At 35.4% G+C, this 72089-nt stretch overlaps 6 protein-coding genes across 6 annotated transcripts; 4 read left to right on the top strand and 2 right to left on the bottom strand.

The window, feature by feature from the left end:
- The first annotated feature begins 26036 nt into the window (after window positions 1-26036).
- LOC141659370 (dirigent protein 18-like) lies at window positions 26037-26985 on the top strand. The gene has a single exon (XM_074466204.1). It carries the CDS (start codon window positions 26187-26189, stop codon window positions 26928-26930), a length of 744 nt encoding a protein of 247 aa, XP_074322305.1. The 5' UTR covers window positions 26037-26186; the 3' UTR covers window positions 26931-26985.
- Window positions 26986-27790: 805 nt separating this feature from the next.
- On the bottom strand, window positions 27791-29794 carry LOC141659369 (hydroxyethylthiazole kinase). Its single transcript, XM_074466203.1, has 2 exons — window positions 29262-29794; window positions 27791-28512 (listed from the first exon to the last, which is right to left on the bottom strand). The coding sequence occupies exons 1-2, from the start codon at window positions 29691-29693 to the stop codon at window positions 28123-28125; spliced, it is 822 nt and encodes a 273-aa protein (XP_074322304.1). The 5' UTR covers window positions 29694-29794; the 3' UTR covers window positions 27791-28122.
- An 18823-nt stretch (window positions 29795-48617) lies between these two features.
- Window positions 48618-50049, top strand: LOC141661216 (uncharacterized). The gene is made up of 4 exons (XM_074468202.1): window positions 48618-48709; window positions 48776-49197; window positions 49533-49835; window positions 49919-50049. The coding sequence occupies exons 1-4, from the start codon at window positions 48618-48620 to the stop codon at window positions 50047-50049; spliced, it is 948 nt and encodes a 315-aa protein (XP_074324303.1).
- A 7141-nt stretch (window positions 50050-57190) lies between these two features.
- On the top strand, window positions 57191-61886 carry LOC141659366 (uncharacterized). Its single transcript, XM_074466201.1, has 3 exons — window positions 57191-57780; window positions 57967-61007; window positions 61302-61886. The coding sequence occupies exons 2-3, from the start codon at window positions 58073-58075 to the stop codon at window positions 61697-61699; spliced, it is 3333 nt and encodes a 1110-aa protein (XP_074322302.1). The 5' UTR covers window positions 57191-57780; window positions 57967-58072; the 3' UTR covers window positions 61700-61886.
- Window positions 61887-61941: 55 nt separating this feature from the next.
- Window positions 61942-62754, bottom strand: LOC141659367 (uncharacterized). The gene has a single exon (XM_074466202.1). The coding sequence runs from the start codon at window positions 62677-62679 to the stop codon at window positions 62179-62181; it is 501 nt and encodes a 166-aa protein (XP_074322303.1). The 5' UTR covers window positions 62680-62754; the 3' UTR covers window positions 61942-62178.
- Window positions 62755-66613: 3859 nt separating this feature from the next.
- LOC141661215 (protein FAR1-RELATED SEQUENCE 5-like) lies at window positions 66614-67072 on the top strand. The gene has a single exon (XM_074468201.1). It carries the CDS (start codon window positions 66614-66616, stop codon window positions 67070-67072), a length of 459 nt encoding a protein of 152 aa, XP_074324302.1.
- The last annotated feature ends 5017 nt before the right edge of the window (window positions 67073-72089 follow it).

Genomic DNA, 72089 nt, shown 5'->3' with positions numbered 1-72089 from the left:
CCAGTTGTGTGAATTGTTTATTGATTTGCAACCTTGGATATTGAACTGTTCTGCAATTCTGTACTTAGAGAAATTTCTTCACTTCGAGATCTCCAATTAAGCCGTAGAGAACTCGACATCTCGATAGGCATGATGGCTTGTCGATATCTCTGAAACTTCATTGTTGCCTAGACTTATCGATAACTCTGAGTTCTCTAGTGAATTTTTGTTTATCGATAACTCAGAGTTCTCTAATGGACTTTGGCTTATCGATAACTCAGAGTTCTCTAATGAATGTATACTTGTCGATATCTCTGAGTTCTCGACAGACAATTCCTGAGTTCTCTATACCCGGTAGATGTTGTTTATCCGTCGAGTAGTGATGGTTTATCCGTCGAGTACACATTCCTCATCCGTCGAGTAGATATTGCTCATCCGTCGAGTAGATGTTACTCATCCGTCGGTACTCTCTGGAGTTTAAATGATTTCTCGATAAGTCATTCTGGAGTTCTCGAATGACTTCTCTATAACACTAATTCTGTGACTTGTAGAGATCTTGACTTAGAATGTTTTACACCAAACAGATTTATTTAACTTCAAGCTTCTTCATAATTCTTCTGAGGCATGATCTTCTTGATCTTCTTCCAGATAGAATTCTTAGGCTTGACATTGTTTAAAGAAAAATGCTTCAGTCTGCTCCATTTACATTTTACAGACATTAAGTGTTACAAGTGTGAATCACAGATTAAGGTTACAATACAACTAATCTTAGGGTTGTCAGTATGACTTAGTCTTGTTATGATACAGGCATGTCTTGCACAACAATTTCCCCCAATTTGTGAGAAGATTGCTTATCACAAATTCATGCATGTTAACAAGACTAACCCCAAGTTAAAGAATGAAAATAAAATGATACAAAAGTTGATACAACACTTGTACATTGGACAGTTTACAATAATTAAGTAAAGATTGAGCTGTCTGATTTTTTCTCAATTATGTTCTTAATTTGCACAAGTATTTCCAATTCTTCTAGAATGGGGGTGTCAACTAGAGCCTCTATTAGTTTCAGCAAATCTGGCTTAGGATATCTAGCTAACATCCCTATCCTATAACTTGACAAAGAGCCAGCTTTTATATTCAGAAATCTTCCATCCTTTGATATTCTGCTCTTGCCTGCTGTTGATGATATTATTACCTCCAGTAATCTTTGACATTCTTCTGAGGCATAATTTTTTGACATCATCTATTATATATTACAAGGATGCCAAAGGAATTTTTTGAGTTGCTTTGAGGATCTGGATACCTAACGTACCGGAATTAAAAGCGGAAATTTTACAAGACGCTCATAGTTCAAGATATTCGATTCATCCCGGAAGCACAAAGATGTACAGAGACCTGAACGAAAACTTTTGGTGGCCAAATATGAAGAAATAAATAGTGGAATGGGTTAGCAAGTGTTATACGTGCCAAAGAGTGAAAGCTGAACATCAATGCCCAAGTGGACTACTACAACCACTAGATATTCCAAAATGGAAATGGGAGTACTTAGCCATGGATTTTTTAGTGGGACTTCCAAGGACGAAAGCAAATCATGATGCAATTTGGGTTATCATTGATCGATTAACGAAGTCAGCACATTTCCTTCCGATCAATGAAAGGTTTTCACTGGACAAGTTAGTGCACTTATATCTCAAGGAAATCGTAATGCGTCATGGAGTACCCGTATCTATTGTATTGGATCGAGATCCCCGTTTAAATTCAAGATTTTGGAGATAATTCCAAGAATGTCTAGGAACCAAGTTAAACATGAGTACTGCTTATCATCCACAAACGGACGGGCAAAGTGAAAGGACAATCCAAACAATCGAAGATATGCTACGTGTATGCGTAATAGACTTTGAAGGCAATTGGAACGAGCACTTACTGCTAGTGGAATTTTCTTACAATAACAGCTATCAAGCAAGTATCGGGATGCCACCTTATGAAGCTTTATATGGGAGAAAATTCAGATCATCTACATGTTGGGATGAAGTTGGAGAACGCAAGATTTTAGGTCCAGAACTGATTCAGCAGACCAAGGAAAAAGTAGAACTTATCCGAAAGTGACTTGAAGCAGCGCAGAATCGACAGCGTAAATATGCAGATCAATCCAGAAAATATATGGACTATTAGGAAGGGGAACATGTACTGCTAAAGGTATTACCATGGAAGGGATTAACTAGGTTTGGCAACAAAGGCAAATTGAAACCTCGCTACGTTGGACCATTTGAAATTTTGAACGAAGTTAGGAAAGTTGCTTACGAGTTAGCTTTACCACCCCATATGCAGCATATTCATAACGTATTTCATGTATCTATGCTTAAGAAGTATAACCCTGATATAAGGCATGTAATAGAATATGAGCCAATAGAACTTCAAGCAGATTTGTCGTATATAGAGCAGCCGATAAGAATTCTAGATCGGCAAGAGAGGGTATTAAGAAATAAGTCTGTACCATTAGTGAGAGTTTTTTGGAGAAACCCAGTGATTAAGGAATCAACCTGGGAGCTCGAGAGTGATATGTTAGAGAAGTATCCTCAGTTATTTACATAGTGTGATTCTGAAGACAGAATCCTGTTAAGGGGGGAGAATGTAACGACCGAGAAATTACGCTTGTACTATATTATAATAAAGATAAATTATGTGTATTATTATGTGATTAAATATGTTGAGTCATTAAACCCTAATTGCTATGTGCTACGTGTTGTCTGTTTTGATCCGAACGTGTTTTGGATATTTATTGAGTATTTTGTCGTAAGTTATATATTTTATATCAAAACCCGTACAGCTCAAACAGTGTTTTAAAAGCCCATATTTCAAACAAAATCATTGGCCCTATTTTACCAAAAATAATCTATACCATCTCGCTATTCTGAACCCCTAGACATTTTACAAATTTACCTTTCTCGCGAAAAAACGACTTTTCCGCTTTCGGGTACCAAAAACCCCACAAAAATCACATTTTTATTTTTATATGATTATGAAAATATCATACATCATTTTTCTTTGCATTTTTGTAATATTCATAATTTTTGGGAATTTTTGACATTTATTTTGTATTTATTGGATATTTAAAAATTCATTATTAATACCCAATAATTATAAAAATTGGGGCCAAATATTTTTATTAGATGTGTAATTAGACCCTTAATTTTATTTAGGGGTATTATTTTCATAAATATAAATAGCTGAATTATGGTTAATTAATTAGTTAATTATTTTAAAAAATCAGAAAATCAAGAAGTAATTAGTGTTGGTGAAGAACAATCAGAGAATTCAACTGCAGATTTCATAGTGATTCTGTTACCCGTTTTGATCATGTGAGTAACCAAAATGATCCTCTTGATCTCTACTTTCTATTCATACCATTAATTTTGTGTTTTGTTGATTTGATTTTCAATTCGATTTTTAGGGTTGATACTAGAAATTAGGGGTTCATGATTTAGGAATCGTTTGATATTTTGGTTGATTCAGATAGCTTTATCTCGAGTTTAGGAGTGATTTCATATATTTAATTTGATCGTATAACCCCGGGAAGATGATTCCCGAGTTCATAGGTCTTAGTAAATTTTGAGTTCGATTTTCTTAATTTTCAGATGTTGTTGATGTATTGTGATGATTGAGATTAATTGTAGAGAACTGTAGCTTTGATTTGGTTTATATTTTGTGAATTTTGGTTCACGATTGAGTAAGAAGCGATTCTCCGATGAAGTTCATCGGAAAAGATGGGGTTTTGGCCGGAGAACGTGATGGAGTGGTCGTCGGTTGCGATGGGGAGGGTGGTTGTACGGTGGAAGGAGAAAGGAACGGTGTTGCAGCTTGAACGAGTCGAAACCATCGATTTTTGGCTGGGTTTTTGGCTTGCCGGAGTTTTCCCGCCGGCGTCGGGTTCCGTCCAGGCAGCCGGCCTGTTCTTCGTCAACCCGAGGTCGACCCGGTTTCGACCCGGTGTACGACCCGGGTTTGATCTTCAAAACCCTGAAAACATTTCCTGAAAACTGTTTTCGATATTTCTATTAATTATTTCTATTTTATAAAATTAGAAATTAGTTTTGTAAATTCTAAAAATCTAATTTAAATTCTGAAATTTTTTAATAATAATTCCTAAATTATTTTATAAATTTAGAAAATTTGAAATTAGTTATTTAATGAATTATTTAATTATTTATTAGTTATTTAATTAATTAATAATTAGGTAATTAATTAATAATTAGGTAATTAATTAATAATTAGGTAATTAATTAATGATTAAGGATTAAAAATAATCAAATAATATGAATAATAATTCGTTAATTAGTTGAATATTGCGAGTAACTCGTATTTGTACAAATAGTGTTTCGATAAGTTGAATTAGTATTCGAATGATAACTAATTTATTCGAATAGTGTCGTAATGATTATTCGTATCGAATAATTAAATACAGATAATTTATTAATGAATTAATCGTATAAGATATAATAATAATAATAATTTGATAGTTATACGAGGAACGCGAGTAGCTCGTATTTATACGAGTAGTTGCTCGTTGAGTTAGATTATGATTCGAGTAATAATTATTTATTTGATAAATAGTGTATCAGTTAATTGTATTGATTGATTATTTGTAAATAATTGATCTAATCGAGTAAGTGATAATAATTTATAAATAATTGTAATAAATTATAATTAATCCTAATAATTAGGGATTAATTATTTTAAAATACAATTACTATTAATTAATTAATTAAAAATATATTTAAGGATTATTTAATTATAATTATTATTTATAATTAATTATTAATTAATTAAATCTTGTTTAATTCATAATAATTAAACCGTTAGTTCGTTTTGAGTGAAACAAAGACCCCTAGACTCAGAAAAATGAAACAAATCCAATAAAAATAATTGTAGGTCATAATTTCTTCCGAAAGAGAGTTGTCTTAAGTTATTTAATTGTGTATGCCCTAATAGAGGTAGAATTGAGTCAAATAAATCCTGAAAAATTATAATAAAATCAAATAGGGTTAGTTAATACAGGTATGAGTCTAGTATCGATTCTAAAAATATTTATAAGTCCAAAAATCAATTATGTGCTTTATGTGCTATGTGCTTTACGTGATTATGTGAACCTTACGTGCTATATAATTATATGTGTATATATGCGAGTCAGATATAAACGCATGGGTAGATTGATAGAGTTATGTAGTATCAATTCGAGCTACGCGTATGTAGTAAGTTATCTAAACGACTATCTTCTATGATTGATTCAGTATCAGCAAGGCCAATCAAGCAGGAGACCGAAGGCAGTGAGTTGAACCAGGTTAAGTACGCGCAAGGCAAGTTTTTCCCCTATTCTAAATTCAGAATCGTGAATTATACCCCATTTTCTATATCAGTTACACTTTGATAATTCTTGTTCATATACACTGTTACACAATTATTGATTCTTGTTTCTATTTCATTTTGATTCTTGATTTCTCTCAATTTATTGAATCCCCTATTCATATTCCAGTACTTTTACCCTTGTTGCATATACTCTGATATATCCTGATATTGGGATACATCAACAGCATTCCGATTGTTCCGGATGCTAAGTTTTGGACTGGATAGTTACGATACGGGTTGGGTTTTACCCAGACCATTAATTAATAGGCCGTAGTTGCCTGAGTACTCCTTATGTTGGTCGGGTCTATGCAGTTGGGTATAGATCTGCACTGTATCCTGACTGATCAGCAGGTTATAGTGCATAGTTAGTTCTTGTTTCCAGTCTTGTTCATTTGGCACTCGCCAGCAATGAAAAATTATTATTCTATACAGAACCAGATGGTTGTTCAAACTAGCAGCTTATCGATTCATTTATTCTTCTTTCTTTATACTATAAATATTGTTGCAGGCTTGTTGAGCAATTTTGGCTCATCCTCTTTTGTTGTTATTCCTATTGTTTTACAGTTAAGGTAGAGAATGAAACCCATCAGAACCCGCATAGTCAAGAAGCGAGTCAAGCAGCGGGACCCTCTTATACCAAGAGTGTTCATCCCTATCCCAGAAGAGAGTTTTGAGTTACCAGATCAGGTGTAACAGGATAAGTAGTAATGTTGGTTTGAATAAAAGTTGTGTGCTGAGAATGTAGATAGAATAAAGTTTTGTAATAAAGAGAGTTCTTGAGACAGATGGTTTTTAAACTGGTTTGTAATAAAGTTAGTGTGTCGTTCTTGTTTTCAACTCTTAACCTTAAAAGATCCTGGGTAGCAGTAGTTCGGGGTAATTATTATATTTATATTCCGCTTGTGCAGGTTTAGTTTGTAGTTAATGTTAATAATGCCCCAAATCTATACCCCGGATTTGGAGGGTGTTATAGTTGGCATCAGAGCATAGGTTTTGACATTCTCAAGAAGCTCAGAGGGAGGCCTAAAAAAATGAGGATGAGAGAAGCTTGGGAAGTGGGTTCCAGAAGTCAAGCAAGTCAAGATGTAGGGGGCATCCAGAGATTTAGTAACAGGAGGGTAATGCATTTTAGTGTATGTGGTAGTGAAGGGCATAGAAAGAACAAATGTCCCACTAAATCCCAACCACCTGTTATGGAACCACCTTTGAGTGAAGAAACAGATCAAATTTTTGAAGAGCCAGTCATGGAACCCCCTTTAAGGGAAGAACTTATCATGGAACCACCTGTTAAAGATGAAACTGTAAGAAAGGAGGCACCTGTCATTGAAGAGACACAACAATCATCAACTTCAGTGTCAAGGAAGCCTAGTATTATTGTTGGGGAATCTCAAAAGAGGGGAAAAGAATTAAGGAGACAGAAGTTGATGTTTAGGAGGCCTAGACCTGCAGAAAAGGTACCTGAGAAATATGTTGACAAGCTAGCATTCAGAGTGCCAAGGAAGAAACTACCTTTGGTTTTAGACAACAGTGAAGATGGTAAGGATATGTGCTTGAGGGGAAATCAGTCAAGAGGCCTTGAAGATGCTATTAGAGGTCCACCAGGTAATGTTGTTGTCTTTGAACCACTTCCCCCTCACACTCCTTTCATTCCAGTTAGGTCAAGAACTTCTGAAACTACTGTAACCACATCTCAAGCACCAGCAACCTCTTCTCAGACTTCAAGGTCTTCTGCACCATCTGAACCACCAAGGAGGAGTGCAAGGATGGATGAAAGGAAAATTCAACTTCAAAAATTCTGAAGATGAACCTGTCTTTCTAGGGGAGGATTAGAAGCTATTATGTTTATGTTTTCTGTGTTTTAGACTTTTGTGTTATGTTTAAACTTATTTGCTTCTGGTATGTGAACCATTCTAGTACTTTTGTTATGTTCCGGTGGTTGAAACATTTGATATGGTTGTCGAAACTTTTGGTTGTACTTTTGTTTGTCCTCAAACTTTTTCAATGAACTGTATCTTTTGTTATGGTTGTTGAGCAATATATTTATGTCTACTCTGTTTTTTGGTAAAATTCAGTTGAGGAGTCTTTATCATTACAAGTAAAAAATACTTCATTACATTCATTAAATCTAACAACCATACTCCTTACATAACATTCATTACATTCAAGCAGTCTCACACAGGAGCAAAGCCAACAATGCAACAACCACAAACATTAACATCTTCAACTTTTTTGAAAGCTTCTTCATTTGATCTTGACTAGCAACAGTAAACTCAAGCAACTCCTTATTCTCAAATTGAAAAGCACTCTTTTCCTCTGTCTTTTTGCCATGATCTTCTTCAACAAGTCTCATCTTCTCCTCCAAAAATATTCTTCTATGATTCAACTCCGTAATCACATATTTGGCTCTTCCAGTAAAGTCTGCATCATACCATTCGAAAAATTCACAACCCCCGGACGCCTATATTGAAGAATATTAGTTCATTTTTTTAATATTTCCTTAATGAAAATTCAACACAAATATTACCTTCACTTTAGAACATGTAAAAAAACGCCTCCCAGTATTATTCAAAGACCAAGAGGTATAAATCCGAGCTCTTATACCATAATGACAACTTCTGTGCTCCCAATTTTTAACAGAATCACGAGAAGAACTGAAAGGCATATGTCATAGCCTACTCGTTTATTCGAGTATTTAACTCAACTCAAATAAGAATGTAATAAGTAAATAGTGGATCAAGCATCAGAGAGATCTCACAAAGTAACATCTGTCAAAGAATAAAGAAACATTGTTCATCTGCAGACTTGAAGATTCACTGGAAGAAGTTCAAGAATTTGATCATGCCTCAGTGATATAAATCAAGATCGTGGATTTAATCAAGTGACAGAGATCTCGTCAAGGTATCATTTATTACAAGGATTCAATCAGAACAACAAAGTCAAGACATGAAGAAACGTCACAAAAGTTAGTCACTCATGAACCAGACAGTACATCGAGTGTCAGCATTGAAGTGACGGAATTGATTCATAAGTCTCAGAGACTTTCAGAAGATTGTCAGAAGAATGGATGCTGCTCAGGGATAGTATTAATTCACTATTAATTAATTAAGTCATATAATTTAATTAAGAGAATAAATTATATCTGCAAGGATTAATTTATTGATTAATTGAATTAAATTGATTAATTAATTTAGAATTAATATTAAGGATTTTCAGAATGTTAATTGATTAAAATCTGTGATAATTCTAAAAAGACAACTGATTGTACTAGTATGACAATCGGTATGACAATTGATAGTCATACCGAATGTCATGCTAATTCAGTTAATTGTATTGATAGAATTATTATTTAGATTAAAATCAATTATTAATTCAGTAAAACAATTTCATTTGAACTAATATGACAATCGGTATGACAATCAATAGTCATACCGAAAGTCTTGCTAGTTCATTTTAATTGTCTTGCTAGCTCTAATAGATTGTCTCACCGAAAGTCTTTCAAGCTAAAAAGGATTGCCATTCCAGTTCTTTTCCTCTCGGTTGGATTGTTAAATAGAAGCAGAAGCAGCAATTCATGATATTGATTCAATCATTCATTCATACAGAACAAGAGAACTCAGCAGAGAACAAAAGAAAAATATTTCATCATCCATCTGCTTATTCAAGATCAAATATTCTAGTTTGTTAATGTTAAATCCAAACCACTAGAATTACTTATCTTGTTCTTGTATATCTATCTAGCGGATTAAAATCCCTAGAACTTAATCTCAAATCGCTTTTAGCATTTGATCTTTTAATTACAAAAATAGAAAAAGTTCATGTCGAATTTATTCTAAATTTGTAATAATTGATTTGAGATTAATCCCTTGTAACCGATACCGTAGTTGTAACACCTTTCAAGTTTAATAAAAGTTTTATTTAACTTGAATTTTGTTTCACAATTTTATTCCGCATTTTATTCGACGAAACGGTATTGTTTGCATTCAACCCCCCCTTCTACAAACAAATTGGGACCTAACAATTGGTATCAGAGCCTTCTGATTAACGTACAAATCAAGATCCTAGACTTTTGTGTTTCTTTCACTTCTTGAATTTTTATTCACTCAAAAATTCATAATGACTACACAAAAAGTTGGAACCGTTAAAATTCCACTTTTCGATAAAGAAAATTATGTGATGTGGAAGAAGAAGATGCTACTGTTTTTACAGGTTGCTAATCCCAAATATTTGCAAGTGTTGAAGAAGGGTCCAAAAATTCCTATGGTTATTGAACCAGAGGTAATAGAGAATGATGTGGTGATCACCAAAGCGAGAACTTATGTGAAGAATCCTGAGGACTTCTCTCCTGCTGAAATAGAAGAAGCTTCCCTGGATGCTAGCCTTCAATTAATCTTAGTAGATTCCCTTAATCCCCTAATGAACAGACATGTGATGAATTGTAAAGATTCTAAACATATCTGGGAAACTATTGAGATTATTAATGAAGGCACAGAGGAAGTTAGGGAGAACAAACTAGAAATCCTAACCTCTGAGTATGAATACTTTAAATCTAATCCAGGAGAAGGAATCACTGAAGTGTTTGAGAGGTACAATGCATTGATCAACAACCTGAACATTAATGGTAAATACTATTCCATCAGGGAGGTCAATAAAAAGTTCCTTTTAACACTGCCAACTCATCTCGAACATAGAATCACTGCCATAAGAGAAGCAAGAGATCTGAGTGAGATTTCTTTGGAAAGGCTATATGGTGTGTTAAAGACTTATGAGTTGGAGCAGATTCAGCAGAAGGAAGTTTACGGGAAAGGAAGAGTGGTCAGCACGTCTACTGCTCTGGTAGCTGATGAACAACAACAACAACAACCACTATATCAACAACAATCTCAACAGTCAGATAGAATGGTACAGTCTTCCAAGGTTGAAGATAATGTGATAGTAGCAGAATTTGATTCACCTACTACAAATCAATCAGGAGATGATTATTATTCCTTGGAAGAACTGGAGCAATTGGAGGATGAGTCAATGGCCCTGATTGTCAAGAGATTCTCAAATGTCAGATTCAAAAGGAATCCCAAGTTCAAGTACAAGTCCAACTACAACAGATTCCAGAAAGGTGGATCTTCATCCTCTAACACCAGCAGTGGTGGGTATAAAACAGGGATGGTTGATCGAAGCACCATTTGATGCTTCAACTGTAATGAGTTGGGACACTTTGCCACAGAATGCAGGAAGCCAAAACAAGCAAGGAAGAACTCTTATGATTCTAATCAGAAGAGTAAATCTGAAAGGGCGTACCTGGCAAAGGGAAGAAGTTGGGATGATACTGACAGTGAAGACGAAGAAGTTGGGAATCTTGCTCTCATGGCTAGTGATGCAAGCACCTCATCGTCAAGAAAAGAGGTAAAACTTTCTGATGCTGAAATGGTTTATCATCTAAGAGGTAACTTAGATTGTGCTCGTCGTGATAATGAATTGTTAAATCAACAAATCAAAGACCTTGAGAAAGAGGTCAATGAATTAAGACTTGTGCACATTAATCAAGATAAACTTAAAGACCAAGTATCTTTTCTAGAGAATAGAGTTGACTGTTATAGACAACTCGAAACTATTCTCAAAGACAAGATCACCGGTCTTGAGGCTAAGGTTAAAGCTTACTTTAATTCTTGTTCGAAGTCCAAAGAGTTTTACAATAAGCAAGCTGTTAATCAAACACATGGAATAGGTTATGATTACAATGCTGCTATTGGAAAATTAGGCATAAACTCCCCTCCTCATGTATGTGCTAAAGGCAGGGAAGTACCACATGTGCTTAAGGGTGTTGATGAACCCCTCTATAAGGAATCAATTGCTGAACCATTTGATGAGACCTCTTTTATTATTCAAGAAGAAATCCGTGCTGAAGATAATGCTAATGGGAAAGCTGTCTCCAAGTCAAGTGTGTCAAAAGTTCCAGTCAAGGTTGTGAAAGCAACTGAGACTAACTCAGACACACATGAGTTGGATAGCACAAATGCCATGTCTACCATGCATAAGTTGCCTATTGTTAATCCTTCTCATAAAGCATGTGGTGTTCCTGATTGTATGTCTTGTGCTTTTAATCTGTTGTTTGCTTATTTTAATGGTAAGCATGCTTCTAATGATAAGACTACTCCTCGTCAGCATGTGAATAATAGAAAGCATGATAGGTCTAAGACTGCTAGTCCTCCTAAAGCTAGAAAGGAGACATTTGTGCCTAAGCCTAAACATAAATCTGATAAGGCTGTTTTAAAGGTCAAATGTTCAGTCATTGAGAATGTTGAGAATAGTGAAATTAAGAATGTTGTTTTGCCTGATAAAGGCCAATTTTACAAGTATGTCGGACCCAGCCAAGCTTGGGTTCCGAAGAAGTTCTAATCCAGTTGTATTGCAGGGCATTAAACAGGTACAACCGGTAGTGTGGATTCTTGACAGTGGATCGTCAAGACATATGACCGGAGATAGAGCCCTGCTATCAAATGTGGTTGAGAAAGCTGGCCCAGTGGTTACCTTTGGAGATAACAGCAAAGGTTTAACGGAGGGATATGGCTGTTTGCAAGCTGGAAATGTTATCATTGAAAATGTATATCTTGTGCAAGGACTTGAACACAATCTGCTTAGCATTAGTCAGTTCTGTGACAACGGCTACAATGTTTTATTCGACAAGCTGAAGTGTCAGATTCTGCACAAGAAAAGTGAAAAACCCTCCTTAATGGGAATACGGAAAGGAAATCTGTTCGTAGCTGACATGAACTCTGGAAGCAATCTTGAAGTCAATTATTTCTATGTAAAAGCATCGTCAAATGAGAGTTGGCTATGGCACAAGAGACTTTCCCATCTCAATTTCAAGACAATGAATTCTCTTGTCAAAAGAGAATTGGTAAGAGGTCTGCCTCAGCTGGAATTCTCTCCAGAAGGACTATGTGAGGCTTGCCAGAAAGGAAAGTCAAAGAAAGCAAGTCACAAAGGCACTGACACATCTTCCATAACTGGTGTTCTGCAATTATTGCACATGGATTTATTTGGTCCAGTTAATATCCTTTTTATGTCAAAGAAGTGTTACTGTCTTGTGATAGTTGATGACTATTCCAAGTATACGTGGGTTTTATTTCTTCACTCTAAGGATGAAACACCACAAGTTGTGATTGATCATATCAAGATGATTGAGTTAGATTCTAACGTCCCTGTTAGAGCAATAAGGTCAGATAATGGAACAGAATTCAAGAATGCACTTCTAAATGGATTCTGTACAGACAAAGGGATCACCAGACAATTTTCAGCTCCTAGAACCCCTCAGCAAAATGGAGTGGTAGAAAGGAAGAATCGTACATTGATTGAAGCTGCAAGAACGATGTTAAATGAATCAGGTCTTCCAATGTACTTTTGGGCTGAAGCTGTCAATACTGCATGTTATACTCAGAATCGAACTCTAATCAACAAAGACTTCATGAAAACTCCTTATGAGATTTTGAATGAACAGAAACCTTCTATCAAATACTTTCATGTATTTGGTGCCAGATGCTTCGTGCTCAAGGATGGAGATGATCGTCGTGGTAAGTTCGAGGCAAAGGCATATGAGGGTATTTTTGTTGGATATGGAAGAAGATCATATAGAGTGTATATCATTGATCAACACAAAGTAAATGAAAGTGTCAATGTTACATTTGATGACACTAAACTCCCTAGTATCCAAACTGAAGATCCTTCTGAGAAACTGAAGTTTGATGATACGTCAGATTCAGAGTCAGAACATGGTCAAGAACCTGAGGTTGTTGCTGTTGAAGAACCTGTTAATCCTGATAATACTCAAGGTAATAGTGATGGAAACTCTGGAAACAATGGAGATACCACTGCTACTGACGGAGAATCTTCAAGTCAACATGGCAACAACTCAGGGGGAGATGCTGAAGGATCATCTAGTAGGACACAACATCACAATGAATTTCAAGGTGAATCATCAAGATCAAATCTTCCAAGACAGACTGTCTGGAATAAAGCTCACCCTTTTGAGTTGATTATTGGTGATCCAGATGTTGGAGTCAGAACTAGACGTGCTACTCAAAATGAGTGTCTGTTCTCAGGATTTCTTTCTGAGATGGAACCTAAAAAAATTGAAGAAGCACTAACTGATCCAGATTGGGTGATTGCTATGCAAGATGAACTCAATCAGTTTGAAAGTCAACAAGTCTGGAAACTGGTACCTAGGCCTGTACACAAGAAAGCTGTTGGTACAAGGTGGGTATTCAGGAATAAACTAGATGAAGATGGTGTGGTTACAAGAAACAAGGCAAGACTGGTAGCTAAAGGGTATTCTCAAGCTGAAGGTATTGATTATGATGAAACCTATGCTCCAGTGGCTAGACTTGAGGCCATCAGGATATTTCTGGCATTCGCAGCATTTTCAAACTTTAAAGTTTATCAAATGGATGTCAAGAGCGCCTTTCTGAATGGAAAGCTGGATGAAGAGGTATATGTAGAGCAACCTCCTGGTTTTGAAGATCCAGATCATTTGGATTTTGTCTTCTTTCTTTTCAAGGCTATCTATGGGCTAAAACAGTCTCCAAGAAAATGGTATGACACTCTCTCTGAATTTCTTATTGAAAATAGCTTTATTAGAGGTATCATAGACAAAACTCTCTTTTCTAAAAAACATAAGAATGATACTATATTAGTCCAAGTCTATGTGGATGATATAATATTTGGGTCTACTAATGATAATCTCTGTAAGAGATTTGCTAAGTTAATGCACAGCAAGTTTGAAATGAGCATGATGGGAGAGCTGAAGTTCTTTCTTGGATTACAAGTAAATCAAAGGTTAGATGGAACATTTATTTGTCAATCCAAGTATCTCAAGGAACTCCTCAAAAAGTACAATCTAGAGGATTCTGCATCAGCAAGGACTCCATCAACTACAGCTGTCAAGCTTGGACCATGTGAAAACTCCATTAAGGTAGATGTCACAAGCTACAGAGGTATGATTGGCTCGTTACTCTATCTTACTGCAAGTAGACCAGATATTATGTATGCTACATGCCTATGTGCAAGGTTCCAAGCGGATCCTAGAGATATTCATCTCGTTGCTGTTAAACGAATCTTAAGATATCTTAAGGGAACACCAAATCTAGGTATTTGGTACCCTAAAGAATCTGGTTTTAACCTTGTCGGATATACAGATTCAGATTATGCAGGAAGTGTTGTTGATAGGAAAAGCACCTCAGGAAGTTGTCAATTCTTAGGAAGCAGGCTAGTCTCATGGTACAGCAAGAAACAACAAACAGTTTCCAACTCAACGGCCGAGGCTGAATATATTGCTGCTGGAAGCTGCTGTGCTCAGATCTTGTGGATTAGGAACCAACTACGAGACTATGGCTCTGTATTGAACAAGATTCCTATTTTATGTGACAACACAAGTGCAATAGCCATCACCAACAACCCTGTGCAGCACTCGAGGACAAAGCACATTGACATCAGGTATCATTTTATTAGAGAGCACGTCATGAATGGTACTGTTGAACTATTTTTTGTTCCAACAGAAGAACAAATAGCAGATATTTTCACTAAACCACTTGACGAATCCACATTTACCAGATTAGTTGGTAAATTGGGCATGTTAAATAGTTTTTGTGATTAATTTAATTAATATCTGGAATCTGTTCTTGAATGAATTTACAAATGAATTTTTCATAAATGAAAAATTCATTTGCAAATTTATTTTATCATTTTATCATATTTCTTGCTTATTTCTATGTAATATACATTATCTTATCTATGTTATTTACTCTACTTGTTAATTTAAAATATCTCAGAATATTTTATTTCCTCTAAAAATATTTTTCTATGAATTTTATTTACTAAAATTCAACAGAAATCTATTTTTGGAATAAAAATAATTAATTCTGAAATATTGTCTTTATTTTCTGTAAAAATTTTAAGTATTTATTTCAGTTTTACTATTTTGTAATAAAGTTTCAGTACATTAATAGTTATCTGTACATATTCATTTTGTTTTTCTACTGCAAAGACAATCGGCAAGACAATTAAAATTGTCTTGCTGAAAATCATTTCAGTAAACATGAAAATATAAATCTGTTATGCTTATTTTATCTTATTCTAGAAAGACAATCGGCAAGACAATTGAAATTGTCTTGCTGAAAGTCATTTTAGTAATATTGATTGCTTATTTTAATATCAGATTAATTTTATAACTGGCAAGACAATCGGTAGGACTATTGATTGTCATGCCAGTAATAAAATTAATATCAGAATTATATTGTTTTATTTTGTACTGGTATGACAATCGGTATGACTATCAGATTGTCATACCAGTTGTTTATTTTTATTTGTTTCTTTTCCTTCTTTTGCCTGGTATGACAATCGGTATGACAATCCCGGATTGTCATACCAGCTGTTATATAAGGCTTTTGCTGTGTTATGTTAAATCATTTTCAAACTAACAGTTCATTTTCAAGAATTTTGAACAGTTTTTCACTCTCTTTTTTCTCTCTTCTCTCTCCTCGAACAAGAACCAAACCAAAAACCTGTTAATTCCTTGCTCGAGTTTTTACTCAGCACACTAAATCATCACTTTGTGATATATACATACAAGTATATACATAAAGAGGTGCTGCTGAAATTTTCTTAAAAATAAAAGTTATTATAAAAAACGCAAAAATCAAATTAAAATCAGTTTGCCCCTTCAAATTCCATTTTAATTTTAATTTCTTATTTGTGTCCTTTGGTGTGTCAAAACTGTGTTAGTGATTTAAGAATTTTAACGAGATACATTTCTGTCTAAATTTTTCGATTATAATTAATTTAATTCGAATTATTAAATTAATTTAATTAATTCAAATTTTCTTAATATTATTCTTAAAATTCTGAAAAGCTTGTGTCTTATTATTATTTTATAAAAAATGGCTCTCAATTTCCAAATTGTCGCGCATAATCAAGTTGGTTATTTCAATCCGGAAAAATGTGATGTTGAAAAATTTAAGCCTTGGATTAGATTTTTAAATGATCATTCGATTGTTAGCTCTGCTATTAAATCAAATGTGATTTTAAACGTCGATCTACTTAGACTAATTTGCACAACTTCTACTGTGGCCGATGATTCAAAATCTTTTTCATTCACCATCGCAAACACACAGTATGTAGTTAATGAAACAGTCGTCAATCGTGCTTTAAATTTTCCACTAGACAATTTCTGTAATTTACCCTCTGAAAATGATATCACAAATTTTTTCAATGCCATTCACTATCAGGGGGTGATCAATTTAACCAAACTTTCTAAATCAAATTTGGTGTCTGAATGGGATATATTCTTCGATACACTTTCCAAAGTGTTTGCCAACTGCACAAAATCTAATTTTCATAACATTACTTCCACCCTGCAGTATATTGGTCTTGCGGTTGTTTTCAATCAAAGGATCAATTTTGGCAAACTACTTTTTCCCATTCTCTTGAGACGTCTAACTTCTGCTTTACGTGATCATTCTACAAATCGTAGGGTATCATGTTACTATGCTCGTTTTCTTATGCTTATAGCAGATCATCTACTCACCCCTGAACACAAAGCACTTTTTGCTAACTCTGCTGTAACCGAACCCCCACCAGTTAGCAAAAAGATTTACACTCGCCAAGACACAACCTTCAAATTTATGCAAGTACCAGTACTTGTATCTGCTTTCATGGCCAATTATATTCCCTTGCCTATTTTTAATCTTCCCGGCCATGAACAGCAACCTCAACCTCCAGTGGTTCAAGCCACCCAGGCTCTTCCATTACAGGTAGTAACTCCTCACTCTCACTCTCACTCTCACTCTCTTCCTACTTCTGTTAACAGACCCTCAGTGGTTGATAGGGCTGACCATGAAGTTGTAGAACCACAGCTTCAATCCCAGGTCATAGAGCCAAACACAGAGTCTCATTCTATCTCACCCTCTCCCCCACTGTCTAAAATGTTACCCAGAAGATTACTAGGAAGTAGTACAATGTCAAATATGAGTGAACCCTCAGCTCTGCCTCCTCCTAAGAAAAGAAAAACCTATTCTGAGGCATCTGAAAGCCCATCCTTGTCCTCCCAACAGGACATGGACTTTGAAATGGCCAATGAACAGTTACTAGAGGCATTCTCTCAACAGGATGCATCTATTGAAATTCGCCATCGGGCCATGGCATCTTGTACTGAGTCAAGCACAATTCCATTACTCACAATGGAACCATACACTTCCCCAGATAATACTCAGGACACCCAGAGAGGAGTGCACGTCGAGTCGGTTACAGTGCCTGCCATAGTTACGGCAGAAGAGCAGTCACATGCTTCAGAGGGAAAATCTGACTCTCCGCCATCTTTAATAGAGTCATTTTCTCCCCTCCCAGATCCAACAACTCTGGCTCCCTTATGGGATTCTCCACTCGCAGATTTATCTGGAGAAAGTGGAGGGCAACTCGGTCAATCTATCCCTGAAGCAATTCAGACATCTATTCCAAAAGATTTGATAGCATTGACTGAGGATCGGGACTCGCGAATTCCCATTGCACCACCACTGACCTCTCTTGAAGAGGCTAGGGTGATTTTTAATGCAGGTACACAAGAACAGCAATTGGAAGACTCCTCACGAGCAATCATATTGAGAGAAACACATGCACGTGAGATGAGTGAACCAAATACGAGTGAACTTCAGGTGAGAGCACACACAGACACTGATACTGTCAACCTGTTAGCTCAGATTGCTGCCCTGAAAGAAGAACTTGCTAAAAGTCAAGCTGAAGCTCAAGCATTCAAAGCACAAGTGGTTGAACGGTCTTCTTCTTCCACCTCTGTCGACAATCAGCTTGCAATCATAAGGAATGACATCTCAGATTTAAAGACTACTGTAATACCAAAGCTCAATTCTATTCAGGACACTCCAAATTTATCAGCTGATGACATATCCAACTTCTGCTCCCTACATACAAGAATGACTTCTCTTGAAGACCTCGTTGAGATGAATCATTCACTGGACAACTCAAGATTTGTAAAGATAGAGACGGGCATGGAACATCTAAATGAAGGCATGAAGCACTTATATTACATGATCAAGAATTCTCATTGCCCTAATGAAGATCAAAGAGCTTATTTTGAAGGACCGTCTGGTGGAGGATCAGGCTCTGGAGGTGGTGGAGGTTTCAGAGGAAAGTCAGCAGAGGATCCCTCAACTAAGGGGGAGAAGAAAGGGAGTAGTTCCAAAGGGAAAGAAAAAGATACTTCTGCTGGAGATAAAGGAAAGGCTGATGATGCCTACTACAGTGGAGAACAGGATGACTTCGATATTTTTGACATTCCCACTGAACCAGTTCAGGAAGATAAAGATGGGTTATTTGAAGCTGAAGAAGAAAGTGATTTTGAAGATTGGGAAGAAGAAGATACAGTGGATCCTAGGTTTGAGAAAGAATTTCAGAAAGAGCAGTCAGAGATGCAAAGAAAAGAAGCTGAACTCAAGAAGGTATCACAGATCATTGATAGGAGAAAAGACATACAAAGAACAGAAACTCTTCAAAAGCAACGTCTTCATGACATTAAAGCTCAAGAAAGGAGAAGAGATGTCAGACTGAAGATTGGTGGAAAGTGGGATGAAGCTAGGAGAGTACTCGATATGCCTCAGCTATGCACTAACAATGATAGGCAGTTCTTACATCTTCTTGACAAGCTGGAAATCTCAAATCCTAACAATGACATGTACATGAATGCTATCAAGACTGAAGTCTCAAGGATCACAGCTGCTTTTGATAGATCCCTAAATGAGATGAGCATTTTTGTATATTATCAGAGTGAAGGATCATTCAAGGTGTCACTTCATCTATTTGAGAATCGTTCGTTGTCAGAGATTTGGGTTCTTTTAAACAAAGTGAAAAGAAGCTCAGAGTTGAATGAAGTTCTTCGGGAAAGGCTTAAAGAGTTTGCCAGCAGGGCTAGTCCTCAAGTGGTCAACAATCCTCATCAGGTGAGATTCTTTAAGTCTGATTGTCTTCAAATCTGTCAGCTCGATGTACAATCTCTTAAAGACTACTCAGCTAAGCATCTGGTCTGGATGGAACATCATTTGAGAACTGCTGGATATTCATCCATGTTGAAGACTCAAGCTGCTGACTTGATTCAAGCTTATTGTGAGAAGAATGTTAAAAGGTACAATCAACTCAAGAATAAGTTGAAGACAGTTGGAGTTCAACCAGTCAGACCAGCAAGCTTCACTTCAGAAAAGGATCGTGTTTTTGACAAGGAATTGCTTCAAGATTTAGAAGAAGGTGAAGTCAGAAGAGAAGACAACTAAAGTCAATTAGCTCAAAACTCAATGTAATATGATTAGAGCGTTATGAATCAAGATAGTCTAATGTAGTTATATGTTCAGGCTAGAGGAACATCTATCTTGTATTCACTTGTAAATTTCATTTGGAATCTGGAAAATGTTAAATATAATCCAGAACTTTTCTGCTATTTACTTTACATTACTGTTTATATCTTTTTCTTATTTGTTAGTTGAGTTATCCTCTAGGTATTTGTTGTTATTGTCTAACAAGCAAATAGGGGGAGATTGAAAGGCATATGTCATAGCCTACTCGTTTATTCGAGTATTTAACTCAACTCAAATAAGAATGTAATAAGTAAATAGTGGATCAAGCATCAGAGAGATCTCACAAAGTAACATCTGTCAAAGAATAAAGAAACATTGTTCATCTGCAGACTTGAAGATTCACTGGAAGAAGTTCAAGAATTTGATCATGCCTCAGTGATATAAATCAAGATCGTGGATTTAATCAAGTGACAGAGATCTCGTCAAGGTATCATTTATTACAAGGATTCAATCAGAACAACAAAGTCAAGACATGAAGAAACGTCACAAAAGCTAGTCACTCATGAACCAGACAGTACATCGAGTGTCAGCATTGAAGTGACGGAATTGATTCATAAGTCTCAGAGACTTTCAGAAGATTGTCAGAAGAATGGATGCTGCTCAGGGATAGTATTAATTCACTATTAATTAATTAAGTCATATAATTTAATTAAGAGAATAAATTATATCTGCAAGGATTAATTTATTGATTAATTGAATTAAATTGATTAATTAATTTAGAATTAATATTAAGGATTTTCAGAATGTTAATTGATTAAAATCTGTGATAATTCTAAAAAGACAACTGATTGTACTAGTATGACAATCGGTATGACAATTGATAGTCATACCGAATGTCATGCTAATTCAGTTAATTGTATTGATAGAATTATTATTTAGATTAAAATCAATTATTAATTCAGTAAAACAATTTCATTTGAACTAATATGACAATCGGTATGACAATCAATAGTCATACCGAAAGTCTTGCTAGTTCATTTTAATTGTCTTGCTAGCTCTAATAGATTGTCTCACCGAAAGTCTTTCAAGCTAAAAAGGATTGTCATTCCAGTTCTTTTCCTCTCGGTTGGATTGTTAAATAGAAGCAGAAGCAGCAATTCATGATATTGATTCAATCATTCATTCATACAGAACAAGAGAACTCAGCAGAGAACAAAAGAAAAATATTTCATCATCCATCTGCTTATTCAAGATCAAATATTCTAGTTTGTTAATGTTAAATCCAAACCACTAGAATTACTTATCTTGTTCTTGTATATCTATCTAGCGGATTAAAATCCCTAGAACTTAATCTCAAATCGCTTTTAGCATTTGATCTTTTAATTACAAAAATAGAAAAAGTTCATGTCGAATTTATTCTAAATTTGTAATAATTGATTTGAGATTAATCCCTTGTAACCGATACCGTAGTTGTAACACCTTTCAAGTTTAATAAAAGTTTTATTTAACTTGAATTTTGTTTCATAATTTTATTCCGCATTTTATTCGACGAAACGGTATTGTTTGCATTCAACCCCCCCTTCTACAAACAAATTGGGACCTAACAAGAACTACCACTGCTTTTGGTTATGGGGCTTTCAATTGTCGCCATGTTGAGATGCTACATATACAAATTATTTTCTCAGTTTGGAAAAAAAAAACAAGAACCCTAATATATATATATATAAAGAGTCTGTAAGTATGTAACTACAATACTATATAGCCATTAAAAGTGAATGAATGCCACGTAACTTAAAACTATCCGTTACAATACACGTAATTGCCCCATATCACTGTTTCCGTCAAGTCAACGGGTCAACTCTGACGGAGTGTCATTACTCTCCACTATAGTGGTACAAGTGATACCCCGATTACTAGAGTGAACCTTTTGATACATGCCTCTCAGTTCAGTGACCAAAGTGATACTTAACCCTCTTATTTTGTGTCTTAAGGATATAGGTTAGCCAATCCATTTATTTTAAAGCTATTGTGTATTTTTTATACTTAAGAATTATCGGCAAGTTCCGACAAAAAAAAAAGAATTATCGGCAAGCGTTAAAGTGAACGTGTGTAATTAATAAGGAAAAAAATATTTAGCAAAAAAAAATTATGATTACTACTAAAATAACTTGATCTTAAGTTTCAAGGAAGAGAACCATGAAATATGATTATAGTCGTAGTCAAAGATGGGGGCGGAACCACGGATTTAGCAAATAACTAGAGGATCTCAAAACATGTCCACTGTAAGATGCAAAATAACTATAGTTATTATTATAATTTGGCATCAAAAAGTGTATTTTGGTGCTAAAATAAAATTTCAACTCCAATGCTAGATGCATTTTGAAACCAAATATTTCCTTATTTACCTAAATTTTGTCACTTTGTCATAAGTTTCATTTAAAGTACAACTATGCATCTCATTTATAGTATTATGATGATGTGGCTAGATGCATAATTGCATCCGTAGTTTCACATTTAGAACCAAGGATGCATATTTGCATCCAAGTATAGAACTCCTCTGGAGTTGAAATTTTTGACATTTAATTTCAAATTATAGAAATGACATCGTTAATAGCATTGCATTGGACTTACTCTCGTTGCTTCATTGTCGCAAACCTTGATTTTAGGGAGTCGAAAACGCTAGAGCTCTCGCTCACTAATTTGGAGAACAAGCATTTAATTCTTTAAATTCTTGAGAAGTCTAGATATTTCTAATCCATATATCATCAAATAAAAATTACCCTAACCAAAAAATTGAAACAATTTTTTTTGCGAGGTTAATAAAATTTGTTAAAAAAAGTGATATCATGAAAAGACAACTTTAAGGATAATTATAACTATATATGCTAAATCCAGCATTAAAATCTTGATTGGCAACAAGTATTACAGTGATCTGATTACTCATAATCTAGATTTATTGAATTAAAATAAGATGGAGTAAATCACTAAAAGATATTGCTAAAAATCCATACTATATACCGCACGTGCTTTATATCTCTATCCCCATATAAACATCAAGTAGCATCAAGGAAAATAAAAGAGAGAACAAATGGAGACTTCCAGAAAATTAGTGTTCTTCTTCTTCATGTTAGTTGCATTAACTTCATCAGCTGCAGTCTCCGCCGGTAATTTCAGAATCAACATTTTTTTTGTATTATAAACTATTATGCATTTTTTGACATAATTAAAGTTTTAGATAATTTGCGTCCATTTTATCCTCTCTACGTTGTTTCGCGATTCATTTAAACTTACAAACAATGTTATTGTTCGCAGATAATTTATGCTATAAGCCATGTGGAGCGGTTTTATTTCCGTGTGAGCAGGTAGATGGACCACAACGAGCTACATGCAATTTTACGTGCACACAGTGTGGGTTTAACAGAGGAGAGTGCGTCGGAGATGATTGTTGTTGTCGCTCCGGTTAATATCAAAGTTGTTGTAATATTCGGTAATCAAATTATATATCCAATTTTTAATTAGACTTTTAGTCATGATTTTCGTTATCATTTTTGGTTTAGCGATACTATTTTTTAGTTTAGTATTGTGTACGATTTTTGGATGTCGCAAAATTATGATTTAACTATTAGGGAGAGGGTCAACGACACGATTGATTAGGAAACCCTTATACAATAAACGGTTTTTTGTCCGTTGGATAACATTCCAACGGTTGTAAATACCTATAGAGATCGCGGAAATTTCGGAGAGACGCATCACGAACATTGTCCGCGGTTGTGACCATAAATAAATTTCTATTTACTAAGCGAAAATGGACCTCCCTGCATTAACATCAAATTCCAACCGCATACAATGTTCGTAGTCCATGATAAGAGGGCAAAAATATAATTTCTCTGGACCCCAAACAATGTCCGCGGTCCCTATAACCATTTTTTTTAATTACAACTGTTAGATGGTTCATCCAACAGCCAGTTTACTATTTGTTATATAACTCATTTGTAGCTGATTGTTATACATTTTAATTGGGTATCGTAAAAATTGAATATTCAATGTAAATGAATTTAGTGGACTGTGAGGATCCAAATTAAGAGTAAAGTTCTATAGGATCATCTTTTAATTGTAGTCTTCGGAGTTCATCTATGTTCTACAAATAAAATATCTTCTAAAATGTGTTATCTTGTCAAACATATTTCACAAATATCATTATTTCGATAAAATCATGCAAATCTCGTATATTTACAAGTACAATATGTATATTCTGCAACATGAACATTTATATTCTGCAAATTAAGTATATTTTGTAGAATAATATATTTTGCAATATTCTACTTCTAAAATCTATGCAATCTGCAAGATTTTCAATAAAATTGTGATATTTGTAGAATATCATTCCAAAAGTAATACGTTTTGCAACAATTTAAGCTATATTTTACTTGCCGAACATATATGAACATCAAGGAATTCAATGAAATAAGGGACTCTATAGAATTTAACCCTCCTAATTAAATGATAAAATTATTATAAATTTGTTGCAGATATATTCATGCTATACATTTCATGAATCAGTGACGATTAATAACAAATTTGTCCAGAATTTTGTCTCATGTCTATTGACATTTTATTTGTAACATCTCGAATTGATAAAGATACGAGTGTGTAGTTTCTTTATAAATACATGTCAACAACTAATGTATATTAAATTATTAACTTTTTTGGACTGACATGTGGTGAATTGTTGGAACCGGTATGTATTCGACTGTGGGATTGGATGTTATATTATTTGTGTTACTAGCATATAATTTGTGCGGACTGATTATAATATTTATAATTTTATTATTGTAAAAAATAATAATTATATATTATTGAGATTAATGAAGTTAAAATATTTACATATTATTTTATATGTAATATATTATTGAAGGGTTCAATATTTAGGTACTTAAAATCTTAAAAAGTCTCTTGTACGCTGCGCGGGTGCGAGCCTATAGGAAAGGGGATATGTGAATGATTTGATATTGTTTTTTTAATATTATTTTTTAAAGTTTTTATTTATTAATTAATTAATTTATTATATTATAATTTGAATTATTAAAATAAATTTTAGACGTGTTTGGTTCTCTGCAAAAAAGAAGTTGAGTGCAATTATAAATTAAGTTGGACAATAATTCATAAACTTTTTAAATAATTATATTTGTTTAAAATTTATTTTAAAAGATTTCAGCAAATTTTTTTAAAAAGGTGTTAAACAACGAAGCAAAATCATATTTCACCTATTACCTATTAAACACGCTTTCATCTATTACCATCTTGAGTTTCTAAAAGATATCGAGGGTTGAACTCCTATTATATGCGTGTGCTTAAATTTTAAATTTCAAAACAAAAAAATAGTTAACTCGCAACATTTAGAAAATACATTTTTTCCCTAAATATTAAAGAAAGTCGAATATAAATGATAAGAGATGAAACAAAAAATATTGTGTTAACTAGTAATATTTTCAAAAAATTCTTTCAAGTGAATCTACAAAGGACAATAGTTGTACCAAAAAACACTTGGTAAAACGGTAACTACCAATATTTTCAAAAAAAAAACTCTCAAGAGAATCTACAAGTTTTCAAAAAGTTCTTTCAAGAGACTATTCAACTTTAACAAGTTACTAGAAATTAACAAAAAAAAAATCAGGCTGAGAGGTTTGGTTATTACAGAAACCAACTAAACAATGTCTTTTTTGCTAAATCTAATTCTACAAGTTCCCCAAAAAATCTCAGTTACAAGTTTTCAAATAGTTCTTTCAGTTATTACGAGAAATTAACATAAAAATTCAGGCTCAGAGGTTTAGTTATACAGAAACCAACTAAACAATGTTGTTTTTGGCTAAATCCAACTAAACAAGTTACTAAAAATTAACATTAAAAAAAGAGAAGTGTTAAATCCAGAGCAATTTTTTGGAATTCAGAGCAGAAATGTGTAAAAAGACTAAATTATCCTCACATTAATTTTTTATTAGGATTGTTGATGTGCATACAGGGAGGGTATTTTAGTCTTTTCACCTCTATTTTGCTCTGAATTTTAAAAAACCGCTCTGGATTTAACATTTTCCTAAAAAAAACATGTTTAGAGGTTTTGTTGTCAGAGAAACCAACTGCTCTACTATTAACTTATTATACACAAAAGATATATATTGATACTCTTAATACAACCCATTATAGCTAGCTGCTACTCTTATTTTGGTAATCAAAATTTAGCTAGCACAACTTTAACAACTTCACTCGTTATATTTAAACTAATACTAATATTTATATCAATTTAAATCATCAAAGTTAAGAAACAACTCCACCTTTGATTCTACATTGACATTATATATAAAGAATAGCACCAGGGTCTAATAACATATACAATTTCAAGCAACAGAGACTCTTCTTCTTCAAGGATTTCAATTGAACAGATCCCATCCTCTGCAATATATCAAGATGTTTAAGCGATCATCAGCAAGTGTTTTTGTCACTGCATTGCTTGCAGCTCTACATGTAGCAACATTGGTGGCTGCAGTTGATCAACCAGTTTCTGAAGTCCCTGTTATCGAGATATACATGCATGATGTTCTCGGAGGCAGCAGCCCTACAGCGAGGCCTATCACTGGCTTACTAGGAAACATCTACAGCGGCCAAGTGCCTTTTGCTAGACCAATAGGCTTCCTCCCTCCCCAAGGGGTAGCCATTCCCAATTCGAATGGTGCCCTTCTAACCTTAACTGCAAATGGCATTCCACTAGGTACTGGCTTAGCTGGTACAGCTTTCGCTGGAAACTCTCACAACAATGGTAATAATGTGCAGACTCAGTTGGGACCAGATAATTTAGGGCTAGGGTTTGGAACAATTACTGTCATTGATGATATATTGACAACTGCACCAGAGTTGGGTTCACAGGCAGTAGGAAAAGCTCAGGGAGTCTACATTGCAAGCTCTGCGGATGGAAGTACACAGATGATGGCTTTCACTGCGATGCTTGAAGGAGGAGAGTACGGTGATAGTCTCAACTTCTTTGGAGTATTCAGGATAGGAAGCACTATGTCACGGTTGTCAGTAACTGGCGGTACTGGAAAGTTTAAACATGCTTGTGGGTTTGCAGAGGTTCGCTCACTCATTCCTGCAGGTCAGCATGTAATAGATGGCGTAGAAACATTGTTGAGGATTACCATTCATCTTAACAATTAAACTGCACCAAGATGCATTTGTGTGTGTTTCTGACTCGTGTCAAGTTGATTTGTAATTTTTCCTTTTTTTCCAAGTATTTTGTAATTTTCTTTGTCATGACAATGAACATCTGATATGAACACGCACACAAATATCTATCTATATATGCACTTTAATTTGATATTGGATCCATCTTAAATTGTACAAAACTCGGCCAAAACAAGGATATGGAAACCTGTCAGGTGTCAAACTCAACATTACTTCTAAAAAATTACATTTCCTTGGCCTAAAATAACTCTGCTTTTCATACTCATGTCCAGTGTCCACCACGGGAACTAGAGGAAAAATATGTAACCCCCCCCCCCAAAAGAATTAACTTGCTCGATAATTCAAGTAAACAAGAGTTCATATTTCTAAAATTAAGCTAAATACAGACTGGTCAAAGATTCTAGAATCAGTACTTACAAAGGAGAACAACTCAGCAGGAAACCGGCATATTTTTTATTGATCTCCTTCTACACCCTTGAACCTCAACAGCACTACCAACTACAGTCTGTGTCCTAAACACGCTCATGAAACATCTTACAAAATGGACTCATATAAAGGGCGGGGTTCGGATTCTTTTAATACACAAATGACACAACACCCCTGGGATGCTCCTGAATAGTCAGTCAAATATCAGTTTCAGTCTCCTATCATAGAGTTTTGAACAAATCATTTCGAAAAAAAAGAGGTTTGAACAAATCCTCAGAACTGCGTCCGTAAAATTCAGTCCCAGACATCAGAATTCTAACTTGTATCGTGTTTATAACAAGAAACATTTGACAAACTATCTGCAATGGCACACTCCATCAATTATATAAATAAAAATAATAAAGAAAAAGAGAATGCCAATTACATTCGTGCACATTTTTTTATATACATTATTTCTGATCATACAAGTTGGCGTATTGCACTACTATTGCAATATTCTTCTAAACATACTTGCTAAAATGTTTAGAGAAGATAAGTTTTGAGCTTAACATAGTCATCATATAAGATGAACTACTCAATATAAAAAAACAGTTTATAGAAAACCATTGCTATCTTATTACTTGTCATGACAAACTTCAGATATTAAAATTTAAAACCATTTAATAAAAAACAAACCTGCCGAGCAATGTGTTGACAGTTGACACGCTATTGACTTAGCATTATGGCCTCCAACATATTCTTACAAACTGGTGATGTGAACACGTGAAAGTACAGTAGAATGATCAAGCCCATATAGTGAATCAATCAAGTGCATCCGTAACGAAGCTGGCCCTTTGGCCAAATCCATTGCCATCTCAGCAGCAACACCAAATACAGAAAGTGCAGTAGCCGTGGCTTCAAAGGCATGTACAGGGTCTACTGCAACAAATGCAGCAATAAGAGCAGTGACTGAGCATCCAGTTGCTGTAATTTTTTGTAACATAGCCACCCCATTTCGTGCACCTACAACTCGCTTTCCATCTGTAACAATGTCAACAGCACCGGAAACTGCAACAATACAGCCATTTGCTTCAGCCAAGGACTTTGCTGCTTCAATGGCATCTGTCGAATCATGTGTGCTATCCACACCCTAAAAAATACAACCAATATTAAACGCTAAATATAAGTGACATCGCCAACTACTTTGCAGTTATAATAACAAAAAAATCTGGCAAGAAAGAGGACTACATTAGAGCATTCAAATTTATTCTTTTCCTCTATCAAACAAAATATTGGATTAAAATATAACAATATGGAATCAAAACATGATACGAATAAAACACACAATGTACCACAAAAAAGGAATTGATAATGTACAGCAAGTCCAATCAATCATATTGTTCTTCTAATCCCCAACACATGTGTATTGTAATTAAAGCTACGAGTCTGTTAAGCAAACTCACCCGGTTTATTGACCATGAACAGAATGCCCCCTAAGAATTCCAATACATAATAAAAACACAAACTTGCACTTTTATAAACTAGGGTGTTTGTAATTATATTCCTCAATTTCAATTCCAATCAATAATATCGCTCTTCTAAACCCTAACAGACTAACATATACAAATTATGATTAAGGTTACAATTCTGTTAACCGAATTTACGAGATTTATTTACCACGAACCAAACTGCCCCTACTAATTCTAAACACACAATCATCATCAGACCATATAATAAAACACACACATCAAAAACAACAACAACAAAACAAAACATAAAAAATATTCAAACCGCTATGGCTAACATCTAACTGCTAATTGCCAAATAGGGCCAAAATCAAGAATCTCAAAACCAACAAAAAAAATATTCAATTTCAATCAAAAGGGCCATCATAATTACCTTAGTGGACCCCACAGAACCCTTAAAAATCGCCAAAATCTCCGACCCATTTCCTCGAATAACACAAGGCTTCATCTTCACAAGCTCAACACAAGCCTCCAACCGGAACTTAGAAGCTCCGGCAGCAACTGGGTCAAGCACCCACGGCTTTCCCGCCTTAACAGCCACCTCCGCCGCCATTTTCATCGCCGGCAGCCACTCCGCCGTCAGAGTGCCGATATTGATGCAAAGAGCGTGAGTATTTGGAGTGAAATCGGGGATTTCTTGGAGAGAGTGAAGCATTGCCGGAGATGCGCCGGCGGCGAGTAAAGTGTTGGCCATGAGGTCCATTGAAACGAAGTTGGTTATGCATTGGATTAACGGAGAGTTGTTTCTTGTGGAGGTGAGGTGTGTCCATGCTTTTGAAGGCCATGTTTTGGTTTCATCTTCCATGGATTACTGGGATGCGCTGGCCTTGGTTGCGCAGCCGATGTGGTTTTCGTTGAGGGAGGGTGTATTGTTCGGTTGACTTTTTGAAGTGAATTCAAAATGCTTTGACGGTATGATCAATTAGACCTTGTAATTCGGGGTTAACGGATTAATTTCGAATCGAATCAATTTTCGGGGAAGTTTATTTGAGACCCAAAATTTAATTTAAAAAATAATTTTAAATGACGTGATATTGGTGATATGTGATTTTGGGCTATTTTAATTGTAAATATTGATTTGAATGCATGAGGGGGTCAATCTTATTGAGTGTGGCATATTAGAACGATTTTAATTACCTAGCATTTCTCATTTTCGGTTATGGTATAAAGAAAAATGGCTCGGATCCTGCCTCGAAAAAAATGGCTTGAATCGGAACTAATTAAGTGCGGGTATAAATTTAATTTTCTATAATTTAAATTTGTTTGAGATCTGATTAATCGGATCAATTGGGTTAACTCAATATTATTTTGATGATATAAGAAGAAATCATACATAATTTATTTTTAAATAATTTTAAAACTCCCATAAATTTTCTCAAAAATTTAAAATAATGAGTCTTCACTCCTGATAGGGATAAATAAATTATGATTGTATTATTAAATACTGCATTAATTGTACAAATTGTGGGCTGCTAGACCCAATAAAAAGATATATGATACTCAGACCAGAAAGGTTAAGCCTGATGGACCAGATCAGGCCTGATGGAATAAAAAAGGCCCAAAAGCCCTGATTATTAATTAATTTCGTAATTAATTAATAAGGGACAAAACAGATGTTGAAAAGAGTCCCGATAAGAATATAAATCCTTGGAGATTAGCCTCAATGGGACCTAAAAGGATAAGGAATCAATTTCCTACTATCTAGGACTCCAAAGTCCATTCTAACTATGAGACTTGCCCACCAAGTCTCCTATACCAAGTCCAATTCAAGGACTCCCAACATCTATATAAGGGGTCTCACCCCCACCAATCAGAACGACGTTTTTTGGCTTGATTCTCTAATTCACAGAGATACGTAGGCATCTCGTAAAGGCAGATTGAGTCACGAAACACGAGAGCAGCCATTAAAGGCCTTGAGCTCTCGAATCTTAGTATTAAATACAGCAAGTAATAACCTTGGTTTTTTATCCATAACATTTGGCGCCGTCTGTGGGAACACAACAACAACCATGGCGAGAACACGGAGAACAATTGGAGCTCTAGAAGAAGGAACACCATTAGAGGCAACCCAGGTGATTTCATCAACCGTGGAGGTTCCTCCCCATTCAACTTATGCATCTACTCAGGGGGAAGCCCAGACAGGGGCAACTCATCCTCAGCCACAAGGGACAACTCCCCCGACTATTCAAGGTACGAATCCTCAAGTTCAACAAATACATATACCTGTGAATTCTCGACCCGTCGGGTATGAATATTCAACTATTGTTACTACTAACCCCCCTTATGGGATGCCCCTTCATCCTGAGGTTGGAGGAAGCGGATATACTGGGCGAAGCGAAGCACGAGGGCGGTCGCCCCCCTATATACGAGGTTTGGATCCTATCCCTGAGGATCGGGAATTTTCTGGTCCATACACTGAGAGAGACTCCGAATCTTCGGATGATGAAGTGGCCCCGAGAAGGAGGCGTCCTGGAAAAGAGCCAATGGCCGATGGAAGGCAATGCCCCCAAAGCACCCCAGGGGCGAATCCCCAAGAAGTGCAGGAAAAGATCAGGGCTCATGAGGCTGAAATCCAAAGGCTGAGGCGTGACTTGGAGGCTCACCAAGCCACCAGAACCCACATACCTCATAGGGGGAGAAATCCTCCTCCTATCATAGACCTGGATGGTCCGGTAAGAAGAAGGGCTGCTGTCCCAAGAACTGATCCAAGCAATCTCCTTCCCCTTGGAGATCCTGATGATCCAACTCCACCCTTCACAGAAGAGATAATGAATGCCCATATCTCAAGGAAATTCAAGATGCCCACTATCAAAGCCTATGATGGCACGGGAGACCCCGCTAATCATGTTGAGACATTCTCTAATGCACTGCTGCTGCAACCCGTGAACGATGCTATAAAATGTCGGGCCTTTCCTCAAACCCTGTCGGGTATGGCTCAAAGATGGTACAGTCGCCTACCCCCAAATTCTATTGGATCATTCAGAGAATTAAGTCAGGCTTTTATTAAGCAATTCATCAGTGGAAGAGTCCATGAGAAAAGTTCAGCATCTCTTATGAGTCTTGTGCAGGGAGCTAAGGAATCCTTAAGAGATTACCTGAATCGTTTTACAAAGGAGGCTTTAAAAGTCCCAGACCTTGATGATAAGGTAGCCATGATAGCACTGCAACAAGGAACTAGGGATGAGTTTTTCAAGATGTCTTTGGCCAAACGACCCCCTGAGAGCATGTTGCAGCTCCAAGAGAGGGCAGGGAAGTATATCAAGGTTGAAGAAAGTATGAGGAAGACCGTAGTAAGTAATGAGCCCACTGGAGGCAAGAAACGAAAAACTGATTTGGAGTATATCGCTAAGGACAAATATCCTAGAACCGAACAAAACCCTGATTCAACCCCCAAGAAGGGAGGACCTGGCCAAAAGTTCACTGAATACGCTAAGTTGAATGCTCCCAGAAGTCAGATTTTGATGGAGATTGAGAAAGACAGAGATATTCGCTGGCCTAAGCCCTTGAAGGCTGATCCCGCCAAGCTAGATAAGGGCAAGTATTGCAGGTTTCACAAAGATGTTGGCCATGACACCGATGAGTGTAGGCAATTGAAAGATGAAATTGAGTTTTTGATTCGAAAAGGAAGATTGAACAAGTATACTGGAGATGGAGGGGACAGAAATAATAATGGAAGGAAGAACTTTGAAGATCGTAGGAGGGACCAAGACGATCAGGGGCGAAACCCCCAGCCTAGAGGACCAGTTATAAACACCATTTATGGAGGGCCGAGACCTCGAGGGCCTGTGATAAACACGATCTTTGGAGGTCCAACTGCTGCTGGATTGTCCAAAAATTCCAGAAAGGCATATACTAGAGAGGTTATGCATATTGTTGGAGAAGCCCCGAAGAGGGCCAGGACAGAAGTAACATTGGCTTTTGATGATTCCGACCTAGAGGGTGTGAAGTTTCCCCATGACGACCCGCTGGTCATAACACCAATAATAGGAAATAGCCCGGTTAAGAGGGTCCTTGTGGATAATGGTGCTTCTGTGGATATCTTGCTCCACGACACCTTTCTAAGGATGGGGTATAACGACTCCCAGTTAACACCAACCGACATGCCGATATATGGATTTGCTGGAGTAGAATATCCTGTGGAAGGGATAATCAAGTTGCCAACCACCATAGGTACGGAGCCAAGGCAAGCAACGCAGATGCTGGATTTCGTAGTGGTAAAGGCTAGTTCAACTTATAATGCTATCATGGGGAGAACAGGGATACATGCCTTCAAGGCAGTCCCCTCTTCCTACCATTCAGTCATGAAGTTTCCCACCCGAAACGGGATTGGAGAAGAGAGAGGAGATCAAAAAATGGCTAGAAGCTGTTATGTGGCCTCTTTGAGGGCAGATGGAGTCGGGGGGCAGGTTCTTCCTATTGAAGATATGGATGTTCGAGAAAATGATGAGAATAGAGGAAGGCCAGCAGAAGAATTGGTCTCGGTTCCTTTATACCCCGAGAATCCTGAGAGGACGACTTTCATTGGAGCCACATTAGAGGAGCCCCTTAAAGGGAAGTTAGTGAAATTTTTGCAAGAAAATAGTGATGTGTTTGCATGGTCAGCAGCTGATATGCCAGGCATAGACCCGGAGTTAATTACTCACAAGCTAAACGTAGATCCAAGCCGGAAGACAGTGAAACAAAAGAAAAGAAATTTTGCCCCGGAAAGACAAGAGGCTATAAAGCAGGAAGTGGAAAAGCTCTTAGAGGCTGGATTCATTGAGGAGATTCAATTTCCGGAGTGGTTAGCAAACCCTGTAATGGTGAAGAAGGCTACTGGAAAGTGGAGGATGTGTATAGACTTCACCGATCTGAATGATGCATGCCCCAAAGACTGTTTTCCGCTGCCTAGAATTGATACTTTGATTGATGCTACCGCTGGACATGAGATGCTGAGTTTCATGGATGGGTTTAGCGGATACAACCAGATCAAAATGCATAAGGATGACATTCCAAAGGTATCATTTATCACTGACTTTGGTGTTTATTGTTATCTTGTTATGGCGTTTGGTCTCAAGAATGCAGGAGCCACCTATCAAAGGTTGGTGAATAGAATTTTTAAGGATCTTATTGGTAAGACTATGGAAGTCTATGTTGATGACATGTTAGTCAAGAGTCTAGTAAAGACTGATCATATAGCCCATTTAAGGGAAGCTTTTGAGGTCCTGAGGTACCACAAGATGATGTTGAATCCGACGAAGTGTGCTTTCGGAGTAGGATCTGGAAAATTCTTGGGATTGATGGTCTCGAAGAGGGGAATTGAGGCAAATCCCGATAAAATAAAGGCAATCCTGGACATGGAACCCCCAAAAACTGTCAAGGATGTTCAGAAACTCACAGGAAGGGTTGCTGCGCTAGGACGATTCATCTCCAAGTCAGGAGACAAGTGCTTGTCATTCTTCAAGTCATTAAAGAATATTAAAGACTTTGTATGGAGTGAGGAAAATCAGAAGGCATTTGAAGAGTTAAAGAAGTATATGGGCCAGGCCCCGTTGTTGGCCAAGCCAGTTCTGGGTGAAGTTTTATTCTTGTACTTGGCTGTTTCAGAAAGCGCCTTGAGCGCGGTGTTGGTTAAGGAGGAACTGAAAGTCCAGAAACCCGTATACTATGTCAGCAAAATTTTGCATGGTGCTGAGTTGAATTATTCAGCCATTGAGAAATTCGCTTTAGCCTTGGTAATGGCTTCAAGAAAGCTGCGTCCTTATTTTCAAGCTCACCAAATTGAAGTGCTAACAAATCAGCCACTGAGAAATATCATTCACAGTCCCAAGGCAAGTGGGAGACTGATTAAGTGGGCAATAGAGTTGGGAGAGTTCGATCTCAAGTATAAGCCACGTATGGCCATAAAAGCCCAGGCACTAGCTGACTTCGTGGTGGAATGTACCATACCCAACCAAGAAGTCGGGGGGCAGGAAGATACCACATCTCAAGACAAGGGAGTCGACAATGGGGACAAGGAGAAAGAATATTGGGTTCTCTATTTTGATGGAGCATCAAAAACAAATTCCAGTGGAGCAGGGTTGGTTTTGCAAAGCCCTGATGGATTCTTAATTGAGTATGCCATGAAGCTAGACTTCCCAACCACAAACAATGAGGCAGAGTATGAAGCCCTGATTGCTGGCCTTGGTCTAGCTGGGACACTTAGAGTCAAAAACTTAAAGGTCCGTGGAGACTCGAAGTTGATCATATCCCAGGTAAAGGGAGAATTTGAAGCAAGGGATGATACGATGGCAAAGTATGTTCGCCTAGTAAGGGCTGTGATGACCCAATTTAATGAATGCCATGTTGAACACATTCCAAGGGAAGAAAATGCTAAAGCGGATGCGCTATCAAAGTTTGCTTCATCTGAGATTGAAGAAAGTTCAGGAAGTGTGTACTTCCGTGTTTTGAAGACACGAAGCATAGATTTTAAGCTTGTGGCTCCCGTAGGCTTGGGAACGTCATGGATTGATCCCATCAAGGCTCACATTCAGACCGGTTGGTTGCCAAGCGATGCGATTGAGGCACGGAAGTTAACTGTTCGAGCACTAAGGTACTCTTTGATAGATGGGATCTTATATAAAAGATCTTTCGTGGTTCCTTACTTGAGGTGCCTCAGGCCCGATGAGGCACGCTTAGCTCTTGAAGAAGTGCATGAAGGTGTTTGTGGACAACACTTGGGGGGCAGGGCCTTGGCTCATAAGATAACTTGTTTAGGTTTCTATTGGCCAGAAATGATGGCTGATGCCAAAGAATATGTGAAGAAGTGTGATCGCTGTCAGAAGCACGCACCAGTTGTTAGACTACCCCCCGAGATGCTGACCTCTATCAACTCCCCAATCCCCTTTGCTATGTGGGGGATGGATATTCTAGGGCCTTTTCCTATGGCCACAGCACAAAGGAAGTTTCTGATTGTAGCCATTGATTATTTCACCAAGTGGATCGAAGCCAAGCCTTTGGCCAAAATCACAACTAAGCAGGTTGCACAATTCCTGTGGGAAAACATTATGTGCCGATATGGAATTCCCCGTATCCTCGTCACTGACAATGGAACACAATTCAACAACGAAGAATTCAAGAAGTATTGCGAAGAAAATGAAATTGAGTTACGGTTCACCTCTGTGGCTCACCCGCAAGCCAATGGGCAAGCGGAGGTAGCAAATCGGATAATCCTGGATGGACTAAAGAAGAGGATCGAGAAGTCAAGAAATAATTGGGTAGATGAGATACTTCCAATATTATGGGCCTACAGGACTACTTGTAGAGTCACGACAGATGCAACTCCTTTCATGTTGGCATATGGGGCGGAAGCAGTAGTTCCCGTGGAGATATCACATTCCTCTCCAAGGATTCAGGCTTTCGATGAGAAAGAAAATGAGGAAGGGCAGAGATTAGCCCTGGATTTAATTGATGAAGTGCGAGATAAAGCACATGCAAAGATAGTAGAATATCAGAAAAAAGCTTCATTCTACTACAACCTAAGGGTTAAAGAAAGGTTTTTTAAACAAGGCGATCTAATCCTGAGGAAGATAGAAGCATCTGGTGTAGGACAAAAAGGGAAGCTTGCCCCGAATTGGGAAGGGCCGTACAGAGTCAAGAGCGTTCAGGGTAGAGGAACCTACAAGCTGGAAACTATGGAAGGTTTTGAAGTCCCGAGGACCTGGCACGCACAAAACCTGAAGGTTTACTATGTGTAAGATAGGAGGAGTACGATTCTCACTTGTCATTGACAAGTAGGTTTAAAAGCACCTTGAAGCTTTGCTTGCATAGGATTTTATATTCCAGTAGAATTTACATTGTCTAGTTATTGTTGATTAGGGTCGAACCCATGCTATGTAAGGTTTTGGAAAACCAGACTTCATATTAAAGAGTTTGAAATTATTTCTATCTAAGGATGTTTAAGGTTCAAATGCATATTAAGATTGTAAAGATAAAACAGAAAAAGGCAAGAAAAGCAACATATAGAATACAAGCCCGAAGGGTAATAAGTTCTGAATGCGATTAAGTCAATACATAGAAAGCCACAATGGGCCAAACAAGAAAAACAAAATACTCAAAGATCCTTGAAGAAGTCATCATCGATGTTTCCTTCATTGGCAGCAGAAGAAGGAACTGGAACATGATCAGCACCTTGAGGAGAAACAGCTTCGGCCTCAGCAGAAGAAGCAAGAATAGGAGAAAGAGGGATGTCATCAAGAAGAGGCTCTTTCCCAGGAATATCAGGGACTGGATAGGCAGTAAGAGTCACCTCCGGAATCTTCTTCCCAATCTCCTCTACTATCTGCTCCCAACAGCTAGAAAAGGTCTCCGGGAAGTTAGCATCGTACTCAGCATTTAGGACATCCTGAAAGTCCTGAGATGCCTTATACTCAGCTATCACCTCAGCTCGGGCCCTTTGAGCATCCAGCTCCAGCTTACGAACTTTCTCCTTCTCGTCCGCCAGCTCCTTCTCTACCTCACGAAAACGAGTGAAGTTGGCCTCGGAAGCCTTGAGGTACCTATCCCTGTCCCTCTCAGCAATAGTTAGGCTGGTCCTCACATCCTTCAAATTGTGAAGGGCAGCCTGGAGATAGGTATTCATCTGCATGAACATGTAGTAAGTAAGTAATAATAAGCAAAAAAAAAACAACAGTTAAAAAAGGAAGAGGCTTACAGAAGCCACGGCCTGAGCACCCAGACGTTCAATCTGTAGGTCATCAGAAGACTCGACGATCTCAGCCCTGTCACGAGGCGTGATCACACTCTGAGACCAAACGGCGGCAGCCTCGGAACTCCCTACCACCGTGTCCCTCCTCTGAAGGCCCCAAGTGACGGTGAAGGGAGAGTTATCTTCATCAAGGCTAGGAGGCCTCTGGGATAAAAAAGTAGGGACGGCCTCCTGAACCGTGACTGAAGGGCCGTCACCAATCCTAACCCGCTTGTCGCGGTGGCTCTCAACAGCAGAGCCCTTGGCGGCACGGGCCTCCCGCTTCTTGAAGATCGTGTCCAAAGCGGCCCTAGCTGCAGGCAAATACGAGCACATAAGAAAAAGGACAAATAGAGAATGGAGGAAATGGAACAAAAAGGGGAAAGAAATACCCTCAGGACCAAGGTCACTTAGACCTACACCTTGCAAATTACCCTCTGAAAGGATGAGAGCGCAATGGTGCAAGTTATCAGCAGTAATGGCCTTGATGGCCGCATCCTCATCTATCCCCAATTTTAGGTCTCTTAAAGACCCGTCTATACTTTTTGAGAAGTTGGGCCTGAAAAAATGGTCCCAACCCTCCTCGGAATCCAGAAATATATAAAACCACTCACTTTTCCATGTTGGATACGAGTCGGGATTGGTGCCAGAAATAAAGCAGGAACGAGCCAAGGATCTATGAACTATTTTGACCCATCCTTGGTCCTCAGAAGCATTTACAAATTTAAATAAATAACGAAAGACACAAACATTTGGCTCAAAACCGTGTTTACGAGATTGGGCCATATAACAGTGAATAAAACGCCAAGAGTTGGGTGTGAGTTGGGTCGGACAGACTCGGGCCTCAGCCAAAAGGCGAAAAACAAAAGGATGAGGAGGTAGGCGAAAACCAGCATAGAAGGTTTCCTTATAGACCCGAATGGCCCCAGGTTTTGGGTAGCAGGCCCTATCATTTGGGCCTGGAGCCTCGGCCCTATAAGGGTGGGAAATGCCAAAAAGGCGGGCTATGGTACCTACTTGATCTGGACCAAATCTAGAAGGATAATTATATGCATCTAAGTGTAACATGTTAGGAAAGGCTTGCCCAAATTCGGTTAAAAGATCCCTAAGAGAAATAACTGAGGAATGTACAAGAGATTTTTTACCTCGGCTGGCCCTAGAGGGACGGGCAACAGCTTGGGGGACATGGGAGTGAGATGAATCGGAATCCGCCATGGATGAAGACAAAAACCCAGGAAGCTCTTGAAAGTAAGTAAAGAAGATGAAGATTCAAACGGAATCTTCAAAATAAGCCCAGAAAAGCGGCGGAGTAGAAAGCCGGAAATCGCTTGGAGGTGGCGATTCTTGAGAGACTAATTGCAGAGTTGAAATTTAGAAATTTTTGTGAAAGTGAAGTGTGAGAAATGAACTCACACTCCACCTCTTATATAGAGGAGCTCAAAGATGCACAAACGGGCCTGGGCCTAAGAAAAAGGCGGGAAGCCCATAAGATTTGAATTTTGAAAAGATTTAAAATCAAAGTTCAATGAATGAATCAAGGCTCGAACAGCCTCAACAACGCTCAGGATACATCGTCCCTAGCCGTTGTTAGAAGTGTGGCTCCTAGGCGTGGATCAACAACGCCCAGGAAGCATCTGTATTCAACAACGCTCAGGATACATCGTCCCTAGCCGTTGTTAGAAGTGTGGCTCCTAGGCGTGGATCAGCAACGCCCAGGAAGCATCTGTATTCAACAACGCTCAGGATACATCGTCCCTAGCCGTTGTTAGAAGTGTGGCTCCTAGGCGTGGATCAACAACGCCCAGGAAGCATCTGTATTCAACAACGCTCAGGATACATCGTCCCTAGCCGTTGTTAGAAGTGTGGCTCCTAGGCGTGGATCAGCAACGCCCAGGAAGCATCTGTATTCAACAACGCTCAGGATACATCGTCCCTAGCCGTTGTTAGAAGTGTGGCTCCTAGGCGTGGTACAACAACGCCCAGGAAGCATCTGTATTCAACAACGCTCAGGATACATCGTCCCTAGCCGTTGTTAGAAGTGTGGCTCCTAGGCGTGGTACAACAACGCCCAGGAAGCATCTGTATTCAACAACGCCCAGGACGCCAGTTTCCTAGACGTTGTTAGAAAACTGTCTCCTAAGCGTGGGTGCACAACGTCTAGGATCTATGAAAGCATCTGTATTCAACAACGCCCAGGACGCAAGTTTCCTAGACGTTGTTAGAAAACTGTCTCCTAGGCGTGGGTGCACAACGTCTAGGATCTATGAAAGTATCTGTCTTCAACAACGCCCAGGACGCAAGTTTCCTAGACGTTGTTAGGAAACCGTCTCCTAGGCGTGAATCAACAACGCCCAGGAAGCATCAGCCTCCAACAACGCCCAGGACGCAAGTTTTCCTAGACGTTGTTAGGAAACTGTCTCCTAGGCGTGGATCAACAACGCCTAGGATGTATTGAGCAACAAAAATTCTGTTTTTCTGATTATTTAAAAAAATAAGAAAATTCCTTAAATATTTTCTGAAAAATGTTAATATTCCCAGAAACTTAGGGAAAAATCCCAGAAAATTAGGGAAAAATCCCAGAAAATTAGGGAAAATCCCAGAAAATTAGGGAAAATCCCAGAAAATTAGGGAAAATCCCAGAAATTAGGGAAAATCCCAGAAAATTAGGGAAAATCCCAGAAAATTAGGGAAAATCCAGAAAATAAGGGAAGAATCCCGGAAATAAGGGAAAAATTCCTGGAAATTAAGATAATTTCTGAATAAAAGGGAAAATTCATTGTAAATGTGTAGGTCGCTCCACACTTTACGGAAAAATGAAACCCTGTAAGGGAACGAATAGACTTAACTTCTGCGAAACCTAATTGATGTTTCCCAAAAGTTGGGGGGCAAATGATAGGGATAAATAAATTATGATTGTATTATTAAATACTGCATTAATTGTACAAATTGTGGGCTGCTAGACCCAATAAAAAGATATATGATACTCAGACCAGAAAGGTTAAGCCTGATGGACCAGATCAGGCCTGATGGAATAAAAAAGGCCCAAAAGCCCTGATTATTAATTAATTTCGTAATTAATTAATAAGGGACAAAACAGATGTTGAAAAGAGTCCCGATAAGAATATAAATCCTTGGAGATTAGCCTCAATGGGACCTAAAAGGATAAGGAATCAATTTCCTACTATCTAGGACTCCAAAGTCCATTCTAACTATGAGACTTGCCCACCAAGTCTCCTATACCAAGTCCAATTCAAGGACTCCCAACATCTATATAAGGGGTCTCACCCCCACCAATCAGAACGACGTTTTTTGGCTTGATTCTCTAATTCACAGAGATACGTAGGTATCTCGTAAAGGCAGATTGAGTCACGAAACACGAGAGCAGCCATTAAAGGCCTTGAGCTCTCGAATCTTAGTATTAAATACAGCAAGTAATAACCTTGGTTTTTTATCCATAACAACTCCTTTTAAAATAATGAGTCGTCACTCTTTATATTGGTTGTTTTACTCGTAAACAAACGTGCTCGAGATTAATACTTGCACGTTTGTTTTAATCTCGAGCACGGTTGAATAATTTAAGTGGTTAAGAGTTTATTTCCTGTCATTTAGGTACTCCCATAATACATGATTCTTTTGACTTTTTTACGTACTTTATGGTATATAAAAATCATAAATCTGCATACTTTTTTAAAAAAAAAATCTTTTCCTGAATTAATATTTAATATTTATACTTTTATTTAGAAAAAAAATTTGAAAAATGATTTATGAAACTATCTTTTTATTTATTTTAAAATTTGCGCAAAATTCAAAAAAATATTACTCCCTCCGTCCCACCAGGATGTTTACATCTCTGGTGGGCACGGAGACCAATATATATATATATAAAAGTAGGTAAAGTAATGAAAAATGATGAAAAGTAGTTAAAGTAGTGGGACCTATTAATATTTAATAATAGATTTGAGAGAGTGTAGGAAGTTAGTGGGTGTAATAGTGTTTTATATTATTAAAAGTTTACTATTTTTGGAATGTAAAGAAATGGATGAGACGGCCCAAAATAGTAACTGTAAAGAAATTGATGGGACAGAGGGAGTATATTTTAGGAAGAAGTTAGTATTCATGAATATTTAAAAAATTCCTATACATATCATAGTATAACAAAGTTGAACACAAAACAAACACTCCTCTGTCTGGGTTAATTGGATGAGAAGAACTCCTCTGTTTGGTAGGTGCAACGCCAAGGCCCAAGAAGATTGTTCATGGACTTGGATAAAGACATTGCAACCCGTGACACCTCCAGCAAGACGGACTTTTTTCGAGTTAAGATTGGGATTATTGTTTCCTAAGTTACTACCGGAGCAAAACCGAACCGAAACTGAAAAACCGAACCGTGTATTTTGTCCTAATTTTTCAAAAAAATGGTTTATTCGGTCCGGACCGAATAGACCGAAATAAAATTCGGTTCGGTCCGGTTCTTTTAAAAAATATTTCGGTCTCGATCGAATAGACCGACTAAACCAAATTATAAATATTATAATTTTATATTATATACATTGAGAAAAATTTTATGAAGACCACATTTTTACTAGAGACCTCAGAGACCAGCTATGTTCTGCAATCAAAACATTATGAAATTTATTAATTTGTGAAATATGTTTTATGAATATCACTAATTCATTTAAATTTTTGAGGATCATTTAAGTTTAATAAGTATAATGTGTTTTATGAATATCACTAATTCATTTAAATTTTCGAGGATCATTTAAGTTTAATAAGTATAATGTGTATGTTCTGCAATTTGAACAAATGTTCTGCAAACTAAACATGTTTCGTAGAATAAAATATTTTGTAATGTTCTGCATGCAATACATGTATGATGTTCAGGATTTTGAATAAAATAATGATCTTTGTATAACATAATTAGCAAAATATTACGTTTTTCCAAGTTTATGAAAGATTTTAGTTGCAGAACATAAGTGGTCTGTGGTTTCCAAAAAAAATGTGGTCTCCATGGAACTTGACTCTATATACATTTCACATATATCTTAAAATTATAATCATAATTTATAATTGTATTTCTACACTCTTAGTATTATATACATAACCTTACTTTAATTATATTTTAAATTTCATAATTTTTTGTTTAAAATTCCAATACAATTTTAATTTTGAAAAAATTCGGTCCGTTCGGTCCAAAACCGGACCGAACCGGATTATTTCGGTTCGGTTCAGTTCAGTCATGTCCATATTATAATTTCAGTCCAGTTCGATTTAAGAAAAAATGATAATTCATTTTTTCGGTCTATTCGGTTCGGTCCGGTTCTGGACCGAACCGACCGAATGCTCAGTCTCAGTTACTAAACATCGCGTAAATGTTTGAACATTGAAAATTTTAAACTCATAAAATTGAATTTTAAAGAGTGAAATTAACAATTATGCTAATTCGATTTTTTATTTTAACTAACATCACATGCTTTCAAAGATCCCTTAATTTACCTTTCTTGAAAATTCCCCAAATCAATTCAAAAGAGCTTTTATGAGGGTTAACGAGATTATTATTTTATCGATAATTATTTAATCGAGTTTCAACTGTAGTATGATTAAAGATTTATTCAATACAGTTGAAAATAAAACATGTATTTAAATAAAAGATATTTAACGATAATATCTTTTATTTTTTATATATAAGGAAATATTTTAAAGTAATTATTATAAAATTAAAAACTATTACAATTATAAATATAATAACATATTTAAAAATGACAAAAAATAAAATTAATAAACATTACTTACATATATAATAAAATACATAAATATAACATAGTTTATTATATTAGACTATTAAAATTTTAATTTTCGTTAACGATTAAATGATATTTAAAAGTGATTTAAAGTAGTATGTTATTTGTTATAAAAAACGATTTAAGGATAGGATTAGACGATATTTTAAAGGGAGCTGATGTGTATTGATTTAGATGATGAGAATAGAATCAATAAATATAGTGTGTCCTTTTTTCGTGATCTAAAATTATATCCGAGAGGAGCTTTCGTTGAAGTTATCATTATCTTACATTTGAGATGGCAACGGGTCGGATCGGATCGAGTTTCGTAAGATCCAAATCCGATTCGTTATATCTCAGTTCGGCTAGAGCTGGGGTCTGGATATTAAAAATAAAGATCCAGATTCGATCCTTCGGATTTTTTTTTGTTTCGAGCCTGTTTCTTTCTGACTTATAACGAAAGGACTTTTCTTCGATTTAAAAAAAACGAATCGGTTTCGGGTTTAATTCGGATATTTTAAAAACAATTACTTAAAAATAAATAAATTTATATTATTATATGTTTGCTCCAATTTTTGTTATTTTTGATATTGAAACGGTTTTTCTTTATCCATGGGCAACGAGTTTCGATGTATTAGGTGTATTTGTATTTGTAAAAGCTTTAATTTTCGTGCTTATCTTAATTGTTGGTTTAGTTTATGCATGGCGAAAGGGAGCATCGGATAAATATGTTATATAACACATTTTTATTAAATGGTCAGAATACAAAAGTAGTATTTATATATTGTCAATAAAGGCTTGATGCAATGGTTGAGGTCTTAGTGTCCTAAATGTAGATTAAAAAGTCGACTCAATTATGCGTGTTCGTTTGTTTAACTAAAAAATAGTCCTCTACATATGTAATTCAATATTAGCGTTAAATATAATAAATTTAATTATCAACAATTATTCAATATATCGATTATAAACGTTAAATTTAATTATTCAATTTATATAAATCATGTATTATTGTTATAAACTTATGTAAGATATGAATATGTTATCGGATTTTTTTTCGAGTTTTGGGTTCGAATCGGGTTTGAAACGGATTTCGATTTTCGGATTCAGTATCGGTTCGGTATACATAAGATCCAAATCCAGATATAAACACTTTCGGGTCTAAAAATAAGATTTAGATCTGAATCGCAATTCAAAAAACCGCGCTTGGTTAAATCCAAAAGGATCAGAATGGGTTTGGATTGGGTAAATTGTCATCCATATTTTACATATTAGGTACATTAGCTTAAATCCCGTGAGATGCACGGGTTTGTTAATATTCAAATAATTTTAAAATTTTATTTATTCAATCATATAATAACTTTAATATATTTATATAAATATATAATAGTTATAGATTTATAATAAAAATAATAAAAGAATTAGGAAGAAGCTGTGTGGTCGTAGTTTAGTACGATAAGTTTTGCTCGAAGTTTAGCGGGATAAAGAGGTTATGTCTAGTAGTTTAGTAATTTAGTATTTTAACATGTATATAATTCTATTTATTTTTATTTTTAATAAATAAAATAGGGGAGAACTGTTGAATTAAAATATACCTCTGGTTATTATATTACAGTATAGATTGGTAAAATTGGCATCCCTATTTTAAATATTAGGTATACTAGCTTAAATCTCGTGCGATGCACGGGTTTGTTAATATTCAAATAATTTTAAAATTTTTATTTATTCAATCATATAATAACTTTAAAATATATTTATATAAGTATCTAATAATTATAGATTTATAATAAAAATAATAAAAGAATTAGGAAGAAGCTGCGGTCGTAATTTAGTACGATAAGTTTTGGTCGAAATTTAGCGGGATAAGGAGGTTATATCTAGTAGTTTAGTAATTTAGTAGTTTAAGATGTATACAACACTATTTATTCTTATTTTTAATATATAAAATAGGGATAACTGTTGAAATAAAATATATCTCATTCCGGTAATTATATTATAAGTATAGAAGTACAGATTGGACTGTCACGTAGACATTGTATCTAACGGATAACCCGCATTGGAGATGCTCTAATAAAATATGAAAACTGTCATATTTTTCACTATAATTTTAATTGGAAAAAATATATATATTGCTAATAAAATATTAACTAAGAAACGAGTACAAAATTATCTTAATTATTCAATCGACATAAGTACACAACTTAATTTAAAACATTTTAACATTCATTTTTTCATTTCGCCCCAGGACCATCCCAAGGCATGGAACGGCCATCTCAGAAATTTTTAAAACAAAGGTCCGTTTGCGATTTCTTAAAAAATATAAATTATAACTTAAAGTTGAAAAGTGTAATATAAGTAATATGAACATCGTAACTTATAAATTATTTTGGCGTTTGGATAATTTTACTTATAAGTTATTGAAATGTCTGGTAAATCATAACTTATAAGTTAAAATTAATCTATTTAAAAATTTAAAAATTTAATTTTTTTTAAAATATCAGAATGAACCCGAAATTCGAAAAAACCTAACGAATTGGATTTGAATCTTTATTTTTAATATCCGGACCCGGACCCGAACCGAACCGAAACATTACGGATCATATTTGAATCATACGTGCAAAACAAAATTTAAACAAATTCAAAATTAAACATACAACTTTTGAAACGAAAATATTAAGAAATTAAAATAGAACCGTACAATAGAAAATTACAATATACATTCTATTTATTTTTTTGGCTAAGCAATTTACACTATATTTTAATCATTATATAAGAAAACTACGCAACAAATTTAAAAATATTTAATTAAATAAAATAAATAAATTGAGACCAGGTTTAAAAAGTACTCCAACTTTCGATTTATGCTCATTTAAGTCAAAAAGAATTTGCTTTCGGCCATATAAGTTAGATATACGGGTGCCCAAACACCCCAAACTTCATTCACCCCTGTCAGCGAGATCAAATTCTCATCTTCACCTTCGCTTTCAAGTTTAGTGACACATATTTGTCCTGTTTAAATTACAACCTCTGTCCCTAAAAACGTTTCTAATTTGTGTTAGATACATTGCTAATGCAAACTTTTGATTGTTAATATCTTTAATTTCGTAGTATTATTAAATATAAAATGTTTATTGTATTAAAATATTCATAAATATGAATTCAACAAGATCACTTATGACTATATTTACTTTTATAGATTATATATAAATTAATAGTCAATCGTTTACCGTAAACAGTATAAAAAGTCGAAATGGGAAACGTATTAAGGGACGGAGGGAGTATTATTTTCCATTGTCGGGTGGTCCTGTTTAAATTATAATATATGCATAATCACATGCATCAGTTGTATGTACAAGGCACATAAAGTGAGTTAAAAGAACGACTAAAAATAAACTTTGTTTACTCCATTGAAAGTGGTAGCTTGCGTTGCTATTAAAGTCAAATTAAACTTGAGTATTTTTACGCGTATTCCACCACCATTAATTATCGCCTAAGTTTTGGTCTTATTGTAATTATTATTAATATCCTCCTAGTTTGACTAAGACTATATGCTACATGTACTACTAGTACTAGTCTACGGTTACTTCATTTTTCTTTTCTTTTTTTCTGGCAGAAGCTACTTATTTATCCATATGCATTGACCAGGGCATCGCATGATCTCTGGCATTTACTCCCTAATCCCATATTACATGTGCATTTTGAAAAATTACGCATATTAAAAAAAATAAAAAATATTGGTACACTTATAGACATCTAAAAAGTTAATGTGGTGCATAAAATAGATTATGATTATGTCTAATAAGTCTTGTCTATTGACATGATAAAATTGTTCTCTTGGTAAAGTTTTGTTTTATTTTCATTTCGTCACAGCAGTGTTATCGTTCTTCTATCATTATATCATTGTAATAGTTGAAGATGGCTGGACAAAGGAATGAAATTCGTGAAATGGAAGAGAGTTTTGCCCGATTCTCCATTCAGGAAGAAGAACAAGGAGGGCTTAGTTATATGGAGGATTCATCAGATTTAAATGAAATCGATACGAGGTGGTGCTTGGTTGGAAAATTCCTTACTGAATCAACGATCGACTTTCAAGCCATGCAACATAAAATGGCTTCCTTGTGGCGTCCGGGGAAGGGCATATATGTGAAGCAACTAGATTCAAATCGTTTTCTTTTTCAATTTTATCATGAAATTGATATTAAACGGGTTTGTGATGGGAGTCCATGTACATTTGGCCGTTTTCACTTAGTTTTTGAGAGACTAACAGAGGGGGCGGATCCTAAAACGTTGAGTATAAACAATTTGGAACTCTGGAGTCTGGGTGCAGTTACATGGCATAGGAAGTGGGTTCATATCCCAGCGCGTAGTGACAGATGTTGGGAATCATATTGGTAAATTCGTGGAGTCTGACGTAAACAACTTTGTGGGAGTTTAGAGAGATCATTTTTGAGTTAGAGTATCAATTCCTTTAGATACTCCATTAAAAAGGAGAATGAAGCTTCGGAAAAATGCTACTGAATGGTGTTGGGTTTATTTCAAATATGAAGTTTTTCCCACTTTTTGCTTTATCTGTGGGATAATCGGTCACAGTGACAAGTTCTGCGATAAACTGTTTGATGCTCAGGAAGGAGAAGTGGAAAAACCGTACGGAATCTGGATGTGGGCATATTCAAAGAGACGATCTCATATTATGGGTAGCAAGTGGCTGAGGCCCGGCAGTGCAAATCCGGCGAACAAGGTAGAAGGCGAAGTCAGTGATAAATCAGATGCCGAGATAATAACAACTGAAATACAGAAAAGATGGAAACAGAGTAGATACAACTAACAACTCGCAGGGAATTTCGGCACCTGCAAGCGAGAATCAAGGAGTGAAAGGAGGGACATTTTTATCAGCAAATAAATCAATATCTCAAAGTATCGAATTTGAAAATAATATTGATACTAATGAGATAATCATTACGGATCTAAAAAGAAGAAGAGTGGCCCATGCGATACAAAGCCCAACTAAAAATATAGTCAACTGTCCAGAAGAAGAAGAGATGACTGACAGTGTACAGGAGGAAAATCAGAACCAAAAAAACGTGCATTTGGCGGGTACTGCCTTGCAGGCCCGCCAGTCCTCATGAATGTTATCAGCTGGAACTGCCAAGGTATCGGGCCACCTCGGAAAATTCAGTTCCTAAAGGACGTTATACGTCAACAAAGGCCCGACGTTGTATTTTTATGTGAAACGTTAAGTACCACAAACAAGATGGATGGGGTGAGAAAAAGTATTGGTTTTCAAGGATTATTAACAGTAGAAGCACAAGGACGCGGTGGGGGACTGGCCATGCTTTGGAAAGAGTAGGATCATGTTAAACTCCTTAGTATGTCACAGAACCACATTGATGTGGAAATTCTTTGAAATAGGTCTCAACCATGGCGTTTAACAGGTTTCTATGGAGAGCCTAACAGGAGTCAAAGAAAAAGAACGTGGGATCTTCTTCGAAATCTTTCTAGAGATTCTAATCTACCATGGTGTATTATAGGTGATATGAACAATATTAGGTCCCAGACGAATAAAAAAGGAGGGGCTCATTACCCTCAATGGTTGTTAGACGGATTTAATGACACTCTGGAGGATGTTGGCTTGAAAGATATTGATTTGTATGGTCATCCCTTTACTTGGGAAAGAGGTAGGGATACCGACTCATTTTTAGAAATTCGCTTGGATCGCGCCATGGCTACAACGAATTGGTTTGACCTATTTCCTTATGCAAAACTTTATAATTTGGAAGGCTCGCCTTCCGATCACAGTGCTATATCTCTTGGATTAGTTTGCAGAATCACAGGTGCGAGGAAGAAGCATTTCGTTTTGAAAATGCATGGTTGACGGAGCCTCTGTGTAGCTTTATTGCTCGAGATAACTGGGAGACGTGTATGCAGTCTGATATCCACCAGAAATTTAAATCGTGTGCAGAGAATCTTGTTGTTTGGAGAAATGAGATTACATGATATTTTAATAGAAGAATCAGAGAGTATCACCAGATTTTGAAAAGGCTCAGAAGAAAACGAGATGCACAGTCAGTCAAAGAGTACAAGGACGCAAAACATCAACTTTTCCTAATTCTTGACCAAAAGGAGATCTTTTGGCGTCAACGCTCGAAGCAGCTATGGCTGAATGCAGGGGACAAAAATACGAAATATTTCCATGCAACATGTAACAAAAGACAGCGGATAAATCTTATAAGCAAACTGAAAAATGACTCGGGACAATGGGTTGATTGGCAAGATGGTTTGAAAGCTCTCATTCAGACCTTCTATACGGACTTGTTTACTGTAGCGCCTGTGGAGTATGATCAGGTCATCGATTGTGTTCCTCATTCCATATCTCAGGATCAGAACTTGGAATTAAATAAAGAAGTTTCAAAGGAGGAGGTGAAAGTAGCACTTTTTCAGATACACCCAGATAAAGCGCCGGGGCCGGACGGTATGACCCCGACATTCTTTCAAAGGCATTGAAATATTGTTGGTGAAGATATTTATAATCTAACCAGCAATTTTTTTCTACAGGAAATGTGTTGAAGGGCCTAAATGACACGAGTATTGTTCTAATCCCGAAAAAGAAAAATCCAACAGTAGTAGGGGAGGAAAAAGAAAAATCCAACAGTAGTAGGGGAGCTAAGGCCGATAGCTCTGTGTAATGTCCTGATGAAGGTCATAACAAAGGTGATGGCAAACGGAATGAAAGGGTTATTGGATACAGTTGTATCAACTACACAAAGTGCTTTTATTCCAGATCGACTTATCTCGGATAACATCATGATTTCCTACGAGATCATGCACTACTTGAAAGGGAGAAAAGTTGGTAAATATGGTTATATGGCCTTAAAACTTGATATGTGCAAGGCATATGACCGCATAGAGTGGAATTTTTTAAAAGCTATCATGCTAAAAATGGGCTTCTCTCAGTGGTGGGTTCATCTTGTTCTCCAATGTGTTACCACGGTTGTTTATTCTATCAATCACGGTGAGCATGAACTAGATCCTATACATCCTACTCGAGGGATTCGCCAAGGCGATCCATTATCCTCCTATTTATTTATCATCTGTGCTGAAGGTTTGTCTGCACTTTTGAGAAGATATGAAATGCAAAGTCTGATTCATGGGATTAAAATCTGCGGAAAGGCTCCCACTATTAGTCATATGCTGTTCGCGGAAAAGCTGATGCTCAGGAGGCTTTGAAGGTCTTAGAATTATTGGAAATTTATGAAAGAGCCTCGGGACAGCAGGTGAACAAGGCTAAATCCTCAATATTTTACAGCACAAATGTCATAAGCTATAACAGAGAGCTGATCTGTCAAACGCTTCTAATGTCAGAAGCCAACGAGAAGTCAACTTACCTGGGACTCCCCAATATTATTGGCAGAAACAAATCAGCCCTTCTTGGATTTTTAAAAGACAGAGTTTATACGAAGATTCTAAGTTGGGACGCAAATTATATCTCTCGATCTGGCAAGGAAATTTTAGTGAAGCAAGCGGCACAATCACTTCCAGTGTATGCCATGAATGTTTTTTTGCTCCCCTTGGATATTACAAAAAGTATTGAGAAATGTTTAACAAAGTCCTGGTGGCATTCGAGTCAGACAAGCACATCAAAAATTAATTGGATGAGTTGGGATAGACTGTCCAAGCACAAGAATTCTGGCGGCATGGGATTTCGCAACTTTCATGATTTCAATGTTGCTATGTTAGGCAAACAACTTTGGAGGATGATTACGAGGCCAGACAGTTTAGTTTCCAGGCTATATAAAGCTAGATATTTCGCTTCGACAATTGGGCATAACCCCAGTTTCATCTGGAGAAGCCTTTTGGAAGCAAGAAAGTTACTGCTAGATTGAGTACGCTGGAGAGTTGGGGATGGTAAGAGTATTCCAATTCTTGACCAACCTTGGTTGTACAATACGGACAATCCTTATGTAACCTCAGCGCCTGAACCTTTGCAAAACAATGTGGTAGCCTCTCTTTTGTGCATTGACAAGAAAGAATGGGACTTAGAAGTGTTATCTGATGTTCTCAATGAAAGGGACCAAGTTTGTGTATTAAATGTCCCATTATCTGTAACACATCAGGAAGATACTCTATTCTGGAGTTTGGAGGATTCTGGTATCTATACTGTGAAATCAGCATACAGATTATTACAGAGACAGAAAGGTAGTTGGAGTGCTGTGGAGAATGACACAATTTGGCAAGTTCTATGGAGCATAAAAGCACCCCCAAAGACACTCAACTTAGTGTGGAGAGCTCTCATAGGTTGTCTTCCGACATTATAACAGCTGGCTCAAAAACATGTTCCAATATAGGTTTGTTGTCCAAATTGTCATGAGGAGATTGAGTCTATTTTGCACAGTCTGGTTTCTTTCCAGTTTGCTCGTCAATGCTGGGCAATTCTCTTACCTGATATTCAGTTTTATGAGGCCATGTGTTTCAGGTCTTGGCTGAAACATATGTTCAGTATAGTTGGGAAGGGTAGATAGGCTAAAATTATTTCACTGTGTTGGTCACTATGGAGATCTAGGAACGATTTAATATGGAATCAAAAAATCACAACGGTTTACAGAACAGTTGCAGCTGCAAGGAAGTACCTTAATCAATGGAATGTAACCCAAAATAGGACATTTTTGTATCCTCTCCAGCCTCATGTAGAAGGAGATGGAGCTACCGTTTGGTTCAAGCCTAAACATAACTTAGTTAAGGTATCAGTGGATGCTGCTGTATTTGAAGATCGAGGTGAAGTTAGTTTTGGTTTCGTAGCCAGAAATTCTGATGGTGAGTTGATTGAAGCCAGGGCTATGGTTCATCCACATTTGGTTGCTCCAGTAGTAGCAGAAGCAATGGCTTTTAAAGAAGCCTTGAGCTGGATGGATACTCGAGGCTGGCATGATGATATCATCGAATCGGATTGCTTACCTGTGATTCAAGCAGTCGGGAGCAAAGTCCCCATAAAATCATACCTCAGATTGGTTATCGAGGAGTGCCGAAGTTTGTTACTGCGTTTAAACAAAATTACTTTGTTCTTTGTCAAACGATCTGCTAATATGGTGGCCCATCAAATAGCAAGGGAATCATATTTTCTCTCAGGCCGTATTATCGATAGGAGTTCTGTTCCTACTTCGATACAAAATTGCATTGCTTTGGATTTGATTCCGTAATAATATTCTCAGCTTTTTGTCAAAAAAAATATTAGTTGGATAAAAATTTTCACCAAACACCCCTATTTAATGTATTGAAAAATGAGAATCGAGTTAGGTTTTAAAAGGTCATTATAGGGATAGTTTTGAAAAATTACCTTAAATTTATATTGAAACAAAAGATGCACAAGTAATGTGTGACAATTTTTTTCCAAAATGGACACCTATATTGAGACATAGAGAGTATTTGAACTTCTATTTTTTATACTTGCGTTGCTTGTTCACTAGTATTCCTCCCGTCTATTTTTTTAGTTGTCACATTTGACTTCTGTGCGCTTAAATTAATCAAAATTTAAGAAAAATTTATTAAAACTTAATAATTGTAACGAAATTTTTTTATTAAAAAATATATTTAATCAACTTTATTATATATTTTTCATTTTTTAAATAATATAAGAATAATATTTAATTTTTGATCAAAATTAGTTTAATTTGAACGATAAAAAAAGAAATATGACAATTAAAAAGGGACGGTCAGAGTATTATTTATGTTGTTTTTCATGTACTCTTTGTATTCATGTACAATTATGTTAATATTTAATTTCGTTTTATGTATTTATGTACAATTATGTTAATATTTAATTTCTTTTTGACAGATCTAGGTCTTCTTCAATTTAATTATTTTTAGGCTTTATGTATTTTCGTGGTTGGATTACAGTTTAAATTTTAATAAATCGCGTAATGTGGTGCGTGCAGTTTAAGTTTTTGATAGTGTGATTTAAATCGCACCGTGATTGTATTAAATAATAAAAATTATTTGTATTATTATATAATTATATAAATTTTTAATTTAATATTATTACATTTTTTATGTCATACTGTTATTAAAAATTTCGTATTCTATATAAAATTATATAATTTGATGGTTGTATTGGACTACTCATTTACAACTATCATATTGCAATAATACCCTCACTGGAATTAACTAACACCGTGAGATTTGAGATTTTGAAGTTAAGGCATGATGAGTTGAAACTGAATTAGTTGAGCAAGATTTAGATTTTGCATTTGAGTTTTTATTGTGTTAATTAGGAACATAGAAATGTGTTCAACTATTTCGACGATTGACCCGTCCGTCATAAATTGATAGAAGTGAGGGTCACTAGTGCGGAATAATATAAACCAAATCAAACATATATACCTATGCCGGTAATTCTGCTTAGAGCGGTATCTGTGAAAGATAAGACGTACGCAAATTATATCCCTACACGAAGGAATAATGAGATTATTTCCGTGAAAACGCCCGGCTTAATACATGAAACATAAATGGTGTATGATATATATAAAAATAAACAAAATTATAGATAATAATACAATAAAAAATAAGTAATATAAGTGCACGAGATAAGCATGAGCTCATGATTATATGCACATGAGAAATATCTGTACGGACGCCTGCCTGAATTTTTAATGTTTTGTGTTCTCAAACTAATATAACTCATTATTTTAGTCAAAATTGGATGCAACTAATAGGCGAGAAACCAGTAAACACAACCTCATTTACTCTAATTCGCCGTCTGCAAGAAACCATATCTAATTTCACGCCACACGTGAAATTTAAGGTCTCCATATCCAAACTCAATTGATCAGCCCCCGTCCTACGCGGTCGACCTCGTTCGCGCTTTCCTCTGATCGATATGCCTTCAACCCCTATAACTGGGGCTGATGCACGTCATCACCGAATATGTTCATACCAACATAATCTACCTTCCCTGATTTTCTTTACAATACACTCAACACCTAATGCGCTTCGAAATGCAGAATTTGGTATCTGATCCATCACTATACAACCACATATATCCATCGCAATATACGTATTTCCACCGTTTCTAATCGACGTCCTTGGGCCTTCCTCAACCAATACTCTGAACCATATAATAATGCTGGTTTAACCGCAACCTTATAAAAAAATTATCTTTCAACATCAGAGGTACACTTTTATCACATAACACTCCTATATCAGCTCTCCATTTAATCCATTCGGCCTTAATACGATGCGTAACATCAGAAGCAATATCCCCGTTACTATCAATAGTACAATCAAGATACTTAAAACGATTAGTTAGTGGAACCTGATCTTCACAACATCAGGCTCATTACATTTTCCATTAAAATTAGTCCAAAGATACTCACTTTTAGAATGACTCAGACGCAAGTTCTTAAAATTAAAATCCTGACCATCAAATTTCTTATCCAACGGCAATAAAACTAGTGTTATGAAAATAGTTTATGACATACGGTTGTTCAAGGACCGAATATCATTTTTAAATACTTATTTCGAGACCATGCACCACTTTTAAATACTTTATTATTTAATAAATTTCACATAAATACAAACACTAAATCACTAATAGACAAATGCTACCATATCACCATGTGATATCTTCCATAATCCCCATTTTGAAGCCCGTGTGCTTGAGCTAGCGGAATGTAAAATATAAAAGAAAATAGGAGTGGGCGATGAAAGCGCAACCACTAGGAAGGTGGGTACAAAATTTTCTCCCGGCACATACATTAAGTAGTTATTAATGGGCTTACATTTTGATTCGCACCATTAAATGAAGAAATATTCTTTGAATCGGACCCCACAAAACATATGACTACAATACTTTTCAAGGACCATATGATTGTTTGTATACACTACAAATCATTGATTTAGACATAAAGTACTTGTGAGGGCGTGATTTGTAATGGCATGATGTTTTGATTACACAATGCTTAGTTCATTGCTGTTGCTTGCAATTTTTATCCATCTTTCAACACTCTTATTACTCAATTATTACATGATTATTAATTGTTATAATCTAGCTTCAATTTATTTTGATAAATTGATACGCCATCTATCTTCCTAGATTTTCGGTAAGTATTTTAATACTTCTCTAAATTATAATTCTGTAATTTTTTTTTCTGAATAAAAATTTAATATTTGAATTTTAATAAAAAAAAGAAAAAACTCAAAAATAAATTATGAAATTATAGTTTATATTCACTTAAAATGCGTTGGCAAGTATTAAAAAAATTGTTTACACTTGGATAGGATAAAAGAAGTATCTAATTACTTAGAAATTTGAATAAATAATATCTCTAATATGAATTTACAGTATCATGCTCTAAGTTGAAATTTATGTAAGATTTTGAGTTTTAATATCTCGGGAATATTAAATACTTAATTGTTTTGAAAAAAATTTGTTTCATAAATCATAGATATTAAATTTTAAACATTAATAAAAATTTACAAACAATTAAAGGGGTTGTAATTTTTTTGAATATACGTGATCGTACTTTATTCCAAAAACTAGTAAGGCTGTATCCTCGAATAAAAAAAATACATATAATTGTATGTGACTAGTATATCAATACGAACATTTTGTCAAAGTTTTGAATAAAAAATTTGTAAGTAACCCTGATATGTCAATATAAAGATTAGGAGGTTTGAATCAATTTTCGAATAAAAAAACGTGAATATAGTTTCTAACTCTTTCAAAATTTTGTAATTATTATGTAAAGATATTTTATAGTTGATACAAACTAGGGGTAGGTGTTCAACGATTTAAAGTTTTTATTCAAAATTTATATATATTCAATTTAATTTTTTAAAAAAAATTAAGAAAAAGTTCAATTCGAATTAAAAAATATTTTAGAATTTGATAGTCTTCTATCAATATTTAAAATATTTCTTTAAAATATCATAATATCCAAAGATTTACAATTTCTTTTATCGGAGTTATGAATTTTTTGTCGATTTTATAACATGATATATGTTGATATATTTCCTAGCCTTTTTTAATATCTTTTAAAATTCTGCCAAATTCAATAGGATCATAAGGAATTATACTTAAAATATTTAAACTCTTTGGTGATGATAAGTGATAACAAGTCCAATAATATCTTAAAATCGTACTTTAAACTAAAATTTAAGCCATTTAATATAAATGAGTACATACCTTATTTTTAAACCATTTCCTATTTCATTTCTGTTAATAAAATTTGTATTTCACTTTTTTTTAAACCGGTCCCCTCTCTCATTTTCTCTCAACCCTCTAATTATTATTTAAATATATTATTATCTTAATAATAAGGCACAAACAATAAAATATATTATTGAAGTCCATATAAAAAATTCATACCCTAAATCACAAGATTTTTTTTAACATACTTTAAGACATTTTTGGTACATTATTGAACTTGCTCTTATAATTAAAATCAACAATTTTTTAAATTACAAACTATTATTGATTCATTAAAATCTTTCAAACCTTAGGTGTGTACTTCAAACTCCAACTAAATATAAAATATCAATTATATTTTTTTTTTACATCACTACATAAATTTAGAAATTTATAATCAAATATTCAAAGAAATATTCTATATTTTATATTAAGGGTTTGCTCCCCAAGTTTTTTAATAAAAAAGATAAAATGTATAGGAGATAAAATACATTTATTTATTTGGAGTGAAAGTTTTATAATGAAAAATTATTAAATTTATATTTATTAACATTTACAATTATAAAAAAGAATGAAATTAATTTAATCATCCAATCACTTGAGTACTTTCCCTTTTAAAACTTTGGATTTGGAGGAGGGTAAGAAAACATGACAAGCAAAACAAAACTTTCATAGTTCATACTTCATATTGATTGCACTGGATTTTTTCAATATATCACACACACCTTCAAAAAGCTGTCACAATCCAGTCATACATTTCATCAATTCAGTGACCCAAAAGCCACCTTTCTAAAGACTTACAATCTCATCTATTCTTTATACATATCACATTAATAGCAAGTCCAAACATGCTTGTCTGCCATTAAAGCTTCAATAACTAACTCTAAGTTCATTCCTTTGATTACCCTTTTGGCCAAATAAAAAATTATCAAGTGGGTGTGTTTTGTTTTGCTTTGTTTCTTCAAGAATTAGTATCAGTTTAAATGCCCAAAAGGTGTTTGATTTTTCATTCTTTTCTTGATTTTTAAAGGGTTGAATCTTTTTCTGAGCTTGATTCATTTTCATTCTAATTTTGCTTTTAAAAGGGTTGAATCTTTTTTCTGAACTTGATTCATTTTCATTCTCTTTTTGCTTTTAAAAGGGTTGAATCTTTTTTCTGAGCTGCTTTTGTGCTATAAAGATCTTACCTTTAGTCTCTCAGGTTGATGATTTATGTCAAGATTGGAGATTTAGAAAGGTATGTGTCTAAAGCTATGATCTTTGTTTAGATTCATTTGTATTTATATGTTTTGTTTACATTTCTTGATTTGTGTTAATGTATGTACTCATTTATCAAGATTTATGCGGGCAATTTTTAAAGCAAGTATTGGACTTAGAAGTTATGAAGTTGGTTGTGAAAGTTTGTAACTTTTTTATTTTTCAGATTGGTTTTTGTGGCCTTTGACATGGTAATTTTAGTTGGGTGGGCCTGCTGGGGTTGAAATTTTGTTGAAGGCAAGTAGTTATTTGGATCAGTGGAGGTAGTTATAATGTATGTGTTTTTTTGGTCAAGAGGAAGCTTTATTTTTAGTTTGATGGTGATTTTACTAGCTTTTTCGAGTTGTCCGTCGGAGGGGTTGAATGCTGAAGGAATGTACTTGTTGGAGTTAAAAGAAGGACTTCAAGATGAGTCTAATTATTTGGGGAACTGGAATTCGAGTGATCGGACTCCTTGTTTGTGGAGAGGTGTGAATTGTACAACGGATGTTAATCCGGTTGTGTATGCTCTTGATTTGAGAGGGATGAATCTTTCGGGAAACTTAAGCTCTAGTATAGGGGGTTTGGCTTTCTTGAGTTACCTTGATATTGCTTATAATGCATTTAATGGAACAATTCCAAAGGAGATAGGAAATTGCTCGAGGTTGAATACTCTTTATTTGAATAATAATCAGTTTGAAGGGCAAATTCCTGCTGAAATAGGTAAACTGTCCTTTTTGACATTTTTGAACATATGCAATAACAAGTTATCTGGTTCGTTTCCTGAAGAAATTGGGAATCTGTCATCACTGTCTGATTTTGTGGCTTACTCAAACAAGCTGAGTGGTAAACTGCCTCGGTCTTTCGGAAAGCTCAGGAGTTTGGAAAGGTTTAGGGCAGGGCAGAATGCTATTTCTGGAAATCTGCCTGCAGAAATAGCTGACTGTCAGAATTTGCAATATCTTGGTCTTGCTCAGAATCTTTTAGATGGCGATATACCAAAGGTTCTAGGGAAGCTTAAAAATTTGACAGATATGATTCTTTGGAGTAATTATTTCTCTGGGTTTATACCAGCAGAGATTTCGAATTGTACAAATCTTTTGACTCTTGCCCTGTACCAAAATAATCTTGTCGGAGAAATTCCAAAGGAGATTTTTAGCATGAAATCTTTGTGGAAGTTATACTTGTACAGGAACGGGTTGAATGGTACCATTCCCCGGGAAATAGGTAACCTTTCAAGTGCACTAGAAATTGATTTCTCTGAAAATTCTTTGACTGGAGAAATTCCTGTTGAGTTAAGTCAAATAAAGGGTTTATCATTGCTTTATCTGTTTGAAAATCAGCTCACAGGTGTTATACCAGGCGAATTTGGTAGCTTGAAGAATTTGACAAACCTTGATCTTTCTATCAATCACCTCACAGGTCCTATTCCCTATAGTTTTCAGTATCTACCTAAAATGAGACAGCTTCAGCTATTTGATAATTCTCTTACCGGTAGCATACCTAGATTGCTGGGGTTCTACAATCAACTCTGGGTAGCTGATTTCTCTGATAATTATTTAACTGGAAGAATTCCTCCTTACATCTGTCGACAGTCAATCTTAGACACACTGAATCTGGAGTCTAATCAGCTGTATGGGAATATTCCAGAAGGACTTCTATATTGTCAATCATTAAGTCAACTTCGTCTGAATGGTAATAGGCTAACTGGGAGCTTCCCAGCTGAGCTGTGCAAAACAGTAAGAATGTCTGCTATAGAGTTAAGCCAGAACAACTTCAGTGGTTCAATACCTCCTGAAATTGGAAACTGCCAACAATTGCAAAGACTTGATCTTTCAGGAAATTACTTCACATCCAAGTTGCCAAAGGAAATAGGTAATTTGTATAAATTGGTGAAGTTCAATATATCTTCAAATAATATGACAGGACAGTTGCCACCTGAAATTTTGAATTGCAAGACGCTTCAGCGTCTTGATCTCAGCCGGAACAACTTTGAGGGTGCTATACCAAATGAGCTTGGAAGTCTTTCACAATTGGAACTTCTCAAGCTTTCAGATAATAAGTTCTCTGGTAATGTACCAGCAGCACTAGGCAATCTCTCACGTTTACTAGAGTTGCAGATGGGCGGAAATTCGTTTTCAGGTGAAATACCAAATGAGCTGGGTTTTCTTGCAGGATTACAGATTGCGATGAATTTAAGTTTTAATAATCTTTCTGGTGAAATACCATCTGAATTGGGTAACCTTATGTTACTGGAATACCTACTGCTTAATAACAATCATTTGTCTGGTGAAATCCCAACTACATTTGCAAATTTATCAAGTCTATTGGGATGTGATTTCTCTAACAACAACCTCTCGGGACCCCTGCCTTCCGTACCAGTCTTCCAGAACATGGACGTGGACAGTTTTCTTGGAAACGAAGGTCTGTGTGGTGGTCCTTTGGGTGGTTGCAACGCAAGACCATCTTTTGATTCAGAGCCACCTTCACCAGATGATGGTGCCCATCGAAGGAAAATCATAGTCGTGGTTGCTGCTGCAGTTGGTGGAGTATCTCTGATTCTTATTGTGATCCTAATATATATGATGAAGCTGCAACCAGTTGAGAGAGCTGCTACTTTACAGGAAAAAGATACATCCACGCCGGTCTCTGATATATATTTTCCTCCAAAAGAGGGGTTCACATTTCAGGATCTTGTGGAGGCAACTGACAACTTTGATGATAGTTATGTCATCGGTAAGGGAGCTGCTGGAACAGTTTACAAGGCAGTAATGCAGTCTGGACAAACGATTGCAGTTAAGAAACTTGCATCAAACAGAGAAGGGAATAATATCGAAAACAGTTTCCGAGCTGAAATTTTAACTCTGGGCAAAATTAGGCATCGTAACATTGTGAAGCTTTTTGGTTTCTGTTATCACCAGGGTTCTAATTTGCTTATCTACGAGTACCTTGCAAGGGGCAGCCTTGGAGAGTTACTCCATGGATCATCTTTTACCTTGGAATGGCCAATACGCTTCACAGTTGCTCTTGGGGCTGCTCAAGGCCTCTCGTATTTGCATCATGACTGCAAGCCAAGGATTATTCACCGTGATATAAAATCCAATAACATTTTACTTGATGATGACTTCGAAGCTCATGTTGGTGATTTTGGTTTGGCGAAGGTTATCGACATGCCTCAGTCCAAGTCCATGTCAGCAGTTGCAGGATCATATGGATACATAGCCCCTGGTAAGCCCTCTGATTTTTTCTATTCACTTTGAAAATCCGATTATCGCTATTTTGATTTTTATATTCACTTCTTCAAAAATAAATATTTTTAATTAAATTCTCGTGCTTTATTTATGGATTTTATCACATATAACAAAAGACATTTATTAAAAAAAAATTATATAAGCCTAATCTTTAACACCAAAATCTCCATATAAACATATCTGTCGAATCTGCCTGCACTATAACTCAGCTTTACAAAGTTTTAACTTGTAGAAATAGTTTTCAATGACAATTTGGCTTATACAATGGCAGAATATGCATACACTATGAAGGTAACGGAAAAGTGTGATATATATAGCTACGGGGTTGTGCTATTGGAGTTGCTAACAGGGAAAGCTCCTGTACAGCCAATAGAACAAGGTGGTGATCTTGTTACATGCGTGAAGAAATACGTCCGAAATCAGTCACTAACATCTGGTATTCTTGATAGTCGTTTGAATTTGGAAGACAAACAAACTGTTAATCACATGCTTACGGTCTTAAAGATTGCTCTCGTGTGCACGAGCATGAATCCATATGATCGTCCATCAATGAGAGAAGTTGTTCAGATGCTGGTCGAGTTTAATAGACAAGAAGGCAACTTCATCAACGCCCCTCAAGTGTATGATTCTTCAGAAGATGATATTCCTTTAAAAGATGATTCCCTGTGAGTGTATATGCCTTGGTTTCCTCCTATTGCCTTGATTAAAATTATATTGTCAATCTAAATATCCTAGCTATAGTTCTTGCTTGATCAGATTGCAAATTATAAAAACCAATCATCTGTACATTTCATAGTCTAATCTTATACAAAGCATAGTATTTTAGTATGACAATTTTGTAGCTTGATCCTGGAGGTATTTTATTTAGAATAAATGAGTAATTGACAAGCATAATTGCATGCAACAAGAAATCAAGATAAATCCAGTTATACCATTAGATACTAAGCTGATCAGATCCAACACATAAAATAGAAACCTAGAACACATACAAAACATAGAAGTTAAGTCAATGCTTATTACAGTACTTGGTAGCAAGTGGAAATCAAAACCCTAGAACTGGATCAAACAACTAGTCATGAATATAAACAAATAATGCAAAATGCTAGTGAAGGTTGCATTTTTGTTCCTTTTTCCCTATCAGAATCACATCAAGGTAAAAGACCTCCGCCAACACCAGCAGCACCTCCAACACCACCAGCCACGCCACCTCCAACACCTCCGAGACCACCTAGTCCACCAGCACCACCTCCGAGACCTCCAAGTCCACCAGCACCACCTCCGAGTCCTCCAAGTCCACCTGCACCACCACCAAGCCCTCCAAGTCCACCTGCACCCCCAAGTCCACCAAGCCCGCCTGCACCTCCAACTCCACCTACACCGCCAACAACACCAAGTGGAACCACGCCTGCAACACCGCCAACTCCACCTACACCGCCAACACCACCAACACCTGCAACACCGCCAACAGCACCACCAACTCCAACAAATCCCACCACACACTTCTTGTCCTTTACATTTTTCCCACCACCATTAGTTTTGGTGGCAACAACAACAGTCTGCGTTTCTTCGGTTTTTTCGGTAGGAATGTTACGTGCCATTGCATGCACAAGTACTAGAGAAAGTACAAACACTAGGTACAACTTTGCCATTTCTCTCACACTTTCTCTCTCACACACACACAGTAGTATATTAGTAGTATCTGAAGAAAGTACACTGGGAATGTTTTGTTATTCTGAAAAGAAGAGGAGTATTTATGTACAAAACAAAGGAGGAGGACAGCTGTGGTAATTAAAGGAATGCATTAAAATTTGCTCGAGAAGAGCATTTTGCACTGGTGGAGTGGAGTAGTAATAATGAAATTCAGAGTTTGGTGAAGGGGGAGAGTTAATTTTAAGGAAGCAATGTCAACCCCTAGCTGTGAACAAAATCGAGTAATGGTACCACGCATTTCAAGGTTTCATCCATAAATAGACTCTTGAACTTGCTTGCCAGCTTTATCTGGACGTTAGTAGAACCGTAAAGCGGAGCCAAGCTTTATCCGACTCGAGCCGAACTAACCCTACCAAATTGCGCCGAGTTCTTTTTTTTTTTTTTTTTTTTTTTTTTTTTTTTTTTTATAGTTGAACGAAAATTGATAGTCGAGGTTGGCTTGTTTATTAGCGAGCCGAGCATGAATTTGATCATGAACATTTCGAGCTGAGCTGTACGAGAGTTTCAGCCGAATTAAGTTATTCACCATTAGTTTGCAAAATTCATACTCCACCAAATTCAATTTTAAAAATAATTCACGCAATTCATATTCTCATCACAGCAAAAATCACACTTTATAATCACACAATTTACACAAATCATATTAAAACTTGTTTCATATAAAGGTAAGGGGACGGTCTGTGACAACACCGTTATGCAACAAATGATTTTTCCATTGTTGAATGAGACAGACCAAGGGCTGAGATCAGGACAACAAGCCCCGGGGACCGCGGACAATGTTAGCGGTTCGTATAGACGGACCGCGGACAATGTCCGCAGTTTGAGATTGTTTTCTTATTCCCAGTCCCCTCCTCAGCCTCATTATACCATATACAACCATACAAAATACTCAAAAAATACTCTCCAAGTTTAACATTTTAGTCAATTTTGAGGCATTTTTTTTGAAGAAATTCAAGTATCTTTCTCGATTTAAGGTATATTCTTTCTCTTCAATTTTAATTTGTCATGCCGTATAATTTATTTGCCGTATGTTTCGTCATAAACGTAAAAATGAGAAAAAAAGAGGGTGTTGGTCATGTTTTACATTATGATGATTTAAGTACTAGTGAAGAATCTAGAACCCCTGTATTTGTTGAAGATGATGAGTTTGTAGATAATATTGGAAAAAATGAGGAATTTATTAATTTAGATGACGATTTGGTTGATGTTGAGGATGAAGATGATAATGTAGATGATGAAAATGAGCTTAAAAATGATTATGTCTAGGGATGTATTTCGATTCGAGTCAAGTCGAGTTTGTACTTATTAAATTCGAGTTCGAGTAAAAAAAATCGAGTCTGAAATTTATGTCCGAGCTCGACCCGGATAATAAACGATTCGAGTTCGAGCTACTCGTGAGTTTTCGAGCTTTTCGAGTTTTTTAATCGAATTTTCGAGTTTTTAAACGAGTTTTCGAGCTTATTTCATTTGCACCGTATTTTTGCAAAAAAAATTATAACTTAGGTATTTTTGAAAAAAACCCTAAAATTAATTTTGTTAACGAAAATGAAGTTATTATTTTATTTTAAAATTTAGATAGCACTTATCGTATATTTAAACTAATTAGCGTTGAATTTTTCAAAAATAAAATTAAACTCATATTTTTTAACATTTAACTATATAAAAAAAATATATTTTAACAAAATAATTCAATTCAAAAATTTTACCAAATATAATAAAACATAATAATGCCGATATATTATAAAAACTAGTAAATTAGTCTGTAAAACTAATTTTATTGGTTAATTGAATGACACATATATTAGTAAATACATAAATATTTATAAAAAAAATAATCGAGAACGAGCCGAGTCGAGTTCGAGTTTATCAAGTCGATCTCGAGTCGAGCTTAAAAAAACCCGACTCGACTCGAATTTTTTATCGAGCCAGAAAATGTGTTCGAGTTCGAGCTCGATAACGAGTTCGAGTCGAGTCGAGCTCAACTTGTCGAGTCGAGTTCGAGCCGGCTCGGTTCGAATTACGCCCCTAGTTGAGGGCGCAAATGAAGATGATAATGTAAAGGATGCAAATATGTATAAAAATGGTGATGGGGGATAAGTTCCATATATGAATCAATTTTTTCAAAATTTGGATGAGGCCGATCATTTTTTTAGGTCTTATGCTTTAAGAAATGGATTTGCCATTAAAATTCAAGCGACCCATCATAATAAAGAAAACGAGATATATGGTCGTTTATATGTTTGTAGGCTTTCAGGAAAAAGTGTTGTCTCCGAGAGTAGTAAAAATAAATGGCGTCGAGAGGTTCTTCCTAAAAGTGAGTGTAAGGTGAGGATGTCACTACTAGAAATAGTGCCTACGACATCACCCCTTTAACATCGGTTAGAAATGTCCTTGATGTTAAAAGCAGTTTCCCTAGTAACAGTATCGGTACCTGATATTCATTTAGCTTAACTATCTCGTTCCCAATGTATACATTTATAACATGGTCTAAAAGGTCTTTTGCTGATGATAAGAAATTATGTAATATATCTGTTGTTTATCTAATTGAACATCTAGTATACGACCATGTAGATAATAGATGCATTTAGTTTCCAAGTCTCTTTATTAGCTTGTATAGATTCAGTGTTCTAATTATGTTCCTCACTTCCTCCACTATTATCAGCCCATTCGAAGGGGAACAATGGGTGGAACTTTTGTGGGAGCTGTACATGATACTACCAACTTTGCTTCAGCTGATACTATTTATGGTTCAGCGGCATATCCATCCGGGGAGAACTGCTTGGGAATACGGCTTTAGTGAGCTAGATAGGTTAAGAATGTAATTGTAAGTAGATAGTTTTTAATGTTGATGTAGATGTAGATATAGAAATATGTTGGTTGAATGCTGATATATAAGTTTTATGGTATATATTTGTTCTCGTTTAAGAATATTTTTTTATTAATATAGCTTTTAATTATTAACCAACTGATGTAAAAAATAAGCAAAACACAACCATTTTGATAGGAAAAATGATGTAAATAGGGACTTTCACATCTTTAACCTAAGTGAAACCGATGTGTTATGTCATATTTAACATCGCTAACCTAATTGAAATCGATGTGATATGACATATTTAACATCGGTTCTATGTAACAACCGATGTACTATACAAAGTAAGACATCATTTCTTTTAAGAATTTGATGTCTATCAGTTTAATATTCTTCCTTGTCATATGTTTATAGTGCTTCTTAACATCCCAATTACCATTTTTCACAATCTAGTTTTAACATGTTATTAAAAAAAGGGCTAATTATACATCAGTTTGCTAAAAAAACCGATGTCTATGTACATCTTTAACATCGGCTAAAAACCGATGTTAAAGACCCCTACCTTTCTCTACACATGCGAAGACATCGGTTTGAAAAAAAGACATCAGTTTATAACCGATGTCTAATAGCATTTTTCTAGTAGTGTGTATGTGAATTATCAAAAGTAAAAACGTCTTTGGGAGATAACTAGCCTTGAGTTGGTACACAACCACAGTCTTGTTTCCCCCAGTACGATGAATTTGGTACAACACGAAAGACATGTCAACACCGCTACCTATAATTTGATTAGAACTCTTTATAGTTCGGAAATTCGTAATTGTCAAGTGATGAATGTTATTGGTAACATTCATGGAGGTAATGATAAAGTTGGTTTTAATGTTCAATATTTTAGGAATGTGATAAAAGATGAGAGGAAGAAAATGTTTGATATTAGTGATACCCAAGCGGGGTTGGACTTGTTGCATATGTTGAATGAAGAAAGTGGTTCTAAATATTTTATTGGGACCGAAGTTGATGAATAGAATCGTTTGAAGTGTCTTGTATGGATTCATCTGAGATATTTAATGGCCTACCGAAATTTTGGTGATGTTTTGGCTTTTGATACCATTTATCGGACAAATAGATATGCAATGCCATTTGTCCCATTTACTGGAGTAAACCATCATTATCAATCGGTGAAATTTGGGTTTGCACTAATGCGGGATGGACACGCGTCGACTTTTCAGTGGATTTTTCGTACTTGGCTTGAATGTGTGGGGAATAAGCCTCCAATGACTATAATTACGGATCAAGATCAATCCATGACAAGCGCTATTGAGGATGTACTCCCGAATACTACCCATTTATTGTGTTCTTGGCACATAAGTAAAAAATTCCCCGATAAATTAGTTCATTATTATTCGGCTTTCCCGGAATTCAAAAAGGACTTCAACCATTGTATTTATAATTCCCTCACCGAAGATATTTTTGAGGCTAGTTGGGAATCATTTGTGGATAAGTATTACTTGCAAGAGTATAAATAGTTAAATGGGTTATATGAGTTGAAGCGCAATTGGATTATTGCACATACTAGAAACACATTTTCGGCGTTTTAAAATAGTACATCAAGGAGTGAGGGGATGAATTCTTTCTTTGATAATTATGTGAGTTCGGCAACGGGGTTGAAGGAATTTATTGAAAATGCCCAAAAAACATTGGGAAGACAATTCATAAGGGAGAATGAAGAAGATTATGTCACGATTAATCTAAAGCGTTCCATGAAAATGCATACCACATTGGAGTATCATGCTTCTTGTATTTACACCAAGGAAATGTTTAGAAGATTTCAAGATGAATTGGTTGAATCTTCAAAACACTTTATTGAAAAAACCCGACAAGCTTGTGAATATGGGGAGAGACAAGGGGATGTCTAAACGTATTATGGTTGTTATAGGCCCATGTCCGAGCCTACGAGAGAAATGTTTATTTTGTTGCATTTGACAAAGTAAGCTTGATGGGAATGTGTATGTGTAGAATGTTTGAACAGGGGTTACCTTGTAGACACCTATTGGCGATCTTCACTAAGAAACAAATTTCATAAATTCTCCCATATTTCATACACTCGAGGTGGACAATGCACGCCAATAGAGTTGATGGTGTGTTGCCTTACTATTTGGATGTTGGACAAAGTCATGAGATGACCTCAACCGATTGATTTAATAACATGACAATGCTAACTATGAGTTTTTGTCAAAGTAGCATTGCATCTAAGGAATGGTATGATTATGCCGTTGGAATAATGAATCGAGAAATACCAATTCTCAAAAGAATGTGCGTTGATGAAATTAATTCTTACGAAAGCAATTCACATGCTCCAAATGTAAGTGCTCATGAAGAACCAATTCTTGACCCTATTGTGTCCCAAACTAAAGGGAAGAAAAATGACGTTCGTTTAAAAGTCCCATAAAAATCGGTTGGTAAAAAGAAAAGCCTCCAAGAAAGTGCACCTATTGTCAAAAGGAAGGCCATGATAAAAGAAAGTGTGCTAGTAGACTAGAAGATCTTAAAAATGCTCAAGAATCGCAATTGTGTTCAATCCCCCAGTCTCTGCAATTGTGTTTTGTGTTTTTCTTTTCTGTGGTTTGCTTATGTGGTTCGCTATCTAACTAAAAAAATAACGACCAACCCCTGACATTGTCTGCGGTCCGTGGGCGAGGGCATTTTGGTAAATATACCGGACCGCTGATATTGTCCGCGCTCTGCTTTCATTTTTTTTATCTTAGCCGTTGGATGGATCCAACGACTTAAAAACCTTTTGTTGCACAAAACGTCTCTGACAAACGTTTGCCAGAGATTGAATCCCTAAAGTTAATATTTTTATTGATGAGAAATCGAATCTTAATATATCATAAAAGTACTCCCTCCGTCCCACTCATTTCTTTACATACCGTTTTCTCATACTTGACACGCATTTTAAGAGGCTACTATAAAGTATAGTTGTATAATTTTTTTTTGATTTTTTTTTCTGTATAAAAATTTAAACATTATATTTTTTATTTTACGAAAAAAATTAAATTTATTTAGAGAATCATATTTTACGGGAAGTTTAAAATACGTGTTGATCCCCTGTCCCCCAATATAAAGAACCTAGAGCGACGGAGGAAGTATATGACAATTTATTCTTGACGACAAACTTGCAATAAATCTCTTATATTAATTATACTAGTTGGTAACCCGTGCGAAGTACATGTCCGAAATTAATAATAATAATATCACATTATTATTTGCATAAACTCTGAAACTCATAATTTGTGCAAAATACAAATCTAAATATAATTGATAAAATGCTGTTAAAATATATAGCTAAAAAAATCGAAGTTAAGTGTAACTCTAAAATTTCACCGTATAGTTCTAGTTATGCATTCACCTAATTATTTACTTCTACAAATGTGACATTTTAACTTACTAATACGATTATTTTAAATTATATCGACGCTTGAATGTTTAGCAACAAATAAAAATTGAAGAAAATAAAATTTAGAGAGAGTAGAAGATATTTTTTGTCAGTTGAGATTTTATTACATAAAATTTTAAAAATAGTTGTATAATTTTTTAGTGAGTACCAAGATTTGGGACCTAAACATTGTTTCACTTATTAGTATAGATAGTTGATACTCCCTCCGTCCCAAAAAACATCCCATGTTTTGACTTTTTACACTATTCATGGTATGCGATTGACTACTAATTTACGTCTAATCTATAAGATCAAATATAGTCATGAGTGATCTTGTTGCATTCGTATTTATGAGTACTTTAATACAATGAAATTTTTATATTTAATACTAATACGAAACTAAAGATATTAACAATTAAAAGTGTGCATTGGCAAACGTGACCAACACAAAAAAGAAAAGTATTTAGGGACATAGGGAGTAGTTGATATTTGTGCGAAACACGCATTATAATTAATATATTAATATCGAATTAATATTTGTAGAGAATTATTCATAATCTATACGAAACACAAATTGTAATTAATATATTAATATGAAATATTAAATTGGTACTTGCAAAAGTAGTTATGTGGTTAAAAAGAATCGAATTAGTTATGAAATTTTCCACTATAATTCTAGTTTTGCATTGTTTTACTTGATATAGAAATCTAACATATTAGTTTTATTTTTGTGATACGAATTGTATCTCTATCTTACGAACCAAATATCTGTTCTTTAGATAATTTAATATTAATTAATATTATTTGATGATTATCTTATAATTAGTCTTTTCAATATAGTTTATTTAGTATTACCTAATTATCGATAAAAAATAATTTACAAATTAAAAGTAAATAGATGTTATTAAACTTAATTTAATATTACTTACTATAATCTAAATACAGCCCATAAATTTGTTATTGTTAAAAATATGTTTTTTTAATTTTAAGTAAATAAATGTTGTGATGGACAATAACAAACACGATCGTTAAATCAATAATTTTCAGTTTAAAAGTTAATAAATGTTACTAAAATCATTTTCTATTACTTAATTATTTTTAAAATAATATTGTCCAATTTAAAAGTAAACTGACACCATGATTGACACTAACTAATAGAAAATAAAGTTTATAGAGAATAGAAGCCAATTCGTGTTAATAGTTTATTTTGCAGTTAGTAGTTTTTCAAAATAAAAGTAAATATATGTTATTTTACTTAATTTAATGTAATTTAATAAATTTTTAATATAATTTATAAATAAATAAAGTTTACAGAGAATATAAGTCAATTTGTTTTAATAATTTACTTAGTAGTTTGCAAATAAAATAAAATTTACAAAGAATGGAAGTCGATTTATGTTAAAAACAAAGTTTATAGAGAATAGAAGTCAACGTATGTTTTGGTACTTTGATACTTTGGTACTTTTAGCACCAAATTATACATGATTTCGCTTATTAATAAAAAGTATAGATAGAGAATATAATTGATAATTTGTTAACCAAGATAATAACTCGGATTAATTGTAATTTAATTTTTTTTAACATATTTGAATATTCCAATGTTATATTTAGACCATTTTATTTAATATTAAACTATTCAAATTGTATTTAACAAGTTCGAGCTGCTCGAGCTGATTTCGAGTTAAATAAGCTGAGTTCAAGTCTCATGTGTATAAACTCAACTCAAGCTCATTTTATTATCAACCTCGTTTTCATGTTTTGGGGCACAATCCTACCGAAAATAACTAATGGACAAAATGGGCTAGAAGTAGAAATTGAGCTGAAAGTGGAAATGGGCTTGAATTGGTTTTGGGGTCAGCAATCTTACCAACGGAAAAGAACTGCGGAAAAAAATGAAACAAACCAGACAAATAATCCTAAAGTATGGATGAAGACGAGTGTTGCATGGTTACGGATTTGTGATTATCCGAGAGTATTTGCAAAATCGGATTATTTATCAGCGATTTAATAAATTAGTCAAATATTTTTAATAGATTTATCGACGTTTTTTAAAAAATTACTCAATTTCTATAATAGAAGCGTTGTTACCGTATTGTACTTGACTTCAATGTATATGCCTATAGTATGGATACAGTTGAACCTCGATTAAGTAATAATCGTTAAAAAAATAACCTCATTAATTAAATAATATTTTTTTCCAATTCAACATAATGAACACAGTGTATTTTTACTCCCGATAAAGTAATAAATTCGTTTAAGTAGTTGTACAAGTATCCTTAGACTTGAGGTCATCAAAGTCATCTTCTGTACACTGAACTATGATTTGGTTTAGTTCTTAGTATCCAGGGATAATTATAAGGGCTCTACTGGGTATAGGAATTTGTACACGAAGATAGTATATGATCAATAAAGGATCTACCCCTTCCAGTGAAGGAAGAGAATATTCAATGCTGATCCACTTATGCTAGTTCAGGAATCTCTGGCCAGAGTGAATGAAATTAGAAAGGAGTTTCTAATTTACATTAATTAGAACTAAGCATATTGAATGGGAAAGCATATGATTAAATAAGATAGGCTTGACACAAGTTCCATGCCTTGTATTTAATCGTGACATTGCAGGGTAGAAGGAATTGATTGTACGATAATTATTCACTGAATGGGTTCTTGGTATTCTAAGCATTGCGCATATGTTGCATTTGCGGAGGTAGCGCCAACTCATATGCCATTTTCCCAACTTGACACAATACTTCAAATGGTCCTATATACCTAGGACTCAACTTTCCTTTCTTTCCGAATCGGGTTAAACCTTTCCAAGGAGATATCTTTAATAAGACTTTGTTTTCAGTTTCGAATTGCACATCCTTACGTTCTTGATTTGCGTACTTTGCTTATCGATCTTGAGCTGCAATTAATTTCTTTCGAATCATTTCAACCTTTTCCTTCGTTTGTTGAACTAGCTCTGGGCCAATTAATTTGCGCTCACCAACTTCGTCCCAATAAGTAGGGGACCTACACTTTCTTCCATACAACACTTCATAAGGCGGCATGCCAATACTCGCATGATAACTGTTGTCGTAGGAAAACTCAATTAAGGGCAAATGATCATC

This window comes from Apium graveolens, chromosome 5, assembly GCF_009905375.1.
Source record: "Apium graveolens cultivar Ventura chromosome 5, ASM990537v1, whole genome shotgun sequence".
NCBI lineage: Eukaryota > Viridiplantae > Streptophyta > Magnoliopsida > Apiales > Apiaceae > Apium > Apium graveolens.
This window is presented reverse-complemented; position numbering and strand designations above follow the sequence as displayed.

Bases quoted from the DNA above. Each gene is read 5' to 3' on its own strand.
- LOC141659369 (XM_074466203.1), bottom strand. From the start codon at position 29,693: ATGGAAGATGAAACCAAAACATGGCCTTCAAAAGCATGGACACACCTC. The intron at 28,513-29,261 runs GTAATTATGATG...TGTATTTTTTAG, and splicing joins GTTCTGTGGGGTCCACTAAG to GGTGTGGATAGCACACATGA.
- LOC141659370 (XM_074466204.1), top strand. From the start codon at position 26,187: ATGTTTAAGCGATCATCAGCAAGTGTTTTTGTCACTGCATTGCTTGCA.
- LOC141659366 (XM_074466201.1), top strand. From the start codon at position 58,073: ATGTATGTGTTTTTTTGGTCAAGAGGAAGCTTTATTTTTAGTTTGATG. The intron at 61,008-61,301 runs GTAAGCCCTCTG...ATACAATGGCAG, and splicing joins ATATGGATACATAGCCCCTG to AATATGCATACACTATGAAG.
- LOC141661216 (XM_074468202.1), top strand. From the start codon at position 48,618: ATGGATGGGGTGAGAAAAAGTATTGGTTTTCAAGGATTATTAACAGTA. The intron at 49,198-49,532 runs GTGCGAGGAAGA...GGCTGAATGCAG, and splicing joins ATTAGTTTGCAGAATCACAG to GGGACAAAAATACGAAATAT. The intron at 49,836-49,918 runs GTATGACCCCGA...TTTTTTCTACAG, and splicing joins TAAAGCGCCGGGGCCGGACG to GAAATGTGTTGAAGGGCCTA.
- LOC141661215 (XM_074468201.1), top strand. From the start codon at position 66,614: ATGGCCTACCGAAATTTTGGTGATGTTTTGGCTTTTGATACCATTTAT.
- LOC141659367 (XM_074466202.1), bottom strand. From the start codon at position 62,679: ATGGCAAAGTTGTACCTAGTGTTTGTACTTTCTCTAGTACTTGTGCAT.